At 39.7% G+C, this 72,089-nt stretch overlaps 3 protein-coding genes and 2 non-coding genes across 5 annotated transcripts; 3 read left to right on the top strand and 2 right to left on the bottom strand.

Moving 5' to 3' along the window:
- Positions 1-11,289: 11,289 nt before the first annotated feature.
- On the top strand, positions 11,290-12,483 carry LOC140179819 (shewanella-like protein phosphatase 1). Its single transcript, XM_072219585.1, has 3 exons — positions 11,290-11,681; positions 11,858-11,971; positions 12,325-12,483. Exons 1-3 carry the CDS (start codon positions 11,547-11,549, stop codon positions 12,481-12,483), a joined length of 408 nt encoding a protein of 135 aa, XP_072075686.1. The 5' UTR covers positions 11,290-11,546.
- A 10,701-nt stretch (positions 12,484-23,184) lies between these two features.
- LOC112761808 (small nucleolar RNA R71) lies at positions 23,185-23,292 on the top strand. Its single transcript, XR_003182184.1, has one exon. It is a non-coding gene; the product is annotated as a small nucleolar RNA R71 (small nucleolar RNA).
- A 6,692-nt stretch (positions 23,293-29,984) lies between these two features.
- LOC112754639 (uncharacterized) lies at positions 29,985-30,989 on the bottom strand. Its single transcript, XM_025802337.1, has one exon. It carries the CDS (start codon positions 30,987-30,989, stop codon positions 29,985-29,987), a length of 1,005 nt encoding a protein of 334 aa, XP_025658122.1.
- Positions 30,990-31,302: 313 nt separating this feature from the next.
- Positions 31,303-32,220, bottom strand: LOC112754640 (uncharacterized). Its single transcript, XM_025802338.1, has one exon. It carries the CDS (start codon positions 32,218-32,220, stop codon positions 31,303-31,305), a length of 918 nt encoding a protein of 305 aa, XP_025658123.1.
- A 26,311-nt stretch (positions 32,221-58,531) lies between these two features.
- Positions 58,532-58,639, top strand: LOC112760789 (small nucleolar RNA R71). The gene has a single exon (XR_003181211.1). It is a non-coding gene; the product is annotated as a small nucleolar RNA R71 (small nucleolar RNA).
- Positions 58,640-72,089: the final 13,450 nt, after the last annotated feature.

Below are 72,089 nucleotides of genomic sequence, written 5' to 3' on the forward strand. Positions count from 1 at the left end.
CTCTTTTAGTACTCTTGAGCTTAGCATGAAGACATGCTAATATTTAAGTGTGGGGAGGTTGATAAATCCCATTTTTAGGTTTATCTTGTGTCAAATTTAGAATATTTTATCAACCTTTTCTCATATTTACTCAATGAAATAGCATGGTTTTATGATTATCTCCTAATTTGTGCTTAAGTGTGAAAACGTGCTTTCAGACCCTTAAATTGATAATTTTTAAATCTCCCTTTGATTCCACTAGATGCCTAGTGCACGAAATTGTGATCTCCAGGCTCGAACAAATCCTGGTAATGGCTCCAAAGCTTGGTGCTCTGATCTTAATTCATAGTTGTCACAACTTCGATACAACTAACCAGCAAGTGCACTGGGTCGTCCAAGTAATACCTTACGTGAGTAAGGGTCGAATCCCACGGAGATTGTTGGTATGAAGCAAGCTATGGTCACCTTGTAAATCTCAGTCAGGCAGATATAAAGTGATAATGGTGTTTTCGAATATTATATAGTAAAATAGGGATAGAGATACTTATGTAATTCATTGGTAGGAATTTCAGACAAGCGAATGGAGATACTTTTCGTTCCTCTAAACCTCTGCTTTCCTGCTATCTTCATCCAATCAGTCTTACTCCTTTCCACGGCTGGCTGTATGCAAGGGCATCACCATTGTCAGTGGCTACATCCCCTCCTCTCAGTGAAAGATATGCTCACATGCTCTGTCACAGCACGGCCAATCATCTGTCGGTTCTCGATCATGCTGGAATAGGATTCACCCTCCTTTTGCGTCTGTCACTAATGCCCAGCACTCGCGAGTTTGAAGCTCGTCACAGTCATTCAGTCATTGAATCCTACTCGGAATACCACAGACAAGGTTTAGACTTTCCGGATTCTCTTGAATGCCGCCATCATTCTAGCTTACGCCACCAAGATTCCGGTTAGGAGATCTAAGAGATATTCATTCTAGCTTATTTCATGTAGAACGGAAGTGTTTGTCAGGCACGCGTTCATAAGGGAGAAGGATGATGAGCGTCACACATAATCATCACCTTCATCATGTTCTTGGGTGCGAATGGATATCTTAGAAGCGAAATAAGAAGAATTGAATAGAAAATAGTAGTACTTGCATTAATCTTTGAGGAACAGCAGAGCTCCACACCTTAATCTATGGAGTGTAGAAACTCTACCGTTAAAAATACATAAGTGAAGGTCCAGGCATGGCCGAGATGGCCAGCCCCCTGAAACGTGATCAAAGGATCATAAGGTAATCCAAAGATGCCTAATACAATAGTAAAAGGTCCTATTTATAATAAACTAGCTACTAGGGTTTACATGAGTAAGTAATTGATGCATAAATCCACTTCCGGGCCCACTTGGTGTGTGTTTGGGCTGAGCCTGAGTGTTGCACGTGCAGAGGCCATTTGTGGAGTTGAACGCCAGTTTCTGTGCCAGTTTGGGCGTTCAACTCTGGTTTTGGATCCTTTTCTGGCGCTGGACGCCAGATTTGGGCAGAAGGCTGGCGTTGAACGCCAGTTTACATCGTCAATTATTGGCCAAAGTATGGACTATTATATATTGCTGGAAAGCCCTAGATGTCTACTTTCCAACGCAATTGGAAGCGCGCCATTTCGGGTTCTGTAGCTCCAGAAAATCTACTTTGAGTGCAGGGAGGTCAGAATCCAACAGCATCAGCAGTCCTTCTTCAACCTCTGAATCTGATTTTTGCTCAAGTCCCTCAATTTCAGTTAGAAAATACCTGAAATCACAGAAAAACACACAAACTCATAGTAAAGTCCAGAAATATGAATTTAACATAAAATCTATTAAAAACATCCCTAAAAGTAACTAGATTCTACTAAAAATATACTAAAAACAATGCCAAAAAGCGTATAAATTATCCGCTCATCACAACACCAAACTTAAATTGTTGCTTGTCCCCAAGCAACTGAAAATCAAAATAGGATAAAAAGAATAGAATATACTATAAATTCCAAACTATCAATGAAACATAGCTCCAATCAAATGAGCGGGACTTATAGCTTTTTGCCTCTTGAATAGTTTTGGCATCTCACTTTATCCATTGAGGTTCAGAATGATTGGCATCTATAGGAACTCAGAGTTCAGATAGTGTTATTGATTCTCCTAGTTCAGTATGATGATTTTTGAACACAGCTATTTTATGAGTCTTGGCCGTGGCCCTAAGCACTTTGTTTTCCAGTATTACCACCGGATACATAAATGCCACAGACACATAACTGGGTGAACCTTTTCAGATTGTGACTCAGCTTTGCTAAAGTCCCCAATTAGAGGTGTCCAGGGTTCTTAAGCACACTTTTTTTTTTTTTTTTGCTTTGGACCTTGACTTTAACCGCTCAGTCTCAAGCTTTCACTTGACACCTACACGCCACAAGCACATGGTTAGGGACAGCTTGGTTTAGCCGCTTAGACCAGGATTTTATTCCTTTAGGCCCTCCTATCCACTGATGCTCAAAGCCTTGGGATCCTTTTTATTGCCCTTGCCTTTTGGTTTTAAGGGTTATTGGCTTTTTCTGCTTGCTTTTTCTTTCTATATATATATATTTTTTTTTCACCTATTTTTTTTTCTCTCTTTTTTTTTTCTGCAAGCTTTGTTCTTTGCTGCTTTTTCTTGCTTCAAGAATCATTTTTATGATTTTTCAGATTATCAAATAACATGTCTCCTAGTCATCATTCTTTCAAGAGCCAACATATTTAACATTCTCAAACAACAACTTCAAAAGACATATGCACTGTTCAAGCATACATTTAGAAAACAAGAAGCATTGTCACCACATCAATATAATTAAACTAAGTTCAAGGATAAATTCAAAACTCATGTACTTCTTGTTCTTTTGAATTAAAACATTTTTCATTTAAGAGAGGTGATGGATTCATAGGACATTCATAACTTTAAGACATAGTTACTAACTACTAATGATCATGTAATGAAGACACAAACATAGATAAGCACATAACATAGAAAACGAAAAACAGAGAAAGTAAGAGCAAGGAATGAATCCACCTTAGTGATGATGGCGTTTCAATGATGTTCTTGGGCTCTTCTATGTCTCTTCCTTGCCTTTGCGGCTTGATTCCTAGTGATTTTTTTTTTTTGGGATTTCTATCCTCAGTTGCTTCTAATAATTATGTGGAGGGAGGTGCATCTCCTGAGGTATCTCAGGGATCTCTTGATTTGCAGCCACATGTTCTACCACTGAGCTATAGATCATTTACATAATTGTTTTACCACACCAAACTTAGAATGTTGCTCGCCCTCGAGCAAAAGAAGAAGGAATAGATGAAGAAGAAGATGTGGAAAAAAAAACTAGGATTATGAGGAGGTAAGGTGGAGATCCTGTGGGGTTCACAGATCCTGAGGTGATCCTGTGGGGTCCACAGATCCTGAGGTGTCAAGGCATTTACATCCCTGCACCAAATTAGGCATGTAAAATGCCCTTGCACACAACTCTGGGCGTTCAGCGCCAGGTTGGTGGCCATTTTGGGCGTTCAGCGCCCATTTGTTGCCATTTCTGGCGTTGAACGCCAGAACCATGCTTGTTCTGGACGTTCAGCGCCAGGATGCTGCCCATTTGGGCGTTCAGCGCCAGAACCATGCTCTGTTCTGGCGTTGAACGCCAGGCAGATGCTTCCTCCAGGGTGTGATTTTTCTTCTGCTGTTTTTGATTCCGTTTTCAATTTTTTTGTTTATTTTGTGACTCCACATGATCATGAACATTATTATTATTTTCGGCTGCTATCTCCTCTTCCTGTTCGAAAATTTCTGAAAGGTTATCTCTGGATTGTTGTATTTTAGCTTCTCTTAATTTTCTCTTCAGAGTCCTTTCAGGTTCTGGATCTGCTTTCACAAGAATGTTCTTATCCTTGCTCCTGCTCATATGACAAAGAAGAGGACATAGAAAAATAATAATAATAATAGAGATCCTTTATACCACAGTATAGGGATCCCTGTGTGAGTAGAAGAAGAGAAGAAGAGGGAATTCGAACACAGATGGAAGAGGGGGTTCGAATTTAGTGAGTGATGTGAAGAAAAGATGTTAGTACATCAATAAACAAATAGAAGAAGATGAGAGGGGGGAGTGAATTTTCGAAAGCAATTTTTGAAAAAGAGTTAGTGATTTTTAAAAATAGTTTTTGAAAAATGTTAGTAATTTTCGAAAATTAAGATTTAAAAATTAAAATAATTAATAAATAAAAAAGAAATTTTGAAAAGGGGGAAAGATATTTTCGAAAATTAGAGAGAGAGAGTTAGTTAGGTAGTTTTGAAAAAGTTAAGAAACAAACAAAAAGTTAGTTAGTTAGTTGAAACAATTTTTGAAAATTAATTTTGAAAAGATAAGAAGTTAGGAAGTTAGAAAAGATATTTTGAAAATCAAATTTTTGAAAAAGATAAGATGAGAAGATATTTTTGAAAAGATATGATAGAAATTAGTTTTGAAAAAGATTTGATTTTTAAAATCACAATTAATGACTTGATTCACAAGAAATCACAAGATATGATTCTAGAACTTAAAGTTTGAATCTTTCTTAACAAGTAAGTAACAAACATCAAATTTTTGAATCAAAACATTAATTGATTATGTTATTTTCGAAAATTATGATATAAAATAAGAAAAAGATTTTTGAAAATTAATTTTTTTGAATTTTTCGAAAATAACCAAGAATTTTGAAAAAGATTTGATTTTTGAAAAAGATTTTGAAAAAGATAAGATTTTCAAATTTGAAAATTTGATTTGACTCTTAAGAAACAACTTGATTTTAAAAATTTTTGAAAAAGTCAATCCAAATTTTCGAATTTGATGAGAGAAAAAGGGAAAGATATTTTTTTTATTTTTGATATTTTTATGAAAAACATGAAAATTATGCAATGCATGAAATTTTTAGATCAAAACATGTGATGCATGCAAGAATGCTATGAATGTCAAGATGAACACCAAGAACACTATGAATGTCAAGATGAACATCATAGACACAATTTTGAAAAAATTTTTAATGCAAAGAAAACATGCAAGACACCAAACTCAGAATTCTTTAATGCTTAGACACTAAGAATTCAAGAATGCATATGAAAAACAACACAAAACAAAAAATCATCAAGATCAAACAAGAAGACTTACCAAGAACAACTTGAAGATCATGAAGAACACTATGAATGCATGAAATTTTCGAAAAATGCAAGATGCATATGCAAGTGACACCAAACTTATAACATGACTCAAGACTCAAACAAGAAACACAAAATATTTTTTATTTTTATGATTTTCTAATTTTTTTTGTATTTTCTTTTAATTTTTTTCGAAAATTATTGTGAAAATTTAGAATAAGGATTTCAAAATCTTCAATATGAATTCCAGGAATCTTGTCATGTTAGTCTTAAAGCTCCAATCAAAGAGTCAGGCATGGCTTAATAGCCAGCCAAGCTTTAATAAAAATATGAGTGTAATTCAGACATGACAAGCCTGACATACCCTATCCAGAAGGATTGGGCATGACTCCACTGAAGTGATTAGCCAATCCCAAAGCAGTTTGGGTATGGCTTTATAGCCAGATAGGCTTCAACATGCTTCATGAAACACTAGAATTCATTCTTAAAAATTTTGAAGCCATAGAATAATTTATTTTTGAAAACATTATTTTTAGTAAAATTTTTTTTTTTTCGAAAACAAGTGAGGAATTTTTGAAAGATTTTTGAAAAATTTTTGAAAACAAAACAAAAAGAAAATTACCTAATCTGAGCAACAAGATGAACCGTCAGTTGTCCATACTCGAACAATCCCCGGCAACGGCGCCAAAAACTTGGTGCTGTTGCCGGATCAAAAGGGAATCTGGCACTGATGTTACCGGAACAAAAGCTTGCCGAAAACTCAAACAATCCCCGGCAACGGCGCCAAAAACTTGGTGCACGAAATTGTGATCTCCAGGCTCGAACAAATCCTGGTAATGGCTCCAAAGCATGGTGCTCTGATCTTAATTCATAGTTGTCACAACTTCGATACAACTAACCAGCAAGTGCACTGGGTCGTCCAAGTAATACCTTACGTGAGTAAGGGTCGAATCCCACGGAGATTGTTGGTATGAAGCAAGCTATGGTCACCTTGTAAATCTCAGTCAGGCAGATATAAAGTGATAATGGTGTTTTCGAATATTATATAGTAAAATAGGGATAGAGATACTTATGTAATTCATTGGTAGGAATTTCAGACAAGCGAATGGAGATACTTTTCGTTCCTCTAAACCTCTGCTTTCCTGCTATCTTCATCCAATCAGTCTTACTCCTTTCCACGGCTGGCTGTATGCAAGGGCATCACCATTGTCAGTGGCTACATCCCCTCCTCTCAGTGAAAGATATGCTCACATGCTCTGTCACAGCACGGCCAATCATCTGTCGGTTCTCGATCATGCTGGAATAGGATTCACCCTCCTTTTGCGTCTGTCACTAACGCCCAGCACTCGCGAGTTTGAAGCTCGTCACAGTCATTCAGTCATTGAATCCTACTCGGAATACCACAGACAAGGTTTAGACTTTCCGGATTCTCTTGAATGCCGCCATCATTCTAGCTTACGCCACGAAGATTCCGGTTAGGAGATCTAAGAGATATTCATTCTAGCTTATTTCATGTAGAACGGAAGTGTTTGTCAGGCACGCGTTCATAAGGGAGAAGGATGATGAGCGTCACACATAATCATCACCTTCATCATGTTCTTGGGTGCGAATGGATATCTTAGAAGCGAAATAAGAAGAATTGAATAGAAAACAGTAGTACTTGCATTAATCTTTGAGGAACAGCAGAGCTCCACACCTTAATCTATGGAGTGTAGAAACTCTACCGTTAAAAATACATAAGTGAAGGTCCAGGCATGGCCGAGATGGCCAGCCCCCTGAAACGTGATCAAAGGATCATAAGGTAATCCAAAGATGCCTAATACAATAGTAAAAGGTCCTATTTATAATAAACTAGCTACTAGGGTTTACATGAGTAAGTAATTGATGCATAAATCCACTTCCGGGGCCCACTTGGTGTGTGTTTGGGCTGAGCCTGAGTGTTGCACGTGCAGAGGCCATTTGTGGAGTTGAACGCCAGTTTCTGTGCCAGTTTGGGCGTTCAACTCTGGTTTTGGATCCTTTTCTGGCGCTGGACGCCAGATTTGGGCAGAAGGCTGGCGTTGAACGCCAGTTTACATCGTCAATTCTTGGCCAAAGTATGGATTATTATATATTGCTGGAAAGCCCTGGATGTCTACTTTCCAACGCAATTGGAAGCGCGCCATTTCGAGTTCTGTAGCTCCAGAAAATCCACTTTGAGTGCAGGGAGGTCAGAATCCAACAGCATCAGCAGTCCTTCTTCAACCTCTGAATCTGATTTTTGCTCAAGTCCCTCAATTTCAGTTAGAAAATACCTAAAATCATAGAAAAACACACAAACTCATAGTAAAGTCCAGAAATATGAATTTAACATAAAATCTATTAAAAACATCCCTAAAAGTAACTAGATTCTACTAAAAATATACTAAAAACAATGCCAAAAAGCGTATAAATTATCCACTCATCAATGCCTTAATGTGTTTGTTAGTGATTTTAGATTGAAAGGGGTTTGGAATGGATCAAAGGAATAAAGAGAAAGCATGCAAAGTGAAGAAAGCATGAAAAGCCAAGGATTCTTTGAACGCACCCAGGGACGCGCACGCGCACAAGGCACGTACGTGCGGATTGTGCAAAACCCTATGGACGCGCACGCGCACAAGACGCGTACACGCGGATAGCGAATTACACCAGGGACGCGTACGCGCACTGTAAACGTATGCGTCGTTGTCCGCGCAGAACTCTTTTTGGAATTTGCACCTGGCGATTTCAGAAGTGCTTCTGGCCCAGTTTAGAAGCCCATCTTTGGTAGAAAAAGACTAAAAAGACCAACGGCTGAAGGGATCAAGGAATCACTCATCAGACACTTCTCATTCACATAATTTTTAAGTTTAGATGTAGTTTTTAGAGAGAGAGACTCTCTCCTCTCTCTAGGTTTTAGGATTTAGGATTTCTTCTAAAATATAGGTTCAATGTTCCTTTAACTTAATTCTCTTATACTCTTATTTACTCTAGTACTTTAGTTTATCTATTCCTCTTGTTAATTTCTCTATTTTTCCCCACTTTAGTTTATGGATTCTCACGTTAGATTTGAATTTCTATTTAATGCAAATTGAGGTATTTCATATCTATGATTGCTTTCTTTAATCTATGTTGTCGATGCTTGCAATTGGTTGCGTGGATGTTATTATCTCTTATTGCTTTTCTATTATTTGGGGTTTTGCCTTCCAAGTGTTTGATAAAATGCTTGGGAGAGTTTTAAGTTAGGTTTTTCCTCTTTTGGATTTTGTTGAGTAATTGGTGACACTTGAGTTATCAAACTGCTTTGTTGACTGACAATTGAAAGTTGCTAATTGATTTGGATTCCACTAAAGCTAGTCTTTCCTTAGGAGTTGACTAGGACTTGAGGAAACAAATCGATTCAACACTACAAGAAAAAAAGCCTATGGCCACGCTTTTTTCTTGCCACGCTTTAAAAGCGTGGCCAAAAGTGGTCAATGGCCACGCTTTTACGAGGGTGGCGATAGATTAGAGATTTTGGCCACTTTTTTTTTGCTACGCTTGAAAAGCGTGGCGAAAGGGGTCTATGGCCATGCTTTTATGAGGGTGACAATTGATTCGAGATTTGGCCACACTTTTTTTCGCCACGCTTAAAAAGCGTAGCCATAGAGAGAAACAGGCACACTTTTAAAGCGTAGCGATAGAGTTTTGTTATGGTGACATTTTAAAAGCGTGGCCGTTTCTTACAACTCTTTTGACACACTTTAAAAGCGTAGCCAAAAAGTTTAAAATTTTTTTTTTCAAAAAAGTTATAATTAATTAATTACGTTACACACTCTGTATGAAACTCTACCTTTCTCCTATCCCAACACTCTTCCAACCCTTTGTATTCACCCTGAAAAGAAAAGCCCTAAAAACCCTTTTCGAAAGAACCAGGTACTCCCTGACCCCAGCAATCCGGAGAACATCGCCGGTGCTCCCTGTTCCGGCATTCTAACCATACCCCTTTTTAATTCACAAACCCTAACCTAACACCCACCACACTCCCCTCCTTTCCCCTAACAACAGCACCGCAGCCCCACTCCCCCTTTTCCCCTCTCCAGCGCACACAACACAATACACACACGCACCACCGCACCCACGCGGAATAGGAGACCTCGAGGAAGGAGACGCCGCCTTGCTGCCAGCTCCGTCGAAGACCAGCCCGCCGCCGCTGTCGAGTCAAACCCGAGAAAGAGAGTGTGTGCGACGATGAGAGAGGAGGAGCCGTCACCAAACGCGTCGCCGCCGCTGGAGGAGCTTCGCTCTTCGCCGTCGCCGAGGAGGGGAAAGAGGAGCTGCTCCCGTCGCGCCAGTCACCGTCGTGCTTCCTGGTTGCCGATGAAGGAGCCGCGAGAACCGTTGCCGTCGCGGAGGAGGGGGACGCGCGAGAGGGAGCTGTCAGTGTGGTCGCCGTCGCAGCTGTTGAGTAAATCTTCGTGCTTTTTCAGTAAATCTTCGATCATCATTTAACTGAAACCATCTTACGAAATTTTACTAACAGCAAGTTCAAAATGGGTCTACTAATTTTCATTGAATGTTATGTGCTGTCTGAATTTATGTTTTATTGTTGAATTTTTTATAGTTCTCAGGAAATCCAAGGAAATCAAGTTCTGGGTTGATTCTTTTCTGGTTCAGTAAGATGAGTTCTCAGGAAAAGTTTCTGACTATGGGTGGAAATGAACAACAACATGTTGATGCTGATGCTGATGCAGCAGCTTCTTGCAGAAGAACAGTTTCTCTTCCAGCTCAAAAGTTTCTACTATTGCAGAAGAACAGGTTCTGCTTCTGATTCTCTGCCTTTCATGATTGTTGGCTTCTTTGTTGATTTTTTCCCCTCCTTTTCTTTTCTGATTTCTCTTGTTTTTCTATGATTATCCATGTCATATGTTTGTGCTTTTCTTTCACCTTCTATTTGTTTTTATGTTATGTTTAGTTTAGTTGATGATTCCTCAGACTCAGATTTTTTTTTCAATGTCATGTGTAGTGTTTTTGTTTGATATATCATAGACATGATCCTAATACTAGAACTAATTAGTTATGGTTGCAAAGTCATCGTGCTGCCGTCTCCCTCTCCTTCACTCATCGCACCTCTGTTTCCATCTCTCAACCCTCCTCCTCGCCACCGGTCATTGCCAACTCCCTCCCTTCTAATTATGGTAGTCAATCTGCTGCATGCTAATTTTGAAAATTGGATAACAATTTTGTCAATGATGAGATGCTCTTATATCCTAGTCATGTTTAATCACCTTATTCATGATTTTCTTATATTTTTTAGTTGCATATTTTTTTAGTGGCTACTACAATTTTCTAATGGTATATTTATATGAGATAAAATGTATTCATTGTCCTGAAAGCATTTTTCAGATTTAATAGACCACCGAGTTTAAGATAAGGAAAAAAAGCATCCTACTTTTTTGGAGTCTAATAGCCATATTTGAATCTTGAGAAATTTTGGTTGAGTTCTACCAAGTTTCATATTGATTCATGGCATTACTCTTTGCTAAATGCTTCCAAAATCTGTTAAAGTGAATTTTGTTCGAATGATAATTTGTTAAAGCTATTCTTGTGTAATTGCTAATTTATACTTAATCAAATTTTACAATTGAATTATTTTAAAAATTACAGTTTTTAATATATGAATGCTTTAAAAGTGCAAGAGTTGGTTGTGGCTGTGTTGTGTTGAATGTGTTAGTTGAATTGATTTATTTTGTTTGCTTAATAGAACATGACAGTAATAGCTTTTAAGCTTAATAGAACATGACAGATTAAGCTTTTAAGCTTGATAGAATATGACATATTGAGCTTAATATCATTTTTGTTGAATGTGTTATGATTGAAAGTACTTTCCTTATGCTTCAATTTTAAGCTTCAAATGTCTCTGCACCTGAAAAATTATGATCCAAATTGATTCAACATATTATGCACCAATTTCAGTTTGCATGCTTCTGTTGAACATAACACTTGATCAATGAAACTTTTAATACCAATTAGAAAAAAACATTCAACTACTTTGATCAATTTTCTAACTATTATAATTATTACTCAGTCATCTCATTCTGTGTCCCAATACTTTCTTCCCTGCTGCTACAAGGACCTTTGCTGTTCTTCATTTATCTGCAATCTACACCAAAGAGAAAAAAAAATTATCAATGTTATTAACCTAGTATTATGTTCTTCATTTATCTGCAATCTACAAAAGATAATTGTTATTATGTTCTTCTAATTTGATTGCCTTGTATGGTGGAACTCTAGCATGAAATTCTCAATGTCAAAGTGAAAGTTTCAGTGGATGGGGATGTTTTCCATTGATTGATTCTATTAACCTGCTTATGAGTGTCTTCTTGTTAATTAGCTTTAGAGATATTGTTCAACTTCGTTGCAAGTTTTTCTATCTGTTATGCATCTCACTGAAACCAATTTTTCTTTAATAGTTGGAGATCTACATGGAGATCTTAAGCAGGCTAGATATGCACTTCAAATGGCTGGTGTATTGAGCTCTAATGGTCAAGACTTATGGACTGGTGGAGAAACGGTACGTGTCCTGTTTTTAGAAACTGATAGCTTTTAGTTTTAATTATAATTTATTCGCTAGTCTCTTTTGTCAATGTGCATAGAATCAGAATATGAAGTTCTAAAGTAGTTGTAAGGTTTTGGTTTGAGATTTATCACTTTAACATTGTGGACGTTCATTTTTGTTTCTTGTTCTAGGTGTTGATTCAAGTTGGAGATATACTAGATCGAGATGAAGAAGAAATTGCTATCTTGTCCTTGTTGCGATCATTGGATAAACAGGCAAAGGCAAAAGGTGGAGCTGTGTTTCAGGTTTACCATTTTTAACTTTGACCATGTGAACAACTTTGGCCACTGTAAAACTCATGAACCACTCAAGTTTTTGTCTCAAATAACTGAATGTCAAGGAGATGACAATTTCTTACTCATAACAGTATAGCTTCACCTATTAAATGTTAAACCTTCGTCTCCATTTAAGTCCCTTTACCAGAAATATATTGTATGCGTGGATATGAAAAGAATATATTTGATAGGCAAAAAGATGGTTTGATGGATTTCTTCTCTACGGATTCATATTTTATAGAAATACTAGAAATGTAGATTGATCTCCTCGTGTTTAAAAGTTAATTTTAGGAAATGGTTTATATATTGTTGTATGAATGTAGGTCCTTCTTAGAGGCCCAAAGAACTTCGGGGAAGCAGTGAAACACTTGGGTCTTGCTCTTGGTGTTCTTTACAGCTATATCAAGCCTTATGTACGATCTAAGGGAAGGAAGTTTGAGAAGGTTAGAGGAAGGAAGAATAGCAAAGGACTTGGGGTTTAAGTTGTATTATTTCTGTATTTTTTTTCAATTTTTAGTTTTGGAATTTGAATTCGAGATTTATTTTGTATTTGAGTATTATTTTTTTAATGTATAAAACAATTATAGCAAAAATTATATATGTCACTAATTACTATTTGATTTGTCTTGTTATAAAAATTGCATACTATATTTATAGATTTGGTAATAAAAAATGATTGAAAATTTATATTGTGCAGTTGAAGGTAAAGTTAGAAAACAGATGTTTTTTTTTAATTTGATAAGGCTATCGCTACGCTTTTAAAGTGTGGCTGTATCTCGCGCTATCGCCACGCTTTTGAAAGCGTGGCCGTATCTTGCTATCGTCACGCTTCAAAAGCGTGGCCATATCTCACATATGGCCACGCTTTAAAAGCGTAGCCATATTTCCCACATATGGCCACGTTTTTAAGCGTGGCAATCTTTAAAAAGCGTGGCAAAAAAAAAGCGTGGCGATAGGTCACGAAAAGCGTGGCGATAGAGCAACCGGCACCCTTGCAGTTGTGACCCTTTCAAAAGCGTCCCGATAGCTCAAAAAATGTGGCGAAAAGCTATCGCTACACTTTTTTCAGCTTTTCGCCACGCTTTAAAAGCGTAGCAAAAAACGTGTTTTCTTGTAGTGCAACCACTTGACTTTCCTTCACAATTAGAGGGTTAACTGAGTGGTTGCAACTAACAATTCTCATCACTATCGAGGATGATAATAAGGATAGGACTTTCAATTCTCATTCCTTGCCAAGAGCTTTTATAATTATTAGTTCATTTCATTGCAATTTACTTTTCTTGTTTCTTAACCCAAAACCCCAAAATACACAACTCATAACCAATAATAAGAACACCTCCCTGTAATTCCTTGAGAGATGACCCGAGGTTTACTTCTGTTATCAATTTTATTAGGGGTTTGTTACTTGTGACAACCAAACTTTTGTACGAAAAGGCATTTGTTGGTCTAGAAACTATACTGGCAACGAGAGTTTCTTTGTTAAATTCTAGACCATGCAAAAGTCCTGCTCGTCAAAATGGCACTGTTGCCGGGGAATTGCAAACATGTGCCTTATTTTTGGTTATTGTAAATATTTGCTTTTTGCTCGTTTGTTAGTTTTTGTTAGTTTTAGGACTTAGTTGTTTATTTTTATTAGTTTTTGTTTTTCTTTTCTACTATGAATTCTCACCCCTTTGGCTACGAGTGTGGTTATAATTATGTTGCAGGAAGAGGAGATTACAATGAGAACATGCATCAAGATTGGGACAATCAAAGATGGGAGGAGCCACAAGGATTTGATCAACCCTCTTGGCAACAACCCCCTCCAATGTACCACAAGCAACAACCATTCCATGATGCATACCAAGACAATGGTTATGGTGGACCTTTTCGTGACAATCAATACCCACCACAACACATCTATTAGCCCCCTCTTCAACATAGCTTTGAACCATCATACTCACAAGCCCCCTTCAACTAAGCACTTCCATATGATCCTAACCCATATCCTGAGATCCGAAAAGTCTAAACATTGTCTGTGGTATTCCGAGTAGGATCTGGGAAGGGATGACTATGACGAGCTTCAAACTCGCGACTGTTGGGCGCAGTGACAGTGCGCAGAAGGATCAATGGATTCTATTCCGACACGAGTGAGAACCGACAGATGATTAGCCCTACGAAACCCGTAGTTGGACCATTTTCACTGAGAGGACGGACGGTAGCCATTGACAACGGTGATCCCCCAACATACAGCTTGCCATGGAAGAAAATACGCATGATTGGATGAAGGCGATAGAAAAGCAGAGATTCAGAAGTAACAAGCCTCTCCAGACGCTTATCTGAAATTCCCACCAATGAATTACATAAGTATCTTTATCTTTATTTTATGTTTTATCTATCTTTTAATTATTAAATCCTCATAACTATTTGAATCTGTCTGACTGAGATTTACAAGATGACCATAGCTTGCTTCAAGCCAACAATCTCTGTGGGATCGACCCTTACTCGCGTAAGGTTTATTACTTGGACGACCCAGTGCACTTGCTGGTTAGTTGTGCGGAGTTGTGAAAAGTTTGAATCACAATTCCGTGCACCAGTACGCGTACGCGTCGTTGTCCTGGCAGAACCCTTTTTGGAATTCAAACCTAGCGATTTCAGAAGGGCTTCTGGCCCAGTTTGGAAGCCCATCTTTGGTAGAAAAAGACTAAAAAGACCAAGGGCTGAATGGATCAAGGAATCACTCATTAGACACTTATTCATTCACATAATTTTTAGGTTTTAGATATAGGTTTTAGAGAGAGAGGCTCTCCCCTCTCTCTAGGTTTTAGGATTTAGGATTTCTTCTTTCAATTTCTTCTAAAATTCAGGTTCAATGTTCCTTTAATTTAGTTTCTCTTATACTCTTATTTACTCTAGTACTTTGGTTTATATATTCTTTTTGTTGATTTCTCTATTTTTCCCCAATTTAGTTTATGGATTCTCATGTTAGATTTGAATTTCTGTTTAATGCAAATTGAGGTATTTCATATCTATGATTGCTTTCTTTAATCTATGTTGTTGATGCTTGAAATTGGTTGCGTGGATGTTATTATCTCTTATTGCTTTTCTATTATTTGGTGTTGTACCTTCCAAGTGTTTGATAAAATGCTTGGGAGAGTTTTAAGTTAGGTTTTTCTCCTTTTGGCTTTGGTTGAGTAATTGGTGGCACTTGAGTTATCAAACTCCTTTGTTGATTGATAATTGAAAGTTGCTAGTTGATTTGGATTCCACTAAAGCTAGTCTTTCCTTAGGAGTTGACTAGGACTTAAGGAATTAAATCAATTCATCCACTTGACTTTCCTTCACAATTAGAGGGTTAACTGAGTGGTTGCAACTAACAATTCTTATCACTATCGAGGACGATAATAAGGATAGGACTTCCAATTCTCATTCCTTGCCAAGAGCTTTTATAATTATTAGTTCGTTTCCTTGCAATTTACTTTTCTTGTTTCTTAACCCAAAACCCCAAAATACACAACTCATAACCAATAATAAGAACACTCCCTGCAATTCCTTGAGAGATGACCCGAGGTTTAAATACTTTGGTTATCAATTTTATTAGGGGTTTGTTAGTTGTGACAACCAAACTTTTGTACGAAAGGGCATTTGTTGGTCTAGAAACTATACTTGCAACTAGAGTTTATTTGTTAAATTCTAAACCACACAAAAGTCCCGCTCATCAAATACTGAACCTGGTGTTGCTGTTGACTGTTGTAAATTTGTAATTGAATTTTAGAGTTGCTGAAGCTGAGCATATTTTAGTTAGTATTGTTATTGAATCTTGTGGTTATTACTATTGTATTTGATTTTTTAGAGTTGTTATTGAATCTGGTGGTTATTACTTTAGTTAGAAATATTGTTGAACTTGAATCTGGTGGCTGCTGATGTTGCATTTAGTTTTTTAGTGTTGTTGTTTGTTGTTGGTTGCTGTGTTTTAGAGTTGCTGTGTTTTTTAGAGCTGCTATTGTTTGTTGCTGGCACTTTTTTTGAATTGCTGTTTGTTCACTTTGTTGAATCACAAAGTTAGTGAACTTTGGTGGAATGGTGGTGGTTGCTGTGTTGCTTAAAAACTGACTTAAGTAAATCTCTTGTTGCTGAAAATATTTTTGGTTTGTTTTGCTAGAATTTTAAAAATATCTCCATCTCAAACCCCATAAAAAATGCCAGCATCAGTGATTGTGTTATCTTTTACTTGCTCTTGTTGATTTAAATTGAGAATATATTTTGTACTAGAGATTAGTTATGCGTGAGCATCTTCTCTATCTTTTCCTAGTGAATTTGCATTCAAATTGTTGAGTTTAATCAAAATTTAAATATCTTTTAGCCACTATGGATGCTACTTTGAGTTGTGTATAATTCTATTTGTTTCAGGTAGTATTTGGAGGGATTTGATGGAGTTTTATAGCAGAAAAGGAAGAAAGCGAATAATGCTGTCAATCCTGACCTCCTTGCACTCAAACGAAAATAACTTGAGCTACAAAGGTCCAATTTACGCGATTCTAGCAACATTGGAAATCTAACTTTTAGGGCTTTCCAACGATATATAATAGTGCACATTTCGACGCCAGAAATCTCTGCATCCTCCACGTTGAACTTGGTTTCTGCCAAGTTCAGCATGGATTTGAGAACTCCCAAGGAAGCACACGCTGCCTTTTCCACGCTGAACTTGGGAAAAGCCAAGTTCAGCATGGATACAAAGGAACATGCTAAAGATGCCATTGCCTCCCCCACGCTAAACTTGGAAATTTCCAAGTTCAGCGTGGATCCTAATTGTTCTGTCCTGCATGGACCGAGGTTTGCCGCTTCCCGAACAGTTGCTAGGTTCTCAGGCTGAGCTATGCGTCGTCTAGGGACAGCGATGCGATAAGACCTCGGCACTCTGAAACACGACGGCGGGAGCACCTACAAAAAGTACTCTGATGCTCAAGTAAGTATGTGAGTTATAAGAAGTAAAGATAATAAACTAGATCGAGTTGTGTGACCTGTTTTCTCCGAGGCTAGTTAGTTTTGTTTTATAGACGAGTGAGGTGCTCTCTTCTGTTTGTTTGTTCCGGTATTATTGGCTTAGGTAGTGAGTTCTGCTATTGTGGATAACGGTCAGGGATAGTGTTTGACTTGTGAATCGTTTTGTCAGCTACGTGGCTTTGATCTTATTTCCGGATCTTAAGGTCGGTTTTGATTCTGATCTTGTTTTCAAGTATATCGGGGTACACGTCATAGCCCCCAAGCTCGGCTAGCATTATGTGAAAATGGTAGGCGAGCTTCATAACAGTCGCCTTCTTGTGTGTTTGTTTTCGTGTGGGGTTTTTTTTGTTGGGCTTTCTTTGTGTTGTGAAGACTTGTTGGAAAAGAATTTGAAAGAAGTTTGAAGGACTCCACCGTTGATTCTTTTCTTGCGATACGTGCCGCGTTAAAGGAGCCTTGTTGCCGTTTTGGTTTTTCACGCCCTTAGTGGTTATGAGTTGAATTACCCACTAAGTTAGTGGGCTTGCAATAATATCATTTCTTCATTTTGGAACTTACATTGCTGTTTCAAATTCCTGTTGCTGGCTGATTTTTACCATGACTTCTAAAGGTTTGTCTTTTTTCCCTTAGTCATTTCTTTTCTTCTATTCTTCCTTTTGAAATGGCGAGAGAGAAAAAGAAAGAGAAGGTGGTTAAAGAAAATAAGGATGATCCTTATTACTGGGTACATGATGACGTGAAGACTCGTTCCTCAACGTTTGTCGGTATTGATTCGATACGCGAACTTCGGGGTTTGAATGTTGTGAAAGAAAGTTCAGGTGTGGTCGTTGAGTTTCTCCCCTGTTCTGGTGAGGATAGGGTTTGTGAGAGAAGGGGGGATTGGCAGTACTTCTATTTTTACGCACCTTGTCTTACTGAGCTTCGTGTTAGGTTTCCGTTTTCCTCGTTTAAGTGTGATGTTTTGACTCAGCTGAATTGCGCGTCTTCACAGTTACATCCTAATTCGTGAGTGTTTCTACGCGCTTTCCAATGCTTAATGAGCTTTCTCTCTGTTCCTTGTTCACTTGCTGTATTTTTTTCTTTATTTCAGTCCAAAGGGGTTCGAAAGGGGTTGTGGGTATGTTTTAGTAGTTTTCCTGGAGGTTCCCTCTTTCTGCTCTATAAATCCTCTTTCAAAAATTGTAAGTCGTTATTTGTGAAAGTGCGGTCAGTGGAGGCCGAGTATCCTTTCTATTTGGACGACGAGTTGATAGAGAGGTTTCCGCTGTACTGGTGCTCGGAACCGTGCCAGATTCTTGAGGCTATCGAATGGAGTGAGGAAGAGGAGTGGTTGATAGATTTTTTGGTGGAGAGTTTTGCTGATGGGGTGTGCTTGTCTATTCTTGATTTGCTTCGTTATTACGATTCAGGGGATATGGAGGGTTTAAAATCATATATAGGTAACGTTTGGCTATGTTGTGTTTATTCCTCACATGCTTTGTTTATTCTGATTGTTGTCGCTCTGTGCAGGTGAACGAGTTCTTCTTCTTGACCCCTCTCAATTTCAATCCTTTTTGAAGAAGAAAAAGGAAAAGGATGCTGGTGGTTTTGGGATGCCAAAGGAGGGTGGTGGGGATGCTGCTCAATCAACTGCGACAAAGAGACGATGGTGATAAGTCATTAGAAGTTATATCTGAGTGTGACAAAGAAGCGGTTGAGGGTAGCAAGTCTGTTTTTGATCGGCAGAAGAGACTTCATGGTTTTATTGCTGGTTCGAGCTTTCATTCTCTGTGGAGTGAGCAGTTTTTCATTGCCGAGCTCTCAGACAGGGTTTCCCAATACCCTGGTGATATGCTCATGACACGCCGCATCGGTATGGAGGGTATGGGGAAGTTCATCCAGGTTGGTTCGTTTATGTATTTGAGTGGTGTTCTTTTCCTTCTGTATTTGTTGTTTTTGTTGCCATTTGTAGATTGTTGCGTCGCGTCTCATGTACATTGGTCGCACCACTGAATTGATTGGGTCTGAGCAGCAGACTACCATGGGGAGAGTTGCTGAGCTGGAGAGGTTGCTGAAGGACAATGATGCTGTAATGGAGAAGTCTTTGAAAGAAAAAGATGATGTGATTATGGATGTAACGGCGAGGATGAAGTCGTCTGAGGACGAGGTTACTCGTCTCATGGATCAAATTCGGCTTCTTCAAGCTGATATAAAAGATAGTAACCTGGCTAAGGGTTAGCTAACTTCTAGGGTCCATGAACTAGAGGAATTGGGGATGGAGATGTTCTCCTCCAGTTTTGACCGAGCTGTTAGTCAGGTTGCTTGGTGCACGAAATTGTGATCATCAATGGCGCCAACAACTTGGTACGCACAATTGTAATCTCAACTCTTTATCACAACTCCGCACAACTAACCAGCAAGTGCACTGGGTCGTCCAAGTAATAAACCTTACGTGAGTAAGGATCGATCCCACGGAGACTGTCGGCTTGAAGCAAGCTATGGTCATCTTGTAAATCTCAGTCAGGCATATTCAAATGGTTATGAAGGATTGATAATTAAAAAGATAAACATAAAATAGGATAGAGATACTTATGTAATTCATTGGTAGGAATTTCAGATAAGCATATGGAGATGCTTTGTTCCCTCTGAATCTCTGCTTTCCTATTGCTTTGTTCCCTCTGAATTTCAGATAAGCATATGGAGATGCTTTGTTCCCTCTGAATCTCTGTTTGTTTTTGCTTTTTCAATTATTTTTGTGACTTCACATGATCATCAACCTACAGAAAACATAAAATAACAATGGAAAATAAAAATTTAACATAGATACGTGATGAGCGGATAATTTATACGCTTTTTGACATTGTTTTTAGTATGTTTTTAGTAGGATCTAGTTACTTTTAGGGATGTTTTTAATAGATTTTGTGTTAAATTCACATTTCTGGACTTTACTATGAGTTTGTGTGTTTTTCTGTAATTTCAGGTATTTTCTGGCTGAAATTGAGGGACTTGAGCAAAAATCAGATTCAGAGGTTGAAAAAGGACTGCTGATGCTGTTGGATTCTGACCTCCCTGCACTCAAAGTTGATTTTCTGGAGCTACAGAACTCGAAATGGCGCGCTTTCAATTGCGTTGGAAAGTAGACATCCAGGGCTTTCCAGCAATATATAATAGTCCATACTTTGGCCAAGAATAGACGACGTAAACTGGCGTTCAACGCCAGCTTTCTACCCAAATCTGGCGTCCAGCGCCAGAAAAGGATCCAAAACCAGAGTTGAACGCCCAAACTGGCACAAAAACTGGCGTTCAACTCCACAAATGGCCTCTGCACGTGCAACACTTAAGCTCAGCCCAAACACACACCAAGTGGGCCCCGGAAGTGGATTTATACATCAAATACTTACTCATGTAAACCCTAGTAGCTAGTTTATTATAAATAGGACCTCTTACTATTGTATTAGGTATCTTTGGATTACCTTATGATCCTTTGATCACGTTTTGGGGGCTGGCCATCTCGGCCATGCCTGGACCTTCACTTATGTATTTTTAACGGTAGAGTTTCTACACTCCATAGATTAAGGTGTGGAGCTCTGCTGTTCCTCAAAGATTAATGCAAAGTACTACTGTTTTCTATTCAATTCTTCTTATTTCGCTTCTAAGATATCCATTCGCACCCAAGAACGTGATGAAGGTGATGATTATGTGTGACGCTCATCATCCTTCTCCCTTATGAACGCGTGCCTGACAAACACTTCTGTTCTACATGAATTAAGCTAGAATGAATATCTCTTAGATCTCCTAACCAGAATCTTCGTGGCGTAAGCTAGAATGATGGCGGCATTCAAGAGAATCCGAAAGGTCTAAACCTTGTCTGTGGTATTCTGAGTAGGATTCAATGATTGAATGACTGTGACGAGCTTCAAACTCGCGAGTGCTGGGCGTTGGTGACAGACGCAAAAGGAGGGTGAATCCTATTCCAGCATGATCGGGAACCGACAGATGAATAGCCGTGCCGTGACAGGGTGCGTGAGCATATTATTCACTGAGAGGAGGGGATGTAGCCACTGACAACGGTGATGCCCTTGCATACAGCCAGCCATGGAAAGGAGTAAGACAGATTGGATGAAGATAGCAGAAAAGCAGAGCTTCAGAGGAACGAAAAGCATCTCTATTCGCTTATCTGAAACTCTCACCAATGATTTACATAAGTACCTCTATCCCTATTCTATTATATATTATTCGAAAACACCATTATCACTTTATATCTGCCTGACTGAGATTTACAAGGTGACCATAGCTTGCTTCATACCAACAATCTCCGTGGGATTCGACCCTTACTCATGTAAGGTATTACTTGGACGACCCAGTGCACTTGCTGGTTAGTTGTATCGAAGTTGTGACAATTATGAATTAAGATCAAAGCACCAAGCTTTGGAGCCATTACCAGGGATTGTTCGAGCCTGGACATCACAATTTCGTGCACCAATACGTAAAATTGGGTTGCCTCCCAACAAGCGTTTCTTTAATGTCAGTAGCTTGACGGTGGGCTCTCATGGAGCCTTACAGATACTCAGAGCATGATGATGGCCTCTCAACACCAAACTTAGAGTTTGGTTGTGGCCTCCCAACACCAAACTTAGAGTTTGAATGTGGGGGTTTTGTATGACTCTGCATTGAGAGAAGCTTTTCATGCTTCTTCTCCATGATTACAGAGGGAGATCCTTGAGCTTTAAACACAAGGGAGTCCTCATTCACTTGAAGGACTAATTCTCCTCTATCAACATCAATCACAGCTTTTGCCGTGGCTAGGAAGGGTCTACCAAGGATGATGGCTTCATCCACATACTTCCCAGTCTCTAAGATTATGAAATTAACAGGGATGTAATGGTCTTTAACCTTTACCAAGACATCCTCTACAAGTCCATAAGCTTGTTTCCTTGAATTGTCTGCCATCTCTAATGAGATTCTTGCAGCTTGCACCTCAAAAATTCCTAGTTTCTCCATTACAGAGAGAGGCATGAGGTTTATGCTTGACCCTAGGTCACACAGAGCCTTTTCAAAGGTCATGGTGCCTATGGTACAAGGTATTGAGAACTTTCCAGGATCTTGTCTCTTCAGAGGTAATCTTTGCCTAGTCAAGTCATCCAGTTCTTTGGTGAGCAAGGGGGTTCATCCTCCCAAGTCTCATTACCAAATAACTTGGCATTTAGCTTCATGATTGCTCCAAGGTACTTAGCAACTTGCTCTTCAGTAATATCTTCATCCTCTTCAGAGGAAGAATACTCATCAGAGCTCATGAATGGTAGAAGTAGATTCAATGAAATCTCTATGGTCTCAGTGTGAGCCTCAGATTCCCATGGTTCCTCATTAGGGAATTCCTTGGAGGCTAGTGGACGTCCATTGAGGTCTTCCTCAGTGGAAATCACTGCCTCTTCCTCCTCTCCATGTTCGTCCGTGTGGGTTATGTTGATGGCCTTGCACTCTCCTTTTGGATTCTCTTCTGTATTGCTTGGAAGAGTACTAGGAGGGAGTTCAGTAACTTTCTTACTCAATTGACCCACTTGTGCCTCTAAATTTCTAATGGAGGACCTTGTTTTAGTCATGAAACTTTGAGTGGTTTTAATTAGATCAGATACTACAGTTGCTAAGTCAGAGTGGCTTTGCTTAGAGTTCTCTGTCTGTTGCTGAGAAGATGATGGAAAAGGCTTGCTATTGCTAAACCTATTTCTTCCACCATTATTGTTGTTGAAGCCTTGTTGAGGCCTCTGTTGGTCCTTCCATGAGAGGTTTGGATGATTTCTCCATGAAGGATTGTAGGTGTTTCCATAGGGTTCTCCCATGTAATTCACCTCTTCCATTGCTGGATTCTCAGGATCATAAGCTTTTTCTTTAGATGAAGCTTCTTTGGTACTGCCTGTTGCTGCTTGCATGCCAGACAGACTCTGAGAAATCATATTGACTTGCTGAGTCAATATTTTGTTCTGAGCCAATATGGCATTCAGAGTATCAATTTCAAGAACTCCTTTCTTCTGACTTGTCCCATTATTCACAGGATTTCTTTCAGAAGTGTACATGAATTGGTTATTTGCAACCATTTCAATTAGTTCCTGAGCTTCTGCAGCCGTCTTCTTTAGATGAAGAGATCCTCCAGCAGAGCTGTCCAATGACATCTTAGACAGTTTAGATAGACCATCATAGAAGATACATATGATGCTCCATTCTGAAAGCATGTCAGAAGGACACCTTCTGATCAGTTGCTTGTATCTTTCCCAAGCTTCATAGAGGGATTCACCTTCCTTCTGTCTGAAAGTTTGGACTTCCACTCTAAGCTTGCTCAATTTTTGAGGTGGAAAGAACTTTGCCAAGAAGGCATTGACTAGCTTTTCCCAAGAGTTCAGGCTTTCTTTAGGTTGTGAATCCAACGATATCTTAGCTCTGTCTCTTACAGCAAAGGGGAAGAGCATAAGCTTGTAGACCTCAGGGTTAACCCCATTCGTCTTGACAATGTCACAGATTTGCAAGAATTCAGCTAAAAACTGATGAGGATCTTCCAATGGAAGTCCATGAAACTTGCAATTTTGTTGCATCAGAGAAACTAATTGAGGCTTAAGCTCAAAGTTGTTTGCTCCAATGGCAGGAATTGAGATGCTTCTCCCATAGAAGTCAGGAGTAGGTACAGTAAAGTCACCAAGCACCTTCCTCACATTGTTGGCATTGTTGTTGTTTTCGGCTGCCATGGCTTCTTCTTGTTTGAAAATTTCTGTTAGGTCCTCTACAGAGAGTTGTACTTTGGCTTCTCTTAGCTTTCTCTTCAAGGTCCTTTCAGGTTCAGGATCAGCCTCAACAAGAATGTCTTTGTCCTTACTCCTGCTCATATGAAAAGAGAGAAGAAGAAAATATGGAATCCTCTATGTCACAGTATAGAGATTTCTTGAGGTGTCAGAGGAAAAGAATAATAGAAGGAGAAGGTAGAGAGAAAGAATTCGAACTTATCAAGAGGGATAGAGTTCGAATTGTACATTGAGGAGGAGTGTTAGTCCTTTAAATAGAAGGAATTGAGAAAAGGGGAAGAATTTTCGAAATTAAAGTAAAGGATTTTGAAATCATTAAAAGAATTTTTGAAAATTTGATTGATGATTTTCGAAAACTAAGATTGGGAAAAAAATTAAGTGATTTTTGAAAAAGATTTTGAAATTAGAAATAAAAAATATATGATTGAAACTTAATTTTGAAAAAGAAGTGATTGAAAAGATATGATTGAGAATCAAAATAGAAAAAGGAAAGTTTTAAAATTAAAGTTGATTACTTGACTAACAAGAAATTAGAAGATATGATTTTAAAATTAAAACTTTTGATCCTTTCTTAATAGGCAAGTAATAACTTGAAAATTTTGAATTAAATCACTAATTGTAGCAAGGATTTTCGAAAATAGTAATAAATAAAAAAAAAGAAATTGATTTTGAAAAGATATGACTGAAAAGATATGATTTGAAAAAGATTTGATTTTGAAAAATTATGAAAATTTGAAAAAGATTTGAATTAAAAACAAAATCTTCCCTCTAGTGTCCTCCTGGCGTTAAACGCCCAGAATGGCAATCATTCTGGCATTTAACGCCCAAAATGCTACTTTTTTGGGCGTTTAACGCCCAGCCAGGTACCCTGGCTGGCGTTTAAACGCCAGTTTTCCTTCTTCACTGGGCGTTTTTGAACACCCAGCTTTTTTTGTGTAATTCCTCTGCTGCATATTCTGAATCTTCAATTCTCTGTATTATTGACTTGACAAGACACAATTTTGAAATTTTTTTTGAATTTTTAATGATGAGAAACAATCAAAATGCTACTAATCATGGAAACTAAGATTAAACAAACAAAACACAAAACAAGAGAATTTAAAAAAAATTGAAAATTGAAAATGCATATGAAAAACAACAAAACACACAAAACAAGAGAATTTAAAGATCAGAGCAAGGAAATCATCAAGAACAGCTTGAAGATCAATGAAGAACATAATGCACATATTCGAAAAATGCAAGAAGAATAAAGACATGCAATTGACACCAAACTTAAAAATTGACACTTGACTCAAACAAGAGACAAACATTATATTTTTTTTATGATTTTATTAAAAAAAATTTTGTAGTTTTTCGAAAATTATTTTGGAAAAAGAAAAATAGGATTTCAAGATTTTTAATAAGAATTCCAGGAATCTTGCAATGTTAGTCTAAAGCTTCAGCAGACATACAACAGCCAAATTGATAGGAATCAACTAGCTCTTGTGATGATAAAATTATCATCTGAAACTCTAGAATTTATTCTTAAAAATTGTGAAGAACAAAATAAAATAAAATTACCTAATCTAAGCAACAAGATGAACCGTCAGTTGTCCAAACTCGAACAATCCCCGGCAATGGCGCCAAAAACTTGGTGCACGAAATTGTGATCATCAATGGCACCAACAACTTGGTACGCACAATTGTAATCTCAACTCTTTATCACAACTCCGCACAACTAACCAGCAAGTGCACTGGGTCGTCCAAGTAATAAACCTTACGTGAGTAAGGGTCGATCCCACGGAGACTGTCGGCTTGAAGCAAGCTATGGTCATCTTGTAAATCTCAGTCAGGCAGATTCAAATGGTTATGGAGGATTGATAATTAAAAGATAAACATAAAATAGGATAGAGATACTTATGTAATTCATTGGTAGGAATTTCAGATAAGCGTATGGAGATGCTTTGTTCCCTCTGAACCTCTGCTTTCCTATTGCCTTATTCCAATCATTCATACTCCTTTCCATGGCAAGCTTTATGTTGGGCATCACCGTTTTCAATGGCTACTTCCCGTCCTCTCAGTGAAAATGTTCCAAATGCGCTGTCACCGCTCGGCTAATCATCTGTCGGTTCTCGATCATGTTGGAATAAGATCCATTGATCCTTTTGCGTCTGTCACACGCCCAACACTCGTGAGTTTGAAGCTCGTCACAGTCATCCCTTCCCAGATCCTACTCGAAATACCACAGACAAGGTTTAGACTTTCCGGATTTCAAGAATGACCGCCAATAATTCTAGCCTATACCACGAAGAATCTGATCGTAGATCAGGAGGCTAAGAGATACACATTCAAGCTTGTTTGCATGTAGAACGGAAGTGGTTGTCAGGCACGCGTTTATAGGTGAGAATGGTGATGAGCATCACATAATCATCAAATTCATCATATTCTTGTGTGCGAATGAATATCTTAGAGAAGAAATAGGCTTGAGTTGAATAGAAAAACAATAGTACTTTGCATTAATTCATGAGGAACAGCAGAGCTCCACACCTTAATCTATGGTGTGTAGAAACTCCACCGTTGAAAATACAAAAGTGATAATGGTGATCATTGGCTTCGGCCCCAGAGAGGGAACCAGAAGAACCAAGATGAAAATACAACAGCAAAAGGTCCTATTTATAGAGAACTAGTAGCCTAGGGTTTACAAGAATGAGTAAATGATGCAGAAATCTACTTCCGGGCCCACTTGGTGTGTGCTTGGGCTGAGCATTGAAGCTTTCATGTGTAGAGACTTTTCTTGGAGTTAAACGCCAGCTTTTGTGCCAGTTTGGGTGTTTAACTCCAGCTTTTATGCCAGTTATTGCGTTTTGACGCCAGAATTTCTATGCTGACTTGCAATGCCGGTTTGGGCCATCAAATCTTGGGCAAAGTATGGACTATTAGATATTTCTGGAAAGCCCAGGATGTCTACTTTCCAACGCAATTGAGAGCGCGCCAATTGGGCTTCTGTAGCTCCAAAAAATCCACTTTGAGTGCAGGGAGGTCAGAATCCAACAGCATCTGCAGTCCTTTTTCAGCCTCTGAATGAGATTTTTGCTCAGGTCCCTCAATTCCAGCCAGAAAATACCTGAAATCACAGAAAAACACACAAACTCATAGTAAAGTCCAGAAATGTGATTTTTATTTAAAAACTAATAAAAATATAATAAAAACTAACTAAAATATACTAAAAACATATTAAAAACAATGGCAAAAAGCGTATAAATTATCCGCTCATCATTGCTGTTTTGGTTCCTGAGTTTGATTATGCTCGGCTGGACGTGACAAAGGTGGTTATTGATGGGAAGCTTGTGGTAGATGGGACTGTGGAAGACCATGATGAGAACGCCCCCTCTTCTTAACTTTTGTTATTTATTTTGTATGTATTTGGCTTGTTTTGTTAGACTTTTTGATGATACTTGGTTTGTTTTGGCTAGATTTGTGATTGGCCTTGACTTTGAATATTTTGATATGTATACAAGCATGACCTGTTTGGATAGATGCTCTTTAAGTAGCATTAAGAAAATAGAAGTAGATCGGTGTTTATAACTTATTGTTTGTGTTGGATGATATCACTTTTTGTGCGTCCGGCCTCATTAAAACCCTCCTTAGGTAAAACCCTGATATATATGGGAAAAAACCTCTAAAGGGGGAAAAAGAGTACCTTCATTCGCGGATTTGTACAAATTATGATCTGTAGATTTTTCAAAGAAGATACATTCCAGCTTCCTAATACTGGTTCGCCGTGTAGTGTTTGGAGCTGATAAGCCCCCAGGCCGAGTACTTTTGCCACCTGAAATGGTCCTTCCCAGTTGGCGGAGAGCTTTCTGTGTGAAGGAGGTCGCCTTGCTTCCTCTGTTTTTCTGAGGACTAGGTCTCCTTCACCGAATATCTTCGGCACTACTCTAGCGTTGTGCTTTCTTTCAGCCAACTGGTTTTTAGCTTTCTGCTTGATTGCTGCAATTTCCCTGTCTTCTTCGCTTAGATCAAGCTCGGTATTTCTTATGTTTGTATTGTGTTGTTCATCATATAGCGTAGGAATGCCGACCTCAATAGGGATTAGTGCTTCTGACCCATAGACTAGTTTGAAGGGTGTCTCGCCCGTGGTGGATTGTATTGTTGTGTTGTAACTCCAAAGTATTTCTGGAATTAACTCCGCCCATTCTCCTTTCGCGTTATTGACTTTTTTCTTTATTGCCTGCAATATAACCTTGTTAGCAGCTTCGGCCTGCCCATTGGTCTGTGGGTGTTCGACCAAGCTAAAATGATGCTGTATGTTAAAATTTTTAAGAAATAATGCGACTTTGTTATCTGTAAATTGTCTTCTGTTGTCTGTTATTATTTCTTTTGGTATTCCAAATCGGCAGATGATGTTTTTCCATATGAAAGATCGTACCTTTTCGGCAGTTATTCTCGCTAATGGTTGTGCTTCTATTCATTTTGAGAAATAGTCTACTGATACCAAAAGAAATTTTACCTGGCCTGGCGCTACTGGAAATGGGCCGAGGATATCGAGCCCCCATCTGCTGAAGGGCCAGCTTACCTCTATGCTGTACAATACCTTGGTTGGTTTCATAGATATGGTGGCATACTTCTGACAGTTGTCACATGTCTTGACCTTTTTTATGCAATCCCTCTTTATGGTCGGCTAGTAGTATCCTGTTCAGATGATCTTTGCGGCAAGAGCTCGTCCGCCGATGTGGTTTCCACATATGCCCTCATGAATTTCGTCCATTACTTCTTTTGCTTCATCTTTATTTAGGCATTTTAGCAGTGGTTGTGAGAAACCGCGCTTGTATAGTTTTCGTCCTATGTTTGTGTAGAGACTTGCTTTTCATCTGAAATGTTGTGGGTTAGGCTCGTCTCTGGGTATGATACCTAAATTAATTACTCAAGGAAAGGTGTTCTCCAGTCGTGGAGGTGGTTAATGCTTGTTATTGCTAATAGTGCAATGCTAGGCTTTTTAAGTGTAAGTTGTGATAATATCGATGTTTGTGTATCCGCCCTAGTGGCGGCGAGCTTAGACAATATATCTGCCCTAACGTTATTTTCTCTATGCACATGCAATATGATGAATGAACTGAATTTTGAAATGAGATCCTTTGCTATGAGCCAATACCGCTCTAGCAAGGGATCCTTTACCTGAAATTCTCTTCGGATTTGTTGAACCACCAAGAGGGAATCGCAATGTACTGTTAGGTTATGTGCTTGGAGGTTGAGGGCGAGCTTGAGTCCTGCTATGAGTGCCTCATACTCTGCCTGATTGTTGCTTGCCGAGAAGTGGAATTGGAGTGAGTGTTCGGCTATAACCGTGTCTCCTTCTTTCAGGATTACCCTGGCCCCACTTCCTTCTCGGCTTGATGCCCCGTCGACGTGTAACTCCCAGACCTTGTTGTGGTGGTGCTTGTCAGGTGTGAGCTCAAAAACGAAGTCTGTGAGGATCTGTGCCTTCAGAGCTGTCCTTGGTTGGAACTGAATATCAAACTCAGAGAGCTCGATGGACCACTTGGTCAATCGTCTAGCCAGTTCAGGTTTTGTCAGTATTTTCCTTAACGGTTGGTTCGTTCTTACAATTATTGTGTGGCTCTAAAAATAGTGCCTGAGTCTTCTTACTGTTATTACTAGTGTTAAGGCCAGCTGTTCTATTCTCGGGTACCTTTGTTCTGTTGGTTACATGACTCTGCTGACGAAGTATACTGGCTTTTGCATTTTCCTGTCTCAATGACAAGAGCCGAGCTTATAGAATAATTGGAAACGGATAAATACAAGTATAAAGGTTTACCGACTTCTAGTCTTTGTAACACCGGTGGTGATGATAAGATGGCTTTGAGCTCGGCGAATGCTGTCTCACATTCTTTTGTCCACTCAAATTTCTTATTCTTTGATATCGTCTTGAAGAAGTGGTATGATCGACTTGATACTGCTGGCAAGAATTGTGATAGAGCAGCTACTCTTCCTGCTAATTGTTGTACCTCTTTCATCGTTTTAGGGCTCGCCATGTCAAGTATTGCATCACATTTTTTGGGATTTGCTTCGATTCCTCGTGAGGTTAGCATAAATCCGAGGAACTTGCCTCCTTGTACCCCAGAGGCACATTTTTCCGGGTTTAATCTCATTTTGTATGCTTGGATCTGTTCGAATACCTCCCTAAGGTCCTCGCAGTGTGATCTTTCTTGGGTGGTCTTGGCGACCATATCATCCACGTAGATTTCCATATTTCAACCTATCTGATGACGAAAAACCTTGTCCATGAGTCGTTGGTATGTCGCACCTGCATTCTTTAGACCAAATAGAATCACTCTATAACAAAAATTTCCATGTTCAGTTATAAATGCTGTCTTGCTTTGGTCTTCTGGATGAATGAGGATCTGGTTGTAGCCAGAATATGCATCCATGAAGCTTAAGCTTTTGAAACCAGATGCACTGTCTACGAGTTTGTCAATGCACGGTAAAGGGTATGCATCTTTAGGGCATGCTTTGTTCAGATCTGTGAAGTCGACGCACATGCGCCATGTACCTGAATTTTTCCTTACCATTACCACATTTAACAGCCATGTGGTGAAGCGGATCTCTTTGATGCAGTTGGCACTGAGGAGTTTCCTGGTTTCCTCTAGGGCCGCCTTTGACTTTTCTGCTCTGAGATTCCTTTTGTTTTGAGTTATAGGTCGGATCGTCCTGTCAGTGGTGAGCTTGTGACAAATGACGTTTGGGTCTATACCTGGCATATCCGCCGGGGTCCAGGCGAATAGGTCGGCGTTGGCTTGTAACACTTTTATGAGCTCTGATCTTTCTTGTTCTTGGAGTGCTTGGCCAATATATGTGACTTGCTCAGGTTTTGACGTCAATGGGACTTTCTGGAGCTCGTCTGCTGGTTGGGGCCTTTCTTGGGTGTCCCCTCGAGGGTCAAGCTCTGCTAGGAACAGTACCTCGTTTGTGCTGTGAATTGCTTTGACTTCTTGTTGGAATTCTTGTCCTGCAGCCGACTTCTTTAGACTTGCATTGTAGCATTGCCGAGCTTGTTGGCGGTCTGAGTAGAGTGTCGCTATCTTGCCATCTTCTGCCTGAAATTTAACACATAGATGAAAAGTGGATACTACTGCCCTGAACATGTTTAGAGCAGGTCTTCCGAGAATAATATTGTAAGGACTGGGGCAATCAACTATAAGATATTGTATGTCGACGGTTCGTGACCACGGGGTTCTCCCATCATCGTTTTTAGCCATATGTAACCCTTAATCGGAACTCTTTTTCCAGAGAATCCGACCAATTCTCCGGATGAGGGTTGCATTAGTTTTTTAGATATTTTCATTTTTAGAAAAGTAGAGTAAAAAAGGACATCGGCGCTACTACTGGGTCCAAAAGGACTTTTCTTACCAATAGTTCACCTGTCTGGATGGAGATTACCACTGGGTCATCTAAATTTGGAGTGGCCGAGGATACATCTTCCTGACAGAAAATGATTTTGAGATCAGATGTGTCATTGTCGCTTTGTGGTACTGTTCCTTTGATTGCTAGCATCGCGCGGTAACTTCGCTTTCATGCCGAGGCTGTTTCACCTCCCCCGGCGAATCCTCCGGATATGCAATTCATGACCCCCTTTGGTGGGGTATTGTTCGGCCATTTATTGCCTTCCTTGCTCCCCGAGGTTTGTTGATGCTCTTCTCGGTACCGGCTGTTTTCCTTATGCTTTCTTCCTTCAATGTATTTGTCCAAGAGGCCTTTCCGACCTAATCTTTCTAACAAGTCCTTCGCTATCATGCATTCGTCGGTTGTATGTCCATATTTTTGATGAAAAGCATAATGTTTGCTTTTGTCCACAAATCTCTGATCCTGGTAGCTCCTTGCTCTTGCTAGAGGTTTTATGATTTTAGAGTTGAGTATCTCTTTAATTATCTTTTCCCTCTTTGTGTTGAATCTGGTGTAGTTGTCGAACTTCGGGGTGAGCTTGAATGGTTTCCTGGAGTCTTTGTTGTCGGCCGACCTTATTGTTCTACTTTCCTCTCGTCTGGCTTTTATTCTTTCTGTTCTTTCGGCTTCACGGAGCTCTTCAATCTCCATCTGTCCGGCCGCCCTTTCCCGAAACTCCTCTAACGTCTTCAGCTTAGTTACCACGATCGTTTCCCTGAACTTTCCGGATTTAAGGCTGGCCTTAAGGGCGTGTAGGTGAAAAGCAGGGTCCAGATCTGGTATCTCCATGGTGGCTTCTGCAAATCTGGTCATGTAATCTTTTAAGCTTTCATGTGGACCTTGGCAGATGGTTCTGAGATAATCTGATCCGTGCACGTATATCCGTGCTGCTACGAAGTAGTCGATGAAGGACTTTGCTAGTTCTTCGAATGAAGAGATTGACCCTGCAGGTAATTTTGAAAACCAAAGTAATGCAGCACTGTCGAGGTAAGTAGGGAAAGCCCTGCAAAGCACAGGCTCATTGTTAGGGCCGTTAAAAAATGTCATGGACTGGAATTTTTTAATGTGATCCTGGGGGTTGATAAACCCCGATTTCGTGATTTATCTTGTGCTTATTTTGGGGGGATTTTGTCACCTTTTCTCACATTTATTCATTGAAATAGCATGGTTTTATAATTCTCCCTTGAATTTTGCTTAAGTGTAAAAACATGCTTTTTAGGCTCTAAATTGGTGATTTTAATTCACTTTAATTTCATTCGATGCCTTGATGTGTTTGATGAGTGATTTCAGGTTCATAAGGCAAGTATTGGATGGAAGAAATGAGGAGAAAAGCATACAAAAAGGGAGAATGCATGAAGAAACAAAAATTGGGAATGCACCAAAGGACGCGCACGTACACCAGGCACACACGCACAAAAGTGGTTTCACCTATAGACGCGCACGCGTACATGCCGCGCCCGTGCGGGTTGAGAATTTGCTAGTCGATGCGCGCGCGCACATGGCACGCACGCGCCGATACTCTCACGTGGCCCACTTGAAAGCAAAACACTGGGGGCAATTTCTGAGCTGCCCAGGCCCAAATCCAACTTGTTTCTGAGTGTATTTCATGCAGAATTGAAGTCCAAGCAAGGGGGGAGCAATTAGTGAATCCAACATGAACCTTTAGTTAGTTTTCTAGAGAGAGAAGCTCTCTCTTCTCTTTAGAATTAGGTTAGGAGTAGGTTAGATTATCTTAGATTCATATTTAATCATTTGATCTCATCTTGCTTTCTCTACAATTTCATGTTTCTACTCTTGATTCTCTTAGTTTTTATGTTAATTTCCCATTTTGCTCTCTTTTGTGATGATGACTCATGTTGGATTTGTTTACAATTAATGCAATTTTGGTGTTGATGTTTCTTTAATTGATGAATTGAGTTGTGATCTCACTTTTCTTGCAATTAATAGTGGTAGATTTTAGTATTCTTGCAATTTATGATGTTGACCTTTATTGTATTCTAAGTGTTTGATGAAATGCTCTCCTTAGTTTTTGAGTAGTTTTGTCAACTCTTGGCCTAAGCCAAGGGGCTTGAGTGATCTTGAGTTTTTTTGGACATAATGGATTTGGTGATTTGAGAACCCTTGGTGATCAATTTGAAGCCCATTGACGCTAACCCACTACTAAGTCAATTAGTAGGTAGGTTAGGACTTAAGGGTGGATGTGATCAAGCCTATTTGACATACTTCAAGTCTAGGAGTAAATGTTACGTACTTAAGACTTCGAGAGGTAGACTTAATGGGTTGACCTCTCATAATTGTCAATAATTGGTTTGTTGACTAGGATGGTGATCTCAAGCACCCAAGTCTTAGCCAAGAGTTCTTTATTTTGCTTTCTTTACTTACTCACTCAGTTTACTTTCTTGCCATCTCATAAACTAACCCCCCTTTTTACCCATCATAGCCAATACGCAAGCACTCCATTGTTTCCTAGCGAGACGACACGGAGTCCAAATACTCCGGTTAATTTTTATTGGGGTTTGCTATTTGTGACACAAACCCATATCTTAATTTGAGGGAGTAAAACCCCTCCCCGGTCCCTAACCATTTATGAAATTGACCTGGTGCCCCCTCACCATTGGAAATTAACAACGCGGCCCTTAACCATTCTCTCCGTGTGACCAAAAGGACCCTCTCCGTGAAATGTAACCAAGAAATCCTACGTGTAACGGTAACTATCTGACGTGGATTCAAACGATTTGATGAGACAATTGGGTCCTTGCACAATCATCAAAAACGTTGCCGTTTTGATGCACAATGGATTTAAATTCTAACATACATTCCTCATTCTCTCCCTGAAGTATCACACGCTCTCACTCTTTGCTCTCATCCACACAAAAAATTACCGTAAACCCTAGAGACTGTCAGGCTTCCCGTCAGAAACGACGACGAAAGAGAGCCGGCGAGGACGACGTAACTGTGCAGTAACGTGGCATTTGCTGACAGAGGTGGTGACGTGCTACTGACGGAGCCGCACTTCCATTTTTAGAGGTGAGTTTGTACTACCATTTGTAAACGACATCACTGTGGTCCTTCATTTGTTTATCTGAAGGAAGTATTGTTACCATGGACCACCATAAAGTATGATATGCGTACTTTTTTGCATTTGTGAAGAACAGTCACTTTCACTAGGGTTGGGTCATCACTTGGAGTAAAGTTTTTTTATTTGTTTTGAGTATATTAATGTCTGTTAATAATAATTTATTTATGGGTTACTGAGTAAAGTTTATATATTGCAGATGGCTGTTGAGATTATACCAGTATTTCACCATGGAGGGTGGTTTGAGAGAGACGATAATTATATGCTCAGCTACCTTGGTGGTAAGGTGGAGAGATTCCCCAAGTTGGACGTTGACTTTGTTAATTTTAAGAATTTTGAGGAAATGTTCAAAGGATTAGGATATACAGAGTACAAGGCTATGTATTGGCAAGACCCCAGTGCCCCTTACCTAGAGGCTGGCCTCCACATTTTAAAAGGTGACAAAAAAATTAACCAGATATGTGATAACAAGATGGCAAATTTAGAAACTGATGAGTTACATGTGTATTTTGAGCATCATATGAGGCAGCCAGATGTGGATGAAGCAGGGGCTGCTCCTGTAGACTTGAATGATTCCTCCACTGATGATGGCTATGAGAGCGCTAAAGATGAGGTTTATAAGCCTCCCCCACCTGGTTATGAGACACTAAGCAGTAGTAGTAGTGAGGAGTTAAGGTCAAGGAAAAAGAGTAAGAAGGACACACCCAAAAAGAAGAAAATGACACCTAAGAAGAAGAGAGCAACACCTAAGAAGAAAACTGTGACACCTGTGAAGGAAAAAGTTAATGATGATGATGGCCTATCTCCTAAAACGAAGAAGAAAAAGAATAAGAGATATGTGGGGAGGACAAGAATGCATATACTGGATAGGGATGAGGGTCTTAATGGGCCAAGGCAAGGGCAATAGGCTGGAGAGGATGAAAGCCCAAATGTAGTGAATGGAGCAGGTGACAATGATGAGCCCATTGTGGAAGAGCTAGATTCTGACATTGACAAGCCATATCAGTATGAATCAGAAGCATTCAACTCTCCAATTTCTTCTAATGATGAGGGTAGAAAGCCTAAATTTCATGAATTTGATGATGACACTGGTTATGGTGAGGTGGATTTTGAAATTAGAGAAATATTTGACACCATGGCACAATTCAAGCAAGCATTGAAGGACATGTTTGTTTTTGAAAGAAAAGAGTTAGAGTATTTAAAAAATGAAAAGCATAGAGTGAGAGCAAAGTGTGCGGAAGAGGGCTGTCCTTGGCTAATCCTAACTTCCTGGAACAGCCAGGAACTGTGTCTTCAAGTCAAAACATATGTTAAGGAGCACACTTGTGGGAGAAATTTGACAAGCAACATGGCAAGTAGATCATGGGTTACAAGCAAGCTAGTGAAGAGGTTGCTCACACAGCCGCACCTATCACCTAAGGAGGCTTTAGAGCACATGAAAGAGGACTATAATGTGCATATCCACTATAAAATGATACTGAGAGCTTTGAAGGCAGCCAGAGAGGAGGTTATAGGAAATGAAAAGACGCAATTTAGGAAGGTTAGAGATTACTTGTTTGAGCTTCATAGGAGTAATCCAGGGTCAACAGCTATAGTAGATGTGATCCCCCAACCTGAGTCACCACCTGTGTTTGACAAGCTATACATATCATTGGATGCATGCAAGCGTGGGTCAAGTCAGGATGTCGTCCTTTAATCTGGCTAGATGGCTGTCACCTAAAGGGTTATTTTGGTGGGCATCTCCTTCAGCCGTTGCTCAAGACGCTAACAACCACTTTTTCGTCATTACTTACGCTGTGGTTGATAGTGAATGTACTGACACATGGAGGTGGTTCCTAAGTCTCCTCCAGGAGGACCTAGGATCTTGCACTGAATATAGATGGAATTTTATTTCGAGGTGACATGCAGCAAGTGCGGGGAAAAAGGTCACTATTACAAGACATGTAAGGGAGCTCCAAGGGATCCCAATTGGCAGCCAAAGAAGAAGAAGGCAAGAAATGCAAAGGTACAATACTTAGGCTAGTATTAGGAGTTACAGTGATTTAAATGTCTATTAATGTGAGTATCGAATGGGTTTATGTGTCTAGAAAATGGTTTAATGAGGGGTTTATGAGTCTTATAAATGGTTTAATGAGGGGTTTATGTGTCCTAAATTTCTAACAATTGATTACAGGGTTATAACCAAGCTATTGTTATACCTAAATCTGGTGCTGCTCCCTCTGCGGTCATAGATCCTATCGTAAGTTGATGACTAATATGTGTTCTCTTGTTTATGGTGTGGCATAAAATAGGATAACCCTTAACTTGTACACAAATTATAGGCTAAAGCAAGAAAGCATAAGAAGAAGATACCAAGAAATGTTACTCCAGTGACCCTTCCACAGGCAGGAGTAGAAATTCCAGTGTCACAATCTGCTCCTACGAATGAGGTAATAGTAGTGACCAATATAACATTGTGGCTGAATTTTAGTGTACCAAACAGAAATCTAATTTTCATTATTGTTGGTCAAAAAAGCAAGCTCAAGACATCAATGGACAAACTGGTGAAAATGGTGATGGATCACTTGCACCAAACCCAGCTGTACCTAGTCTAACTGCCCCAGGCCCAACCACAACTGCAACCAACCATGTCTTGCAAAATATGGTGAATGGTCCACAAATTCCTACGCCCTTCCGGAAAAAACAGCCAATTCGTAAGCCATTGACATCTCAGGTTCATGGGCCGTTACTTCCACCCACTATGCCCACAAACCAAGCCCCACCAACCCAATCAAGGATGGCTACAAGATCAACTACATCCATTGGCATTAAAGAATTCATCCCAACAGGCAGCAACTAGTGCTGGCACGGCAGCTAGGTTGTTCCAATTCATCCCAACACCAGGACTCAAACAAGGAATCAAGGCACCGAGCTTCGGAGCACCACTAAGCATTAAAGAATTTGGCTCCACTGCACCCCCTTTTAAAGCTCCACGGAAAAAATGAAGATTAGATAGTTATGGCTAGTATTTTGGATAGTATTTTGTGACTTATATCTAATTGGAAACTCTGCCTAACATTGCTATAGTATTTTGGAACTTCTAGTACATAAACACTTTAGATTATGTGTTTTATATACTTACCATGGCATAACATGTAATGCCATGTAGGTGTAATGCCATGTAGGTGTTCTGTAACTTTTTATATATTATGATATTTTGTATTTCAGTCTAAAGATTTTGATTGCATACTAGATTTGGTTTATTCTTCATTCAATGAGATTGTATGAAAACATACTTCAAATGATTAAACACTCAGAAATTGTCACAAGGTTACTTACAATTTAAATCACAACAACATTTCTATCATTGAAATTCAACAATTTAACATCACAGTCATCATCCTTAATGTGCATCTAGTTCATAACATCAACATCCAAAATAAGTTACAATTTTTTTACATCCTATTAGGCTGAAGTGCAGTAATAAAAATTCCACCAACAACAACAATGAAAAATGCCATGATAATACATTTATTCTATCTAGTGTATCTTCTTCCATGAACTCCATCATATAGCTTAATCTCCATCTCTTTAACTTTGTCCCCCAACTCCTTCAATCTCCCATGAACTTTCTTTTTTTGGACTTCTACCACCGTATAGCCAGACTCAGTTATCAGCTCATCCAGCCACTTAAAATATTTGCAATGCGTTGAAGGAGTCTACAATTATGAAAAAAATTTTTAATCAACCTAATTACAGAGAAGATTGTAAGATGGAATAAACCCTAATGTACCTTGAAATAACTGCAACCAAAGAACAACCTATTTGGATTATTTGATGTGGTGGATTCAAAGGGAATTGCATGAGCTCCACAATAACAGCTTGGATGTGTGAACTTCTTCCTTGCCATGCCAACATTGCCAGAGTTGTTGCTTGAAGTTCCGATCGACTTCTCTTTCCATGAACGACGGATTGAATCTGATGAATGTTCTTCCGTGTTCATCACTGAAGGCAAGGTAAGATTTGATATCTAGGATTCACATTAACATTTGGGATTACTCTTATTAAGAACTGGAATCAAAACTGCAGCGTTTTTGATGACTGTGTACATGGATTCTATCCTATCAACAACACTCAGTCCACGTATAACAGCTACCGGTACAGGTAGGATCTTCCGGTTATTTTTTACCTGTAAACCGACAATAGGGTCCTTTTGGTCACACGGAGAGAATGGTTAAGGGCCGCGTTGTTAATTTCCAATGGTGAGGGGGCGCCAGGTCAATTTCGTAAATGGTTAGGGACCGGGGATATGAACTTGAAGCTCCATGGTGAGGAAGGAGAATTGAAGCAAGAAGGACAACAAGAGGAGAAGATAGAGATTAGCGAACAAAAGGAAGTAGTGAATGGATGTTTAGGATACGTTGAGCACATAAAGGAATCTCGAATTGAAGAACCCTCTTCCAAGAAGTTTGGTGGGGATATTGAAGAGAAGAGTAATGTTGCGGAAGTAAACGGAGAGTTGAAGGAAATTGATCAAGAAATGGATTCCATCACCAGTGATTTTTTGCCTATGTCGATCAATCCCTTTGACGATCTTGTTGAACCTTCCCCCAGTGGATTAGAAAGCAAGGTTGAGGAAGATGTGAAACCTCCAAGGCCTACTGAGGGTGAAGAACTGGGAGTAGTATTCCAAGCAACAAGCGCTCCTATCTATGATGATTCCGAATCAACAGATGATCCTTTCGAGTTTGAAGAGTCCTTCCCTAGAATACCTAGACTTGATGATGAGGTCAACTTCACTACACCTCCCATCTATGATGAGAGTAATGGGGAAGAAAGAGAAGAAATTGGTGAAGAAGAATATGAACTTGAGGAAGCTTGGCTTGAGGAGAATCTTGAAGAACCTTGCCAAGTGGTGGAAACCTTTAGAATAGGATGGACGGGAGTAGAGCATGCTTTATCAAGATCTTTGGGAACCCCTCCACCTAGTTCGTCATCCAATCCTTTGCTTGAGTGGGTAAAACTTCTAACTCTTAGCTTTATTATCCCACTTGAGTATGGTTTGCTTGATACGGATGGCCAACTTAGGGCACTTTGTGGAATTAAGCGAAAGAGGAGCATGTTTAGTGGTTGGCGTTCTAAATCTAGGCTCATTATGGTGGGAAGCTCGAAATTGGAGAGCATGGATTGGTGTAATGCTCAATTAAATGGGTCTAGGAGAGTAGTTTGGTGCTTCCATGAGAATTCTGCTTTCTCGTCACCCGGACAAAGTCAAGGCAATCAACTAGAAGATGGGTGCGAGGATAAGATATGGGATCCTGGATTATCCTATGATAGTCAATTTCGGGAGCTCATGTCTTGGAGGGGACCTCACCAAAGCTTAATGAAGAAGGTTGGAACTTCTAACAACCAATTGAAGGACAAGCACTCTTAGAGGTTCAAGGATGGATACAAGCATAAGCCACCTTGACAAGAAGCCTCCCCATGTCTAACTTAAGGACTTAAACTAAAAGTGCTTGGTGGGAGACACCCCACCATGGTAAACTCTTTCCATTTTCTTGTAGATGTAATGAATGAATGAATTGAGTTCCATTGTATATAGTTTTTTTACTTCTTGGTATATTTTTCTTTGCTTGCTAAGGTGTCTATACGTTCTATGCTTTAATTAGGGATAACTCTCTGAATTTGAGTTTTTGCTTGAATTGCAAGTTTTCTCAAGTTGTTTGAAAAAAATCCCCTATGTTTCAAAATGTGCTTAATCTTGCATCTTAGCTAGTTCTAGAGTTTTAGAGAAGGATGGAAAGTTATGAGCTCTTTTTGATGTTCATTAAAAAAAAACCAAGCCACGCGCAAGCGCAAGGCGCGCGCGCGCGTTGGCTGTACATTTCTAGCTATCTGGGACAAGGACCAGAGAGTTGTGCCACTTTTTGGCCAACTCTGTGTCTCAACCCACGCGGACGCAAGCTGTACGCGTCCACACCACTCCCTGTTTCTTCACCCACGCGTTGGCGTACTCCGCGCCTCCGCGCCCATTCCATAAGCTCGAACCATCCACGCGAACGCGCACAGTGCGCGCGCGCATCGATGCATTTTAGTATCACCCAGGCCAAAGGACCCGAGAGTTGTGCCAACTATGGGCCTCTTTTGTGCCTCTGGCCCAGCACATTCACGCGGACGCGCACCGTACGCGTCCGCGCCGATCCCTATTTCTCCCATTTACGCGTAGACGCCGCCGTCGCCACCGGAGTGGGTATCACCGTTGGCAACCCCACATTGTTGCCCTCTCCGCCCCTTCCTCCCAATTCTGCTTTCGCTTAGCTTACAGATTTTGCTTCCCCTGTTCTGCTTCTCTTTTTATTGCTTATTGTTAATTGCATTAGTTTAGTTAGATTAGCTTAGTTAGCTAGCTTAGTTTGGTTTAGGTGGTTAGCGAATCTGGGCTGAGTAGTGGATTTAGGTTTGTTTGAATCTTTGCTGCTGTGTGAATTTGCTCTGTTTCGTTGCTTTGCTTGTGCTGTATATTTGCCTTGCCTAATGCTATTGCATACTGCTTTGATACTGTTCTGGTGCTGTGCTAAAATCCAGTTTCTCTGTGCATTGTGTGAGGAAAGAATGCTTTTGTAGCATGCTGGTTTGGTTTGAATTATTTATGATGACCTGCTGCTAAAATATTGGCTCATTTGTTCAATTCATATGAATTCATACCTAGTGTTTGTGCTTTTGCTTTTCAATGAATTTATATGGAATCTGATTTGACTGTTTGAACTTGGAAATAGCCAATTTACTGCTGAAATGCTGCCGTATTTTTCCTAACCACATTCCGTGAGTCCAATGTTTTGATTGGTGTAACAAGCTTCTAGTTGACAATTTCTGTCAATTAGAACTTTGTTGCTTAAATGGTTTTGGATAATCCTCTAGGGTATGTTTACAGGTTTTTGGTCGTGCTTCTAATACTATTTGCTTGCTTGCAATGCTAACTTGTATATATGCGTTACATGGTTGAGTAAGTTTTCAAACTGACCATAACTTAAAATCTCCTTAAAATTTTGTGCCTCTTTTGCATAGACACACAAGTTTGAATGTTTTAATCTATGTGACCAAATGGTTCATTATATTTATACATAGTCTCATTAAGTCACATGGACCATGAGGTTTTCAATTCATATTTGAACTTGTGACTTGCATGCATTGTTAGAATTGGTGTTAAATGTGCTTGATTTACTTGTTTCTTAAGGTCTTGATTTCACCAACACTACTAGTGATCCTTGCATTGATTGATGTTTTGTTCCATGTTAGTTGCTTCCTAGCTATATCATATTTCATCATCAATGACTTATTGCATTTCATGATTGTGAACGTGCTTACACTCCTAGTTCGTGCATTCCTTTTGAATTGAGCTAGTAACCACCATATCACTGATTTTTAAACTGATTTCTAACTTTAATTGTTTAACCCACTAACTTCTTTTGGTTTTCAACCTAACTCTTTTTATCATTATTTTGGATATGGTGTTTCCTAGGCTTAGTAAACGAGTAATGTGCAAAATATGGTTTGAATTCTTGGTTTGAAGTTTGGTTTGAATTCTGCATTCTGTTGCTTGCATTCCAAGAAATCTCCTTTCTTTATTCACTTCATCAGTATGCTTTGCTTTGAGTGCTTTATATCTATTTGACTATCTGCTTATATTGTATCATCTCTGTTTTTCAAGATGTCGGATAAAGGAAAAGCTATAGCCACTACTTCCAAAAAGAGGAAGTGCTCTAAAACCTCTACCCCCTCACCATATGCTGACTATGCCGAGAATCTGCTAAATGAAGAAGACAAAGAAAATCAGCTACTCTCATCCACTGATTCAACCAAATTCCCTAACCTCTACTGCGAGCTACGCTTCTCCAGTTATAAGAAGAAAAATCTGAATATTGAGAAGAAGCTGAACCTTCCCAATGAAGTGAGGCGTGCCATAAACACCCGCATCTCAGAGTTGGGATTGGATTTCGTTGATAGGGACTTAGGAAGGATTAACATCTCATGGGTTAAGGAGTTTTACTGTAACTTCTTCCGAGCAAACTTGGATTCAGTGCACTTAAGGGGTAGAGAGATTATGATCACTGAGGATGCCATATGGGATGCACTGCTTTGCAGAGTTGGTACTCCTGACACTTGTGCCTACCAGCAGGCAGAGGTAGCTCTTCTCTCCATGACTTTTGACTATGAGGCGCTTAAGCGCGTGATTGCTACACCAGACGCTCCCTGGGTGATGGATTCGAACAACAAGAAGCCTAAGGGGATGCTATCTACATATCTGTCTAAGGAGGCTAGGACCTGGCAGCAGATATTTGCCCACTATGTCCTGCCTACCACTCACTTCTCAGAGATTCTGATGGATATGCTAGTTCTGATTGGGTGTGTCATGGAAGGGAAAGAGGTGTATTTCCCCCGGCTGATTAGGCATAGCATGTGGAGAGCTCATATTCGCAGCTTGCTACCGTTTCCTACACTGGTTACTAGTTTAGCTGAGCTAGCTGATGTCCCGTGGGAGGACGATGAGTTGACACCACCACCCCCAGATGACGACGATAAGGAAGTTACTATTCCATGGTGTGGATGGCTACACGAGAAGCCCCCGGCCAGACGTCGTTCTCGGGCTAGAGCGGTAGTTGAGGCAGTCAGACCCTCCTCCTCCACAGTAGCAGCAAAACCCTCTTCCTCCACAGCAGCCGCAGCATCCTTACCACCACCGCCACCAGCACCTGTGCCGACTTATCTGTTAGTGCAGCACCTTCTTCGCTTCATGGTGCACTTCGAGCATCGTGTCATGCGACGTCTTGACCGCATGGACCAGGTATTCGCATCACAGGGCATTGAGCTCCCTCCACTTCCAGACTCTCCCATCTCTGACGAGCAGGATCAAGAGGAGGAGCATAGTGAGGAGCCGACACAGCAGGAGGCACCACTAGAGACGCAGACCACCACTGAGGTCCATCAGCTCCTGAGGTCCAGCATGACATACCTGAGCCACAGCCAGTACCACCTCCAGTCCTACAGCCTGAGCATGAGCCACAGCCTGGTACAATTGTTGACCCTCATCCCGAGCTTCAGTAATAGCATCGAGGACGATGCTTGATTCTAAAGTGTGGGGAGGTCACCGTTCGTGACCAGTGTTTATATTTATGTGGTGAACTTTCAGACTTCTATTTCTATTCGCTGCTACTTTATTTTGTTTTATTTTGCACTTTATTTTTTAGATCATTTTGGGATTACTGTATATATTTAGACTTTGTGGATACTCTTGTTTTGGTTGTTGCACACTTTTAGTACATATATATATATATATATATATATATATATATATATATATATATATATGTTTTGCATCTTAGTTGTTGATTGTGATTAGAAAATTTCTGGATTGCTAAAAATCTAGTCAACCCTTTTTATATAAGAAATGTGTTTTAATTGAAAAAGGGGTAAACTAGGAGAATTTTTAAAATTTTCTAAATCACAACATTGCATTAGAATAAGCTTAGTCAATATGACAAAAATTTCCAAGAAACTCATTTTTAAGGCACCACCCAATTGGTTGAAATTTTTTTTTTTGAGAACTTGCTTGAACTATATACTTGTGGATCATGTTTTGAGCAAAGAACACAAGCATGTGAGATTTGAGCCTAATTGTGTGGTTACATCATACATAACCACTTACTTCCATTCTTGTGTGCATTATTCTCTTTCTATGATTGTAATCCTTGATTTGTTTGATTCTTTATGTCCATTATTTTGTGTATACATGCATTTATATGATTGAGGCCATTGTTTAAGAAGCTCACTTACCCAAATAGCCTACCTTTTATCTCCCATTGTTAACCAATCTTGAGCCTATGCTTAACCCATTTATTCTTAATTGTAGCACGTTACAAACCTAAGTGAAAAATAATAAATGTCCCTTGTTTGGATCTTTGATTAGCTTAGGCCAGTGAGAGTGTGCATTATTTGATTTTGGGAAAGTTGGGAACATTGGGTAGAGATAAAAGTGTGTTTTTGTATTTTGTGGAAAAATCTTGGGAATTGGGTACATGCTCATGTATTAATCATGTGTAAACCGTATGCATTGATATTCTCGTATATATTTTACTTTAAAAAAAAGAAAGAAAGAAAGAAAAAGAAAAGCAATAAAAAGGAGACAAAATGCCCCAAAGTGAAGTTCAATAATAATCAATGCATATGTGTGGTGATAAAAAAGAGAATACATGAGTGTGTGAGAAAAGTGAAGAATGGGTAGTTAGGTTTGTTTAGAATTATATAGATTGTCATAGGTTAGGTGGGAATTTTAAGTTAATCAAAGATTCGAATTTCTAGCTCACTTAACCATATGCAGCCTACCTTGACCCTAGCCCCATTACAACCTATGGGAAAGACCTCATGATATTTGTATGCATGCATAAAGTAATTGTTGATTGTTAGATGAAAAACAAATCTTGAAAAGTATGAGTAGGGGAGAATTGAGTGAATCAACCCCATACACTTGAGCGCATAGAGCGGATACACATCCGGCGAGGGTTCGATCGCTCAATTACATGTTTCTACCCATGATCATCTTTTCTTGCAAGTTTGTGAAATCTTTTAATGATTCAATCCAATTGTGGTTTGCTTGATTGCTAATACCTTGGCCCTTGTGCTTGTATGCGTATTCTTGGAAATTGATTCATTTTGACTAAACCATTGCATGCGTGTAAATAGATTGCATCTAGATAGATTGCATTTAGTAGTTGTATTGAATAAATGTTAATACCCTTTGCTTCTTCTTGATTTTAGCATGAGGACATGCTTAGTTTAAGTGTGGGGAGATTTGATAAACCCTGATTTTGTGATTTATCTTGTGCTTATTTTGGGGGATTTTTCACCTTTTCTCACATTTATTCAATGAAATAGCATGGTTTTGTAATTCTCCCTTGAATTTTGCTTAAGTGTAAAAACATGCTTTTTAGGCTCTAAATTAGTGATTTTAATTCACTTTAATTCCATTCGATGCCTTGATGTGTTTGATGAGTGATTTCAGGTTCATAAGGCAAGTATTGGATGGAAGAAATGAGGAGAAAAGCATACAAAAAGGGAGAATGCATGAAGAAACAAAGATTGGGAATGCACCAAAGGACGCGCACGTGCACCAGGCGCACACCCGCAAAAGTGGTTTCACCTATAGACGCGCACGCGTACATGCCGCGCCCGCGCGGGTTGAGAATTTGCCGGTCGACGCGCGCGCGCACATGGCGCGCACGCGCCGATACTCTCACATGGCCCACTTGAAGGCAAAATGCTGGGGGCGATTTCTGAGCTGCCCAGGCCCAAATCCAACTTGTTTCTGAGTGTATTTCATGCAGAATTGAAGTCCAAGCAAGGGGGAGCAATTAGTGAATCCAACATGAACCTTTAGTTAGTTTTCTAGAGAGAGAAGCTCTCTCTTCTCTCTAGAATTAGGTTAGGAGTAGGTTAGATTATCTTAGATTCATATTTAATTATTTGATCTCATCTTGTTTTCTCTACAATTTCATGTCTCTACTCTTGATTCTCTTAGTTTTTATGTTAATTTCCCATTTTGCTCTCTTTTGTGATGATGACTCATGTTGGATTTGTTTACAATTAATGCAATTTTGATGTTGATGTTTCTTTAATTGATGAATTGAGTTGTGATCTCACTTTTCTTGCAATTAATAGTGGTAGATTTTAGTATTCTTGCAATTTATGATATTGACCTTTATTGCATTCTAAGTGTTTGATGAAATGCTCTCCTTAGTTTTTGAGTAGTTTTGTCAACTCTTGGCCTAAGCCAAGGGACTTGAGTGATCTTGAGTTTTTTTGGACATAATGGATTTGGTGATTTGAGAACCCTTGGTGATCAATTTGAAGCCCATTGACGCTAACCCACTACTAAGTCAATTAGTAGGTAGATTAGGACTTAAGGGTGGATGTGATAAAGCCTATTTGACATACTTCAAGTCTAGGAGTAAATGTTACGTACTTAAGACTTCGAGAAGTAGACTTAATGGGTTGGCCTCTCATAATTGTCAATAATTGGTTTGTTGACTAGGATGGTGATCTCAAGCACCCAAGTCTTAGCCAAGAGTTCTTTATTTTGCTTTCTTTACTTACTCACTCAGATTACTTTCTTGCCATCTCATAAACCAACCCCCCTTTTTACCCCATCATAGCCAATACGCATGCACTCCATTGTTTCCTAGGGAGACGACCCGGAGTCCAAATACTCCGGTTAATTTTCATTGGGGTTCGCTATTTGTGACACAAACCCATATCTTAATTTGAGGTTTGAATTGTTTGTTGGTTTGGGGCTATACTTGCAACGTGAATATTTTGTGAAATTCTTTACCGACAACGATAATCTCACACACATCAGGGGTCACCAATCCCCTTATATGGCTCGAGGGAAGAAGGCAGTGTAAAATTCTTTGGCATCTGGTAGTTTGTGATTTCCTCAGAGAATGTGTTGTCTAAGGTCAGCTTTTCCTTCGGCGGGTTGACACTTAATAGGTCTGCGTTGCCCTGGGCGGGGCCCTTGGAACCACCCTCCTCACGCTTGCTGGCACTGCTTTGGGTGGTCAGCTCAGCAAGTCTTCAGACTTCCACTTGTAGCTCGGCCATCTGGGCCATGAGCTCGGCCTGAGTGAGTTGGTGAACTCCGTTATCGGCCATGTTAGAAGGTTGAGAAACCCTGCGCAAAAGAGAAACACAAAGTGCGATATAGAAGAAATAGTGGGGTTAGATCGACTCTTCGAGCCCCACGGTGGGCGCCAAATGTTCCATCCTGAATGGACCGAGGTTTGTCGCTTCCCGACAGTTGCTTGGTTCTCAGGCTGAGCTTTGCGTCGTCCAGGGACAGTGATGTGATAAGACCTCGGCACTCTGAAACACGGCGGCGGGAGCACCTGCAAAAAGCACTCCGACGCTCAAGTAAGTATGTGACTTATAAGAAGTAAAGATAATAAACTAGATCAAGTTGTGTGACCTATTTTCTCCGGGGCTAGTTAGTTTTGTTTTATAGACGAGTGAGGTGCTCTCTTCTGTCTGTTTGTTCCGGTATTATTGGCTTAGGTAGTGAGTTCCGCTATTGTGGATAACGGTCAGGGGATAGTGTTTGACTTGTGAACAATTTTGTCAGCTACGTGGCTTTGATCTTATTTCCAGATCTTAAGGTCAGTTTTGATTCTGATCTTGTTTCCGAGTATATCGGGGTACACGTCACTAATAATACCAGTGGTCCCCAATCTTCTTCCAAAAGCTACACGCATAGTTTAATTAATTTTGATTAAATTTGTATTTTATTTTAAAATAGGAAAAGATATTATTTTAGTTTTAGGAAATATATTTTACAGTTTACCTGAATCCTAGTTTTCTCTCTGCACCATGAGCAACTAAACCTCTACTCTTAAGGTTAGGAGCTCTGTCTATTGTATGGATTGATACTATTATCTTTCTATTTTAATTTATGTACTGATTTATATTTCAAGAATTGTTTTCGTTCTTTATTTTATGAATTTGGGTGGAACGGAAGTATGACCCTTGTTCTAATTGAGTTCTTGTATAACTTGGAAAAGCTCTTTACTTGAACAACAGCTTGAAAATATATTCTCTTAAATTCTAATTATCTGGACTTAACGGGATACGTGACATATAATCCTCTTATATTTGGGTAATTAGGATTTTTGTGGCATATAACTAGAATTGAACTTTACCCTCTAATTGGAATTAAGTGACCAAGAAATTGGCGGTTGATGAGAGTTAGAGGAGACTAAAAAGGTCTAAGGAATTAGGTTTAGTCACATATAGTTTGCCATGAATTAAATCTTGCATTATTAAAATAGTTAGCAAGAAAAGTCAATTCGGAAAATAGATAACTTTGAAGCCTTAACTGTCCTCTCATATGTTATTCACATCAATTTACTACTTGCTTTCTGATATTCTGAATTTACTGTTTAATGATTTTGAACCTTCAAACACCATTTTCCATTTGTCTAACTAAGTAAATTAATCAATCATTGTTGCTTGATCCATCAATTCTCGTGGGATCGACCCTCATTCACTTGAGGTACTACTTGGTATGACCCGGTACACTTGCCGGTTAGTTTGTGGGTTATAAATTCTGCACCAAGTTTTTGGCGCCGTTGCCGGGGATTGATTGTGATTGACAACTACTCGTTGTTTGATTACTTAGATTAGATAATTTTTTTTCATTAATTATTTTTTTTAGTATTATTAATTTTATTTTTCTTTTATTTTTCTTTATTTATTTCCTTTTTCGTTAATACCCCCTCCCCTATTTCGTTTTCTGTTTCTTTTCTTTTATTAGTTAGTTTTAAATAAAAAAAATAAAAAATAAAAAATAAAAATAATAAATAATAAATAAATAAATAAATTATTACTAATATTTTTTTTTATTTCTGAAATTAAGTTTGGTGTCCCTGTAGTAAGTTTTCTTTTAAAAATATTTTTTTAAAATACTAGTATTTTTCTTTGTTTAATTTTTGAATTTTTAGTTGACCTCTTTTTATTTATTTTTGAATTCTTCTTTTATTTTTATTATTATTTATTTTATTTCTTTTAAAAAAAGTTCTGTTCTTTCTTCTTTACTTTCCTGTTTACCACGTGGTGCGTTTAATTCTTTTTGGTGTTTTGTGCTAAGAAAAAATAATGGAGAGAGATCACATGGGTTACTACTCACACCCAATGAGTGATTTTCATTATTGTGGATGGGGGAACTACCCGAATTTTGGTTGGCAAAGTCAAAATCAAAGAAAATTCAGTGCTCCATGTTCCAACTATCAAGAGTCACCATCTCCCTATTCATAACAAGAACCACCACCTCCCTATTTATATCAAAAACCACCATCTCCATATACATACCAAGAACCATCCTCTTTCTACCCATATCAAGAGCCACTATCTCCTTATTAATACCAAAAACCATACTCTTTTTACTCTTATCAAGAATCATCATCTCCTTCTTATTCATATCAAGAGCCACCATCTCCTTATTCATATCAAGAACCATCAGATCTTGAGCTTCTCATGAAAGAATTCATACATGATATAAAGACGAGTGTCAAAAATGTAGAGAAATATGTGCAGTTGATTATCAAGTCCCAGGAAGAGGAACAAGCGAATTCCTTCCCAAGAGATATAATGCAAGATCCTATAGAAGAAAGTGAGGAAATCAATCAAAGGAGCTCATACTTCAGTGAATTAGAGAACTTTCCACCCTCACACATGGAAGAAGAGGAAGATATAAAAATAAAGGAGGAAGATGCACCAACAAAGAAGAAAGATGCACAAACAAAGGAGGTTGTAAGGGATAAAGACAATTATGGGAATCTACACTCCAATGAAGCAGAGACTGGCATAGAGGGTGAGTTTATTGAACCACCAATTCAAGAAGTTCTTGATGAAGGGTACACTCCAACCATCACACAAAACCCAAATTTTGAAATCAAAGAAGTGAAGGCAACCAAGGAAAGCACTGAAAAGGGGATTGTCACCAAGAAACAGAAGAAAATATTCCATGAAAAAGAGAAGGTCGGCAAAAAATAATCCAACCTCTACCCCAACAAGCAAGGTGAATCAAGCTAACCACAATAAAACAAAGCTTGTTAGGAGGAATTTATATCTGGGGGCACTAATTTTCACATCTCCCCCCTTGGAGACATTTCTTTTAACCAACTGGAAGAAGAGGAAGAAAATTCAACAATCAACTGTCAAGCTAGTGACATTAAAGAAGTTCTTGTGGGAGGCAACCCAACCACTAGTATCCTTGGTTTTGCAGTTGCTTTGGTTTTAATTTTTTTAGTTATTTTTATTTTAGCATTATAGGTTTTTTTAGTTCTGGTTTTAAATTACTTTATCTCCATTTTTTTAAATTTTTTTTGTTTTACATGTGTTTTGGTCATGTAGAGTGATTAGAAAAGGAATAGGAGCAATTAAAAGGAATTTTTGACACCCTGGAGTTTTTCTTTGTTTGGGGACAAGCAAAGTTTTAAGTTTGGTGTTGGAGGAGCACAGTCGGAGGAATGAGATGGCCACCAGCATAACTGAGGTGGTTGAGTTCCTTTCATTCTATTTCCCCTTCTGTTCTTATTTTGTTGTCTTCTGTTTTCTATTGCTTTGATTACCTGAATGATCTTTAGTACTTTTAGTTCTTATATTTAGTTTCATTCTGTTATTTGCTTTTAGTAAAAAAAATAATTGTCTCATGTACCACTCACTAAGCTTGAATCTAAAAAGAAAAGAAAAAGAAGTGATGTATTGCATGAGAAATTGAGTTTATATTTAAGAGTAGTCTTATTTACTTAAATGTGGTGGTGTTATCTGTGATTTTGAATGCATGATATGAACAGTGCATGTTTGAATTTGAATAAAAGGATGTTGATGTATGAGGAACAGAAATTTAGAGAACTATTATGAATTCTCTGATTAAACAAAAGCTTAATCCTTGAAGCAAAAGAAACAGCAAAAGAAACATAAAAGCAAGGTCCAAGGCTCTGAGCATCAATGACCAGGAAGTTTGAAAAAATAAAAAGCTCAAAGAGTTGTTTCCCTAGTCATATGCTTGTGGTATTCTTGTTTCAAGTAACCTTTGAGACAGAATATTTAGAGTCGTGACCAATTGCATTCAACAGAGTATGCCAAAGGCTTTGAGCACCATTGTCTGGGAGAAACTGAAAGAGCAATCAGAACTTAGAAAGAGTTCCCCAGTCAAGTGCTTGTGGTGTTTCTGGGTCAAGTAAAGCTTGAGACAAAACATTTAAAGTCACGGCTATGCTCAATGTGCAAAGCACCAAAGAAAAGAGAATTAAAGTAAATTTTTCTTTGTTCAAGGATTAAACTAGAGTATAAAGCTCGGAGAATTCATAATATGATCCGGATTCTAATTCCAGATAACACTGACATTCCTCTGATTCAAAGGAGAGTGAGATGCCAAAGCTGTTCAGAGTTACAATGAATAAACCCCACTTTAAGAATAGACTTGAGCATGCCAAATTCACGTCTTGATCATGTACTGATTTGGTTGCTTGAGGACAAGTGACCAAGGCAACCCAAAGATGTGTAATGGTAAAGATTCTCTTCAAGAAAACCGCGTTGTAAGTATAGCTCTACCAACAACAATCCTCGGGGGTCAAATTTAGAAGAGGGATTTGGTTGTCACAAGTTCAACCCCAATAGAAATAACCGAAGTATTCAAACCTCGGGTCGTCTCACAAGGAATGGGCAATCATGTGCTTCGACATTGGTTGGAAATCCGGGGTTGTGAGTTATAAGCATGAAAATAAATGGGAATCTTAACAAACAAGCAATCTTAAAATGCAACAATTAATTCAATCAACTAAGCAAAACATAAGCACTTCAAATGAATAAACAACAATTCCTTTAATCCTATTGTAACCTAAACAAGAAATGACAACTAAAGCAATTGGTTGAGAAAGTTGATTTCAAGTATGAATAATAAAGGTAACTCTTGGCTAGGCTCGGGAATTGGGATCACCATCCTTGTCTAACAACTATACCTTGACAATTATAGGGAACCAAGCTCATTAAGTCTACTCTCAAGTCTTAAGTACGTGATGTCTACTCCTAGACTTGAAGTACGTCAAATGGCCCTAATCACATCAACCCATAAGTCCCAACCTACCTACTAATTAGATTAGTAGTGGGTTGGCATCTGGTGCAAGAAATTGTGATGTCCAGGCTCGAACAATCCCTGGCCACATGAGCAACTTGGTACGCGTAATCGTGATTACACTTTAATTATGTAAAATTCATGGCTCTTTCTTTCCCTGGCAATGGCGCCAAGAACATGGTGCCAATACCATGGTTCACAACTTCGATACAACTAACCAGCAAGTGCACTAGGTCGTCCAAGTAATACCTTACGTGAGTAAGGGTCGAATCCCACGGAGATTGTTGGTATGAAGCAACCTATGGTCACCTTGCAAATCTCAGTTAGGCAGATATAAATTGATAATGATGTTTTCAAATAATAAATAATGAAATAGGGATAGAAATACTTATGTAAATCACTGGTGAGAATTTCAGATAAGCGAATAGAGATGCTTCTCATTCCTCTAAACCTCGGCTTTCCTGCTATCTTCATCCAATCAATCTTACTCCTTTCCATGGCTGGCTTTATGCAAGGGCATCACCGTTGTCAGTGGCTACATCCCCTCCTCTCAGTGAAAAATATGCTCACATGCTCTGTCACAGCACGGCTAATCATCTGTCGGTTCTCGATCATGCTGGAATTGGATTCACCCTCCTTTTGCGTCTGTCACTAACGCCCAACAATCGCGAGTTTGAAGCTCGTCACAGTCATTCAATCATTGAATCCTACTCGGAATACCACAGACAAGGTTTAGACTTTCCGGATTCTCTTGAATGCCGCCATCATTCTAGCTTACGCCACGAAGTTTCCGGTTAAGAGATCTAAGAGATATTCATTCTAGCTTATTTCATGTAGAACGGAAGTGTTTGTCAGGCACGTGTTCATAGGGGAGAATGGTGATGAGCGTCACACATAATCATCACCTTCATCATGTTCTTGGGTGCGAATGGATATCTTAGAAGCGAAATAAGATGAATTGAATAGAAAACAGTAGTACTTTGCATTAATCTTTGAGAAACAGCAGAGCTCCACACCTTAATCTATGGAGTGTAGAAACTCTACCGTATGAAAATACATAAGTGAAAGGTCCAGGCATGGCCGAGATGGCCAGCCCCTAAAACGTGATCACAGGATCAAAATACAATCCAGGATGGTCCAAAGATGTCTAATACAATAGTAAAAGGTCCTATTTATAATAAACTAGTCACTAGGGTTTACATAAGTAAGTAATTGCTGCATAAATCCACTTCCGGGGCCCACTTGGTGTGTGCTTGGGCTGAGCCTTAACTTTCCACGTGCAGAGGCCATTTGTGGAGTTGAACGCTAGGTTTTGATCCATTTCTAGCGTTCAACTCTGGTTTTGGCTCCTTTTCTGGCGCTGGACGCCAGATTTGGGCAGAAAGCTGGTGTTGAACGCCAGTTTACGTCGTCTATTCTTGGCCAAAGTATGGACTATTATATATTGCTGGAAAGCCCTGGATGTCTACTTTCCAACGCAATTGGAAGCGCGCCATTTCAAGTTCTGTAGCTCCAGAAAATCCACTTTGAGTGCAGGGAGGTCAGAATCCAACAGCATCAGCAGTCCTTCTTCAATCTCTGAATCTGATTTCTGCTCAAGTCCCTCAATTTCAGCCAGAAAATACCTGAAATCACAGAAAAACACACAAACTCATAGTAAAGTCCAGAAATGTGAATTTAACATAAAAACTAATGAAAACATCCCTAAAAGTAACTAGATCCTACTAAAAACATACTAAAAACAATGTCAAAAACCGTATAAATTATCCGCTCATCACAACACCAAACTTAAATTGTTGCTTGTCCCCAAGCAACTGAAAATCAAATAGGATAAAAAGAAGAGAATATACTATAAATTCCAAACTATCAATGAAACAGAGCTTCAATCAAATGAGCGGGACTTATAGCTTTTTGCCTCTTGAATAGTTTTGGCATCTCACTTTATCCATTAAGGTTCAGAATGATTGGCATCTATAGGAACTCAGAGTTCAGATAGTGTTATTGATTTTCCTAGTTCAGTATGATGATTCTTGAACACAGCTTCTTTATGAGTCTTGGCTGTGGCCCTAAGCACTTTGTTTTCCAGTATTACCACCGGATACATAAATGCCACAGACACATAACTGGGTGAACCTTTTCAGATTGTGACTCAGCTTTGCTAAAGTCCCCAATTAGAGGTGTCCAGGGTTCTTAAGCACACTCTTTTTTTGCTTTGGACCTTGACTTTAACCGCTCAGTCTCAAGTTTTCACTTGACACCTACACGCCACAAGCACATGGTTAGGGACAGCTTGGTTTAGCCGCTTAGACCAGGATTTTATTCCTTTAGGCCCTCCTATCCACTGATGCTCAAAGCCTTGGGATCCTTTTTATTTGCCCTTGCCTTTTGGTTTTAAGGGTTATTGGTTTTTTGCTCTTGCCTCTTGGTTTTAAGAGCTTTTGGCTTTTTCTGCTTGCTTTTTCTTTTCTTTCTATATTTTTTTTCGCCTATATTATTTTTTTTCTACAAGCTTTGTTCTTTGCTGCTTTTTCTTGCTACAAGAATCATTTTTATGATTTTTCAGATTATCAAATAACATGTCTCCTAGTCATCATTCTTTCAAGAGCCAACATATTTAACATTGTTAAACAACAACTTCAAAAGACATATGCACTGTTCAAGCATACATTCAGAAAACAAGAAGCATTGTCACCACATCAATATAATTAAACTAAGTTCAAGGATAAATTCGAAACTCATGTACTTCTTGTTCTTTTGAATTAAAAAATTTTTCATTTAAGAGAGGTGATGGATTCATAAGACATTCATAACTTTAAGACAAAGTTACTAACTACTAATGATCATGTAATGAAGACACAAACATAGATAAGCACATAACATAGAAACGAAAAACAGAAGAAACAAGAACAAGGAATGAATCCACCTTAGTGATGGTGGCGTTTCCTTCTTGAGGAACCAATGATGTCCTTGAGCTCTTCTATGTCTCTTCCTTGTCTTTGTTGCTCCTCCCTCATTGCTTGTTGATATTCTCTTATTTCATGGAGCATGATGGAGTGCTCTTGATGTTCCACCCTTAGTTGTCCCATATTGGAACTCAATTCTCCTAGGGAGGTGTTGATTTGCTCCCAATAGTTTTGTGGAGGAAAGTGCATTTGAGGCATCTCCGGGATCTCATGGTGATGAGCTTCATACGCCTCTTGAGCTCCATGAATGGGCTCTCTTGCTTGCTCCATCTTCTTTTTAGTGATGGGCTTGTCAGCCACCTTGTAGAGTTCTTGAGGTATAATCTCATGAACTTCCACCTCTTCTCCAATCATGATGCTATGGATCATGATGGCCCGGTCTATAGTAACTTCAGACCGGTTGCTAGTGGGAATGATTGAGCATTGAATGAACTCCAACCATCCTCTAGCCACAGGCTTGAGGTCCAATCTTCTTAGTTGAACCGGCTTGCCTTTGGAGTCAATCTTCCATTGAGCTCCTTCTACACATATGTCCATATATAAGGACTTGGTCCAACCTTTGATCAAAGTTGACTCTCCTTGTGTAGGGGCGTGCGTTCTCTTCCATGTTTGGCAAGTTGAACGCCAACCTCACATTTTTTGGACTAAAATCCAAGTATTTCCCCCGAACCATTGTAACATAGTTCTTTGGATCCGGGTTCTTACTTTGATCATGGTTCTTGGTGATCCATGCATTAGCATAGAACTCTTGAACCATTAAGATGCCGACTTGTTGGATGGAATTTGTTAGAACTTCCCAACCTCTTCTTTGAATTTCATGTCGGATCTCCAGATACTCATTTCTTTTGAGTTTGAAAGGGACCTCAGGGATCACCTTCTTCTTGGCCACAACATCATAGAAGTGGTCTTGATGGGCTTTGGAGATGAACCTTTCCATCTCCCATGACTCGGATGTGGAAGCTTTTGTCTTCCCTTTCCCCTTTCTAGAGGATTCTCCGGTCTTAGGTGCCATCAATGGTAATGGAAAAACAAAAAGCTTATGCTTTTACCACACCAAACTTAGAATATTGCTCGCCCTCGAGCAATAAACAAAAGAATAGAAGAAGAAGAAGAAGAAATATAGAGAGGGAGAGGGAGATGTGGTTTCGGCCAAGAGGAGTGTAGAGGGGTGTGTTGTGTGAATTTGATGAAGAATGGAAGGCTTTATATAGGAAAGGGAGGGGGGAAAGGTTTCGGCCATATGGGTGGGTTTGGGTGGGAAATTGGTTTTGAATTTTTGAAGGTAGGTAGAGTTTATGAGGTAGGTTTATGGGGAAGAGTGGATGGATGTGAGTGGTAAAGAGGTGATGGGGAAGAGAGTTTGAGGTGATTGGTGAAGGGTTTTTGGGGAAGAGTGTTTATGGGGTTGTGTGAAAGAAAGTGGTGAGAAGAAGTGAGTGGAGGTAGGTGGGGATCCTGTGGGGTCCACAGATCCTGAGTGGATCCTGTAGGGTCCACAGGTCTTGAGTGGATCCTGTGGGATCCACAGATCCTGAGGTGTTTAAGGATTTACATCCCTGCACCCATTAGGCATGTAAAAATGCCTTTGCACACAACTCTGGGCGTTCAGCGCCAGGTTGGTGGCCATTTTGGGCGTTCAACGCCCATTTGTATGCCATTTCTGGCATTGAACGCCAGAACCATGCCTGTTCTGGCGTTCAGCGCCCAGAAGCTGCCCATTTTGGGCGTTCAGCGCCAGAACCATGCTCTGTTCTGGCGCTGAACGCCAGACAGATGCTCCTCCAGGGTGTGATTTTTCTTTTGCTGTTTTTGATTCCGTTTTCAATTTTTATATTTATTTTGTGACTTCACATGATCATGAACCTACAAAGACATATAACTAAGAAAAATATAGTTAGATAAATAAAAATTGGGTTGCCTCCCAACAAGCGCTTCTTTAATGTCAATAGCTTGACAATGGGCTCTCATGGAGCCTCACAGATGTTCAGAGCATTGTTGAAACTCTCTAACACCAAACTTAGAGTTTGGATATGGGAGTTCAACACCAAACTTAGAGTTTGGTTGTGGCCTCCCAACACCAAATTTAGAGTTTGACTGTGGGGGCTCTGGTTGACTCTGCTTTGAGAGAAGCTTTTTCTGCTTCCTCTCCATGGTTGCAGAGGGAGATCCTTGAGTTTTAAACACAAGGGAGTCCTCATTCCATTGAAGGACTATTTCACCTCTGTCAACATTAATCACAGCTCTTGCTGTGGCCAGGAAAGGTCTTCCTAGGATGATGGATTCATCCTCTTCCTTTTCAGTATCCAGGACTATGAAATCAGCAGGGATGTAAAGGCCTTCAACCTTTACTAACACGTCCTCTACTTGTCCATAAGCCTGTTTTCTTGAACTGTCTGCCATCTCTAATGAGATTTTAGCAGCTTGCACCCCATAAATTCCCAGTTTCTCTATTACAGAGAGGGGCATGAGGTTTATCCATGAACCAAGGTCACACATAGCCTTAAAGATCATGGTGCCTATAGTACAAGGTATTATGAACTTTCCAGGATCCTGTCTCTTCTGAGGCAATGTCAGTTGATCCAGATCACTTAGTTCATTGATGAACAAGGGAGGTTCAACTTCCCAAGTATCAATGCCAAATAATTTGGCATTCAGCTTCATGATTGCACCAAGAAACTTGGCAGTTTGCTCTTCAGTAACATCCTCATTCTCTTCAGAAGGGGAATACTCATCAGAGCTCATGAAGGGCATAAGGAGGTTCAATGGAATCTCTATGGTCTCTAAATGAGCCTCAGAGTCCTTTGGTTCCTCAGAGGGAAGCTCCTTATTGGTCACTGGACGTCCCAGGAGGTCTTCCTCCTTGGGATTCACGTCCTCCTCTCCCTCATTGGGTTCGACCATTTTGCTTATGTCAATGGCCTTGCACTCTCCTTTTGGATTCTCTTCTGTATTGCTTGGGAGAGTACTGGGAGGGATTTCAGGGATCCTTTTACTCAGCTGGCCCACTTGTGCTTCCAAATTTCTAATGGAAGACCTTGTTTCATTCATGAAACTCACAGTGGCCTTGGACAGATCAGAGACTAGATTTGCTAAATTAGAAGCATTTTGTTCAGAGTTCTCTGTCTGTTGCTGAGTGGATGATGGAAAAGATTTATTATTGTTGAACCTGTTTCTTCCACCATTATTAAAGCCTTGTTGAGGCTTTTGATCCTTCCATGAGAAATTTGGATGATTTCTCCATGATGAGTTATAGGTGTTTCCATAAGGTTCACCTAAGTAATTCACCTCTGCTATTGCAGGGTTCTCAGGATCATAAGCTTTTTCTTCATAAGAAGCCTCTTGAGTACTGTTGGATGCAGCTTGCATTCCATGCAGACTCTGAGAGATCATATTGACTTGCTGAGTCAATATTTTATTCTGAGCCAATATGGCATTCAGAGTATCAACTTCAAGAACTCCCTTCTTCATAGGCGTCCTATTATTCACAGGATTCCTTTCAGAAGTGTACATGAACTGGTTATTTGTAACCATGTCAATGAGTTCTTGAGCTTCTGCAGGCGTTTTCTTTAGGTGAATGGATCCACCTGCAGAAGTATCCAGTGACATCTTTGATAACTCAGATAAACCATCATAGAATATATCCAGGATGGTCCATTCTGAAAGCATGTCAGAAGGACACTTTTTTGTCAACTGTTTGTATCTTTCCCAAGCTTCATAGAGGGATTCACCTTCTTTCTGTTTGAAGGTTTGAACATCAGCTCTAAGCTTGCTCAGCTTTTGAGGAGGAAAGTACTTGGCTAAGAAAGCCGTGACCAGCTTATCCCAAGAGTTCAGGCTGTCTTTGGGTTGAGAATCCAACCATAATCTAGCTCTGTCTCTTACAGCAAAAGGGAAAAGCATGAGCCTGTAGACTTCAGGATCTACTCCATTAGTCTTAACAGTATCACATATCTGCAAGAATTCAGTTAAGAACTGAAAAGGATCTTTAGATGGAAGTCCATGAAACTTGCAGTTCTGCTGCATCAGAGAAACTAATTGAGGTTTCAGCTCAAAGTTGTTTGCTCCGATGGCAGGAATGGAGATGCTTCTTCCATGTAAATTGGAATTAGGTGCAGTAAAGTCACCAAGCATCTTCCTTACATTATTATTATTTTCGGCTGCCATCTCCTCTTCCTGTTCAAAAATTTCTGAAAGGTTATCTCTGGATTGTTGTATTTTAGCTTCTCTTAGTTTCCTTTTCAGAGTCCTTTCAGGTTCTGGATCTGCTTCCACAAGAATGTTCTTATCCTTGCTCCTGCTCATATGACAAAGAAGAGGGCACAGAAAAAATAATAATAATAATATGGATCCTTTATACCACAGTATAGGGATCCCTGTGTGAGTAGAAGGAGAGGGGGAGACAAAGAATGTAATATAATGGAAGAAACACAACTGTGAGGAGGGTTGAGATGTGAGATGAGATGTTAGTAGATGAATAAATAAATAGAATAAGATGAGAGAGGGAGAATTTTCGAAAAATATTTTTGAAAAAGAGTTAGTGATTTTTGAAAATGGTTTTTGAAAAATGTTAGTATTTTTCGAAATTTTTTTTTAATAAAAATAAGAATAATTAGTTAATTAAAAAGAAATTTTTGAAAAAGAGGGAAGATATTTTCGAAAATTAGAGAGAGAGAGTTAGTTAGGTAGTTTTGAAAAAGTTAAGAAACAAACAAAAAGTTAGTTAGTTAGTTGAAACAAATTTTGAAAAGATAAGAAGTTAGGAGGTTAGAAAAGATATTTTGAAACCAACTTTTTGAAAAAGGTAAGATAAGAAGATATTTTAGAAATTAGTTTTGAAAAAGATTTGATTTTTAAAATCTCAATTAATGACTTGATTCATAAGAAATCACAAGATATGATTCTAGAACTTAAAGTTTGAATCTTTCTTAACAAGCAAGTAACAAACTTCAAATTTTTGAATCAAAACATTAATTGATTATGTTATTTTCGAAAATTTGATATAAAAATAAGAAAAAGATTTTTGAAAAATATTTTTGGAATTTTCGAAAATAACTAAGAAATTTGAAAAAGATTTGATTTTTGAAAAAGATTTTGAAAAAGATAAGATTTTCAAATTGAAAATTTGATTTGACTTATGAGAAACAAATTGATTTTAAAAAATTTTTGAAAGAGTCAACCCAAATTTTCGAATTTGATGAGAGAAAAAGGGAAAGATATTTTTTTTTTTATTTTTGAATTTTTATGATGCAAGAGAAAAACACTAAAATGATGCAATGCATGAAATTTTTAGATCAAAACATGTGATGCATGCAAGAATGCTATGAATGTCAAGGCTCGAACAATCCCTGGCCACGTGAGCAACTTGGTACGCGTAATCGTGATTACACTTTAATTATGTAAAATTCATGGCTCTTTCTTTCCCTGGCAATGGCGCCAAGAACATGGTGCCAATACCATGGTTCACAACTTCGATACAACTAACCAGCAAGTGCACTAGGTCGTCCAAGTAATACCTTACGTGAGTAAGGGTCGAATCCCACGGAGATTGTTGGTATGAAGCAAGCTATGGTCACCTTGCAAATCTCAGTTAGGCAGATATAAATTGATAATGATGTTTTCGAATAATAAATAATGAAATAGGGATAGAAATACTTATGTAAATCACTGGTGAGAATTTCAGATAAGCGAATAGAGATGCTTCTCATTCCTCTAAACCTCGGCTTTCCTGCTATCTTCATCCAATCAATCTTACTCCTTTCCATGGCTGGCTTTATGCAAGGGCATCACCGTTGTCAGTGGCTACATCCCCTCCTCTCAGTGAAAAATATGCTCACATGCTCTGTCACAGCACGGCTAATCATCTGTCGGTTCTCGATCATGCTGGAATAGGATTCACCCTCCTTTTGCGTCTGTCACTAACGCCCAACAATCGCGAGTTTGAAACTCGTCATAGTCATTCAATCATTGAATCCTACTCGGAATACCACAGACAAGGTTTAGACTTTCCGGATTCTCTTGAAGGCCGCCATCATTCTAGCTTATGCCACGAAGATTCCGGTTAAGAGATCTAAGAGATATTCATTCTAGCTTATTTCATGTAGAACGGAAGTGTTTGTCAGGCACGTGTTCATAGGGGAGAATGGTGATGAGCGTCACACATAATCATCACCTTCATCACGTTCTTGGGTGCGAATGGATATCTTAGAAGCGAAATAAGATGAATTGAATAGAAAACAGTAGTACTTTGCATTAATCTTTGAGGAACAGCAGAGCTCCACACCTTAATCTATGGAGTGTAGCAACTCTACCGTATGAAAATACATAAGTGAAAGGTCCAGGCATGGCCGAGATGGCCAGCCCCCAAAACGTGATCACAGGATCAAAATACAATCCAGGATGGTCCAAAGATGTCTAATACAATAGTAAAAGGTCCTATTTATAATAAACTAGTCACTAGGGTTTACATAAGTAAGTAATTGCTGCATAAATCCACTTCCGGGGCTCACTTGGTGTGTGCTTGGGCTGAGCCTTAACTTTCCACGTGCAGAGGCCATTTGTGGAGTTGAACGCCAGGTTTTGATCCATTTCTGGCGTTCAACTCTGGTTTTGGCTCCTTTTCTGGCGCTGGACGCCAGATTTGGGCAGAAAGCTGGCGTTGAACGCTAGTTTACGTCATCTATTCTTGGCCAAAGTATGGACTATTATATATTGCTGGAAAGCCCTGGATGTCTACTTTCCAAAGCAATTGAAAGCGTGTCATTTCGAGTTCTGTAGCTCCAGAAAATCCACTTTGAGTGCAGGGAGGTCAGAATCCAACAGCATCAGCAGTCCTTCTTCAATCTCTGAATCTGATTTCTGCTCAAGTCCCTCAATTTCAGCCAGAAAATACCTGAAATCACAGAAAAACACACAAACTCATAGTAAAGTCCAAAAATGTGAATTTAACATAAAAACTAATGAAAACATCCCTAAAAGTAACTAGATCCTACTAAAAACATACTAAAAATAATGTCAAAAAGCGTATAAATTATCCGCTCATCAGCGTCAATGAGTATCAAATTGACCACCTAGGGCTCCCAAATCATCAAATCCATTAGACCCAATGACTCAAGTTTACCCAATTCCCTTGACCTAGGCTAAGAGTGAAAAAGAACTACTCCATAATCAAAGTAAACAATTCATCAAACACTTGGTAAGTACTAACAAAAGACATGTTCAAAGTAGCAATTAAATTGAGTTCTACAAATACCCGCTAACAATTATCAACATGTAATCATCCAAACAACAAAGCTAAGCATAGAAATCATCAATGTAACATCAACAATTCAAGATTCACAACATTCATAAAATGGGTATAAAATGAGAATTGACAAGAATTCATAAACTATCACAAGATATAGGCAAAATTGTACCAAGAAACTCAAATTGAACAATTAAAACTAGTAATTAACAAGATCCGAGTCACAAATCAACAAGGAAAGATCAAATTAAAACTAGATCTAGAGAGGAACAAGGGTTTCTCTTTCTAGAATAACCAAAGAACCTAAAACTAGCTAAAAATTATGTCCTAGTGTAAAATGAGTGATCCCCCTTTCCCCTAGCATCCTTGGGTCTTTTTCCATGCAGAAGCAGCTTGAAATTGGGCCTAATGAGCCTCAGAAATCGCCAGGCACAATTTCCTTTAATGAGGTCACGTGCAGCCTTCCACGCGTGCGCACCATGCGTGCGCGCGTGTGCGCGTCGATAAGATTCTCCTGATTCGCGCGGATGCGTCCATCCTTGCGCGCCGCTTCCAGCCAATCCCATCCACGCGTGCGCGTGGAGTGCGCGAGCGTGCCGATGCTGCTTTTCCAAAGATCTCAATTCTTCATGTTCCTCCCTTTTGTACATGCTTTCTCCCTCTCTTCTAAGTCATTCCTACCCTATAATTCCTGAAATTTCTCAACAAATACATCACGGCATTGAATGGCAATAGAAGAGGGTTAAAATATGGCAATTTTAAGGCAAAATAAGCATGTTTTACATCATAGAGCAATATTGGGAAGTGAACACAAAACCATGCATTTCTTGCGAATAAGTGTGAGAAATATTGATAAAATCCCCCAAAATAAGTACAAGATAAACCACAAAATCGGGGTTTATCAAATTTCCCCACATTTAAACCAAGCATGCTCTCATTCTTAAAATAAAAAGAAAAGACCAAGGATCATGGTGAGAAAAGGTTTATGAAATGCAAACTACCTAAGTGGATGCATACAACTAATGTAAAATCATCTATATACTTGGTCAAGAGTAAATCTATCCTTCAAGAATACATGTGAGCATATAGGGTGAAAATAGTATGCAATTCATGAATCCTACCAAATTGAATATCACTAAAGAGTGCATATGACTTGCTGAACGAACGCTTGTGAAAGCCGGGAACAAGCATTGAGCATCGAACCCTCACCGGAAGTGTATCCGCTCTATTCGCTCAAGTGTCTAGGGTTCATCACTCAATCTCCTCCTAATCATGCTTTCCAAGATTTGTCTTTCATCTAATCAATCAACAATTATTTAATGCATGCTTACAAGTATCATGAGGTCTTATTCATGGGTTGTAACGGGGCTAGGGTGAAGGTAAGGATGTATATGGCCAAGTGGGTTCAAAATTTGAGTCCTTGATCAACCTAGGATCCACTAGACACATAGAACAACCTATGCAACTACAATACATTCCTAGCTACCCTTGAGTTTTACCCTTTTTGCATACTCATGCATTCTTTTCAATTCACACCCATATGCATTATTTTTATTACTTTGTCTTGGGGCATCTTTGTCCCCCTTCATTTCTTTCTTTTTCTTTCCTTTTATTTTCTTTCTTTCTTCTTCTTTTATATATATATATATATATATATATATATATATATATATATATATATATATATATATATATATATGTATCCCCTTTTCTTGGGGTTTCTTTGTGAACCAAAATGTCAATGCATACGGTGTAATCATTTAGCACATGAGTATGTTCCCAAAATCCTAGAATCTTCAATTACACTACAATTACATGCCTATATATCTACCCGAATTTCCCAAGTATACCCTCCTATTTGAATAATGCACATCCTAACTTACCTAAGCCAATCAAGGATTCAAATTCAGGAAAATTCATGGTTTTTCACTTAGGGTTATTGATGAGCTCTATTTAAGAACAAGAGGGTTTATCAAAGGCTCAAAATTGGTTAGCAATGGTAGATACAAGGGTTAAGGCTATTTGGGAAAAGTGACTATTGAAATGATGGCCTCAATCACGCAAATGCATTCATACATAAAGCAATGGACATATAGAATCAGACAAAGTAAGGGTCACACTCATAGAGAGAGAGATGTGCACACAAGAATGGAAATAATGGTTAAAAGATGTAACCATGCAATAGGCTCAAAACTTTCATGCTTGTGTTATTAACTCAATTACTATGTTCCAAAATACATTCTTAAAGCAAGTTTATTGCAAAAAATTTTTGGTAGGTCACCCAGAACACAGTTTCTTAGAAAGAAAGTTATTGTTTTGACCAAGTAACTCTATAAACTAACTATCATGCAAAGAGTATCTACAAGCAAAACTAACTACACATGCAATATATAAAAAGAGAAAAATAATTCCATGGGTATTGAGGAGAAGAGAACGTTACCCATGGAGATCGGTCGGACGACCTCCCCACACTTTAGAATTTAGCACGGTCCTCCGTGCTACGAATGATACGCAAGGGACGGTCGGGACCAAAACCTTCACTATCCCCTTCATCAGAACTCCTATCAGTTGGGTTCGAGGTGGATGTGAATATTTCAGGTTCCTCCATGCTAGGGGTAACACAACGCAGAAGCTTCTTGATGTAAGTATATCGGCGGTGGTTGCGCCTCTCATATCTATCAAGCTTCCGGTGAAGATCTTCTATCCTTTGATGTGTGGATCTCAGTGGTAGTGATGATGAGCTAGAAGGAAAAAGAAGTGGCGGGGCCATGTCGAGGCTTGGTTTGTTCATGGGAAGCTATAGGTATTTTCCGCTTGGGACCACATCGCCCTTAGCCGGAACCATAATCTTCTTATCCTTGGCTTCCTAAGAAACATCAATAGGAGCGGGTGTCTTTCCTTTCTTTGATAGGGGTTTGGCTCCTATTGAAGAACACGCCTTAGAATTTAATTTTTGGGGTGCCCTCTTTGCGGCCGGTTTCCTTGGAGCTATCTCTTTGCCTTTCTTGGTGGCCATCCTAAAAAGGGAGAGAAAGAAGGAAACATTAAACCCAAGAAACAATTTAGTGAGAACAAGTAAGTGACGTATGGTGCTCCTGGTGAATGTGAAAGCAAGGGTCATAATACTTGCCATGGAATGCAAGAGGGAGTAATGCATGCAATGGCATGAGAAGAGTAGTCTCAAGCATCCATAATAAAGAGCAAGTCATATTCAATGAATATCTAATTGGTAAGTATCAACTACAAGCACACAAGTTAGGCTCAATGCATTTAAGAGAAAGCAAGTGAATGAGGAAGGAGCAACAATTGAAAAGTACATGGCTAAATTAAGCCAAAATGGTATGCGTGCATTTCCTCGAACACTTGGCATGCAATGATCAAGCAAAGAGCAATTATGAGATACTAAACCAATTCAAAGCCCAAAATGGAACATCAATCATCACATAAATATCACACAATGGTAAAAGAGTGATAAAAGATCTAGTAATGCAAATTAAGCTCAAGTTCAACATCCATGGAGAAATAAAGGAAAAAGAAAAGTAGGCAAACAAAAACAAGAGAAAAGGAAAGTAAGTAAAGCAATACAAAGCAACTAACTAAAGAAAGTAATGCAAGAAGAAATAAAGGAGAAGAGTGGGATAGTTGGAACCTTGAGAAGGGTATGAGGGGGCAAGGTTTAATCTCCCTTGGTGAAGATAAGAAAGAAAGTGGGAGAGGTGTAGTGCCACCGGAAGGGTTGGTTGTCGCCGGTGAGTGGCCGGAGACAATGGTGGTGGGTTGAAGAAGAAAAAGAAGAAGAGAAGGGAAATGATGGAGAGAGTAGGAGATGGAACTAAGAAAGAAAAAAGAAGTGTGAGTGAGAAAGGAAGTGAAACGGCGCGAAGTATAAAACTGACTCGCGCAGCTGGCGCGCGCGCGCAAGGTGCGCTGACGCGTCGGTGAAGGTATTAGCTGAGGGCGCGTGCGCGTCAGTGGCGCGCGCGCGCAGAGGATTTGTGCGCCAGGCACGAAAGTGGGACAAACCTGGCTCAAGTCTCTGGTTTTTCTACCAGGGTGACCCAGGGAGGCATGCGTGCGGACGCGCACCTTGTGCGGACGCATGCTTGTGGTATTCTGCAGCTGGCGCGGGCGCGCACAACGCGCAGACGCGTCAGTTTTGGCACAAAGTTGGTCCAATTGTGGCACAACTCTCTGGTTTTTGTACCAGAGACTCCAAATAGCCCCATCGGTGTACGCGCGCACTGTGCGCTTGCGCGTCGATGGTCAACTAGTAAAGGTGCGCGCAGGCGGCATGTACGTGAACGCGTGGGTGCCTGGCGCGAGTTGGGCACAAAGTTGTCCTAACTCTCGGGTTTTTTGGCTTGAAAATTGAAATTCGCAACCGGCGCGCGCGCGCACTGTGCGCCTGCGCATCGGTGCCCTTTTTCAAAGAAAAATTTTGTTTTCTTTATATCTTTTCACAACCTATCTATATGAACACTCTACCTATATAACAGAATTAACAAAGCTAGCATTCCTAAGCACTCAATCAATCATCAAAAAGATCATAAAATTTAAAGAACTAAAGATACTAAAAGATGGTATAAACAAGGAAGATCTTACCACGGTGGGGTGCCTCCCACCAAGCACTTTTCTTTAACGTCCTTAAGTTGGACGGTCCTTTTCTTAAGCTTCCTCTCTTCTTGGTGCATCCTCCAATATGTACACCTCTAGCTCTTTTGGAGGCTTGCAACCATGATATTTCTTCACTCTATGTCCATTCACCTTGAAAGTCGCTTCACTTTTGGGATCAAACAATTCCACCACTCCGTAGGGCTTCATCTCCTTCACCTTGAAAAGTCCTTCCCACCTAGAGCGGAGCTTTCTAGGCGTAAATCAGAGCCTTGAGTTGTAGAGGAGGACTTCATCTCCTTCTTGAAAGTCCTTCTTCCGAATGTGATGGTCATGGAATGCTTTAGTCTTTTCTTTGTAGATTCGGGCATTCTCATATGACTCGTTCCTCAAACATTCAAGCTCTTCTAGTTGTAACTTCCTAGCTTCACCCGCCTTGGCTAGATCTATGTTGCACTGCTTTACCGCCCAATAGGCTCGATGCTCAATCTCCACCGGAAGGTGGCATGCCTTACCATAGACGATCCGAAAGGGACTCATCCCTATCGGAGTCTTGTAGGCCGTTCTATATGCCCATAGTGCATCTCCTAACCGGAGGCTCCAATCCTTTCTTTGTGGATTGACCACTTTTTCCAAGATCCTCTTGATTTCCCGGTTGAACACTTCCGCTTGCCCATTTGTTTGCGGATGATAAGCAGTAGCAACCTTATGCGACACTCCATAGCGCTTGAGCAATGCTTCTACCTTCCTGTTACAAAAGTGGGATCCTTGGTCGCTCACGATTGCTCGTGGCGACCCATAACGGCATACAATGTGATTCCTAATGAAAGAAACAATGGTGTTGGCGTCGTCAAGGCGGGTAGGTACGGCCTCTACCCACTTTGACACGTAGTCAACCGCTAACAGAATATACAGATACCCACTAGAGTTGGGAAACGGTCCCATAAAGTCAATGCCCCATACATCAAATATCTCACAGAACAACATAGGTTGCTGAGGCCTTTCATCCCTTTGGGATGCGTTTCCTGACTTCTGACACTGATGGCAAGACACACATAACTGGTTAGCATCCTTGAATAAGGTTGGCCACCAGAATCCACAATCCAACACCTTTTTAGCAGTCCTTTATGGGCCAAAGTGGCCACCACATTCGGACGAATGACAAGCTTCCAGAATTGGTTGGAATTCGGATTCTGGGACACACCTTCGTATTACTTGGTCCACGCCTCTCTTCCACAAGTGAGGGTCATCCCAAATATAATATTTGGAATCACTCCTCAACTTGTCCCTTTGGTTTTTTGAAAGGTTGGGGGAGAAGATTCTTGCAACCAAGTAGTTTGCCATTGGGGCAAACCAAGGAAGGCTATCCGACACAGCATGCAAACTATCCAATGGGAATGAGTCATTGATCAGAAATGGATCAGTTTTTAAATTCTCAATGTGGCTTAAATGATCCGCAACCAGGTTTTAAGATCCACTCCGGTCCCTAATCTCAATGTCAAATTCTTGCAAAAGCAAGATCCAACGTATGAGTCTAGGCTTTGACTCATTCTTTGTCAATAAGTACTTTAAAGCTGCATGATCCGTGTATACCACTATCTTTGAACCTAGCAAATAAGATCTGAATGTATCTAAAGCATGAACAATGGCTAAGAGCTCTTTTTCGGTAGTGGTATAGTTGGATTGTGCTGCATCTAGTGTCTTAGAAGAGTAAGCAATGACATAAGGAAGTTTACCCTCGCGCTGTGCAAGCGCGGCACCTACAGCATAGTTTGACGCATCTCACATTATCTCGAATGGAAACGTCCAGTTGGGGCCTCGCACAATCGGTGCTATGGTGAGAACTTTCCTCAACTCTTCAAAATCTTTTACACATTCACTGTCAAACTCAAAATCCAAATCTTTTTGGAGTAGGCGCGACAATGGCAAAGCAATCTTGCTGAAGTCCTTGATAAAGCGCCTGTAAAATCCTGCATGTCCCAAAAACGAGCGGACCTCCCTCACGGATAAGGGGTGAGGCAAAGTAGTATTAACATCGACCTTGGCCGGGTCCACAGAAATGTCTTCACTAGAGACTACATGTCCTAACACTATGCCTTGTCGCACCATAAAGTGACATTTTTCAAAATTTAAGACAAGGTTAGTGTCAACACATCTAGCTAGAACCTTGGCCAAGCTCTCTAAACAACAATTGAATGAGACACCATAAACAGTGAAGTCATCCATAAAAACTTCTAGACAATTCTCCATTAGATCAGAGAAGACACTCGTCATGCACCACTGAAAGGTAGCGGGTGCGTTACATAATCCAAATGGCATTCTTTTATAGGCAAAGGTACCAAATGGACATGTAAACATGGTCTTCTTCTGATCTTCAGGAGCAATATGTATCTGAAAATATCCAGTAAATCCATCAAGAAAACAGTAGTGAGATTTACCTGCCAAGCGGTCTAGCATCTGATCAATAAAGGGTAGGGGGTACTGGTCCTTTCGTGTGGCGGCGTTCAATCTTCTGTAGTCAATACATACTCGTCACGCATTTTGTACCCTTTTAGTAACCATTTCACCGTCGTCCTTCTTGACCGTTGTGATGCCTAACTTCTTGGAAATAACCTGGACCGGGCTCACCCACTCACTGTCGGAAATTGGGTATATGATATCCGCATCTAGTAATCGAGTGACCTCTTTCTTCACTACATCAAGGATGGTCGGGTTGAGCCTCCTTTGTGGTTGCCTAACTGGCTTGGATCCATCTTGGAGAAATATCCTATGCATGCACTTGCGGGGGTTAATTCCCACAATATCCGCTAGGCTCCATCCTATCGCTTTCTTGTGCTTTCTTAGAACGTCTAGGAGCTTTTTCTCTTCTTCACTTGAGAGCTCACTAGCAATGATAACTGGAAACCCCCGGTTGTCTTCTAAGAACGCATACTTCAGATGGGAGGGAAGGGGTTTCAGTTCACTTGTTACCTCAAGATGAGGTTCCTTTTCATCAAGCTCATGGGACTCATTCTTGGCAATTTCTCCTTCTTGTTCATCCTCTTGGTCATCCCTCTCTTCAACAGTGGGGTAGCACAACTTGTCATGGTTTTCCTCTTGCACTTCCGCTACCACTTCATCAATCACATCACATCGTAGCATGGAATGTTCTTCGGAAGGATGTTTCATGGCTTCCTCTAGATTGAACTTGATAGTCTTGTCTCCAACCCCAAAGGAATATACACCGGTGAAGGCATCTAGCTTGAATTTGGAGGTTTTGAGGAAGGGTCTACCAAGTAGAACAGAGGATGAGCTTCTACTTTCTGTTGGAGGTATTTCAAGGACGTAGAAGTCGACTGGAAAGACCAAATCCTTGATTGCCACAAGTACATATTCCGCTATTCCCATCACTGTGATCACACTTTTATCGGCTAAGGCGAACCTCACCGCCGACTTCTTCAATGGAGCTAAATTCAACCGCACATAGATGGAAAGCGGCATGATGCTTACACAAGCTCCCAAGTCACACATACAATCATGAAGAATGTATCCACCAATACAATAAGACACTAAGCATGGTCCCGGGTCACCACATTTTCTTGGAATAGGTTCCATCAAGGAAGAGATTGAACTTCCCAAGGATAATATCTCCAATTCTCCTATCCTATCTTTGTGTGTACACAAGTCTTTCAAAAATTTTGCATACTTTGGAATTTGTTGAATGGCATTGAGGAGCGGTATAGTTACCTCAACCTTTTTGAACACTTAAAGCATGTTCAAATCAAATTTCGGTGTCTTCTTCACTTTCTTCACCATGGAAGGAAATGGAATAGGAATTGATTCATCAACTATGGCCTTCCTCTTGGGTTCCTTGAGGTTTACTCCTTTTTCCTCATGTCTTTTATCTACCACCTCTTCTTCATGTGGAGCTTCAACAACTACCTCTTTCTCATGAACATCCTCCATTCCCCTTGGAGGTATCTCCTCTAATGTAGTCCCCGACCTTAGAGTGATGGCGTTGAGGCCGCCCCTTGGGTTTGGTTGGGGTTGGGATGGAAGGTTAGAAGAACTTGAGGGTTGGTTGGTGTTGTTATTGGGGTTTGGTGGTTGGGTTGACATGTTCATCTTGGAAAGCAAGTTGGTGAGGTTAGCCAATTGAGTACTCAAGGCATCAAATTGAGCCTTGTTGCTTTCATCTCGCTTTTCCATAGCGGCTCTAAGCTCTTCAACTTGATTGTTGGAAGATGGAGGAGTTGGGTTTTGATTTTGTTGTCTCTGATGTGGTGCTTGATACTTAGTGTAGTTGTTTTGGTTTTGGTTGGAGTGGCCTTGGTTGGCTTGGTAGTTGGTGTTGTTGTGGTGATATTGGGATGAAGATTTGTTATTGTTGTGATGAGAAGGAGAGTTATTCCATCTTTGGTTTTGATTGCTTCCTTGTGCATTATCTCTCCACCCTTGATGTTGACTACCACCTTGATGGTAATTGTTTTGACCTTGAGAAGGGTAGGGTGGACGGTTGTTGTAATTCACATTGGCTACCACAAGAGCATGTTCCTCTTAAATTTGATGGCATTGGTCGGTGTAATGTGTGGTGCTAGAGCACAAACCACAAATTCTAGGAGGGCCTTCAAGTTGAGCAACCGGAGGTGGGGCTTGGACGGCTTTGATGGAGTAGTATTCTTTTTTATCCCTTTGAATTTGTGTAAGGATGGTGGTCATATCCCCAACTGCCTTGGTTAAGCTTGATTCGGAAGGGGATGGTTCGACCACACCCTTAAGGGGGTTACTCCTCACTCTTGTGTGTTGTGTAGATTCGGCAACATTCTTTATCAAATCCCAAGCTTCTCCTTCCGTCTTGTTTTTCGAAAGGGAGCCACCACTAGAAGCGGTGAGCAATCTTCTATCCTCCGTACAAAGACCTCCGATAAAGTAGCTAATGAGCAAATTAGTGGTCATTCTGTGGTGTGGACATGACTCCAATAACCTCTTGAACCGAGACCAATACTCGTACAAACTCTCTTGGTCTCTTTGCATTATACCCGAAATCTCCTTCCGGATGTAGTCGGTCTTTTCCGATGGAAAAAATTTATCAAGAAACTCTCTTCTCAAGAAATCCCAATTAGTCACAATCTCATCCGGTAGCGAATAGAACCATGTTTTTGCTTGCGCTTCAAGAGAGAATGGAAAGGCAAAAACCATGATAGCTACCTCATCGGCTCCATGCCTTCGAGCCGTAGAACAAGCAACTTGAAAATCCTTCAAATGTCGGATGGGGTCTTGACCCGGCAACCCATGAAACTTAGGAAGTAGATTTATCAAGCTACTCTTCAACTCAAAGTTCGGATCAAGGTTAGGATACCTTGCTTGCAGCAGTTGAAGTATGATATC

This window comes from Arachis hypogaea, chromosome 16 (assembly GCF_003086295.3).
Source record: "Arachis hypogaea cultivar Tifrunner chromosome 16, arahy.Tifrunner.gnm2.J5K5, whole genome shotgun sequence".
NCBI classification, from domain to species: domain Eukaryota; kingdom Viridiplantae; phylum Streptophyta; class Magnoliopsida; order Fabales; family Fabaceae; genus Arachis; species Arachis hypogaea.

Excerpts from the sequence above, each read along its gene's own strand:
- LOC140179819 (XM_072219585.1), top strand. The coding sequence starts at position 11,547 with ATGCATCTCACTGAAACCAATTTTTCTTTAATAGTTGGAGATCTACAT. Across the intron at positions 11,682-11,857 it reads TATGGACTGGTGGAGAAACG|GTGTTGATTCAAGTTGGAGA; the intron begins GTACGTGTCCTG and ends TTCTTGTTCTAG. Across the intron at positions 11,972-12,324 it reads AAGGTGGAGCTGTGTTTCAG|GTCCTTCTTAGAGGCCCAAA; the intron begins GTTTACCATTTT and ends GTATGAATGTAG.
- LOC112754639 (XM_025802337.1), bottom strand. The coding sequence starts at position 30,989 with ATGGCTAAAAACGATGATGGGAGAACCCCGTGGTCACGAACCGTCGAC.
- LOC112754640 (XM_025802338.1), bottom strand. The coding sequence starts at position 32,220 with ATGACATTTTTTAACGGCCCTAACAATGAGCCTGTGCTTTGCAGGGCT.